The sequence below is a fragment of the Littorina saxatilis genome, unplaced genomic scaffold (genome assembly GCF_037325665.1).
Source record: "Littorina saxatilis isolate snail1 unplaced genomic scaffold, US_GU_Lsax_2.0 scaffold_558, whole genome shotgun sequence".
In the NCBI taxonomy this organism is placed as follows: domain Eukaryota; kingdom Metazoa; phylum Mollusca; class Gastropoda; order Littorinimorpha; family Littorinidae; genus Littorina; species Littorina saxatilis.
In genome coordinates this window covers 23610-86254 of record NW_027126707.1, presented here as the reverse complement: position 1 = coordinate 86254, position 62645 = coordinate 23610, and the positions used below count along the sequence as shown (strand labels likewise).

General features: G+C 41.3%; 2 protein-coding genes and 1 long non-coding RNA gene across 4 annotated transcripts; 1 reads left to right on the top strand and 2 right to left on the bottom strand.

The window, feature by feature from the left end:
* The first annotated feature begins 1904 nt into the window (after positions 1-1904).
* On the top strand, positions 1905-13716 carry LOC138955209 (uncharacterized). 2 transcript variants are annotated; one of them, XM_070326864.1, is made up of 8 exons: positions 1905-2102; positions 4647-4723; positions 6337-8278; positions 8774-8914; positions 9792-9872; positions 10245-10352; positions 11268-11348; positions 13214-13714. In XM_070326864.1, the coding sequence occupies exons 1-8, from the start codon at positions 1952-1954 to the stop codon at positions 13426-13428; spliced, it is 2796 nt and encodes a 931-aa protein (XP_070182965.1). In that variant the 5' UTR covers positions 1905-1951; the 3' UTR covers positions 13429-13714. The 2 variants fall into 2 exon arrangements, with proteins under 2 accessions (XP_070182965.1, XP_070182966.1); XM_070326865.1 differs by lacking the exon at positions 9792-9872 and having other exon boundaries at positions 13214-13716.
* Positions 13717-26172: 12456 nt separating this feature from the next.
* Positions 26173-39067, bottom strand: LOC138955208 (uncharacterized). Its single transcript, XR_011452143.1, has 3 exons — positions 38849-39067; positions 37926-38000; positions 26173-30200 (listed from the first exon to the last, which is right to left on the bottom strand). It is a non-coding gene; the product is annotated as an uncharacterized lncRNA (long non-coding RNA).
* A 500-nt stretch (positions 39068-39567) lies between these two features.
* Positions 39568-50121, bottom strand: LOC138955207 (uncharacterized). The gene is made up of 6 exons (XM_070326863.1): positions 49760-50121; positions 45290-45390; positions 44417-44476; positions 43715-43763; positions 42276-42350; positions 39568-39846 (listed from the first exon to the last, which is right to left on the bottom strand). Exons 1-6 carry the CDS (start codon positions 49887-49889, stop codon positions 39752-39754), a joined length of 510 nt encoding a protein of 169 aa, XP_070182964.1. The 5' UTR covers positions 49890-50121; the 3' UTR covers positions 39568-39751.
* Between the last annotated feature and the right edge of the window lie 12524 nt (positions 50122-62645).

The window sequence follows — 62645 nt, the reverse complement described above, 5'->3', positions numbered from 1 at the left end:
GGTTCGTTCGTTTGGTGAACGTTTTGGTAGTTTGCAATGGATTTGTATTGATTTTTTTTTCACGGAGATTTGGGACCATCTCTGGTGATGCTGATACAGTCAGTAAAGACAAATTTGGGGATATTATCGACGAATTAGGGCAGAACAAGTGCTGGGACTCGAAGCAGACAATCGCTTGGACATTGAAATTGTAAGCTTAATGTAGTTTTAGTTTCATCTCCCCCGTCGCGATAACCTTCGTGGTTGAAAACGACGTAAACACCAAATAAGAAAGAAAGTTTCATCTCTTTGTTCCCACCATCACCCAGCCGACGCGGCGACTTCCTGGCGTGGCCGTAAAGTCCGGTTACTCGATCACGTCGCTCTCTGCTCTGTGCATCGTCAAATATGTTCATGCTTTCACCTGTTGCACGTGAGTGAGTGGAGACTCGGCTCCCCCATAATCATGGTCACAACAGCATGCGAATCATTAATTCTGCTTTTTACACGATGAGTCTTCTTCTGTCAATTAATGCATACTAGTTACAAATTAAAATGACAGTATGATTTCTTCATTAATTAACTACTCATAATGATAATACATGTAATTATACGTGTATACTTTACATACATGTTTTATAACATAAAACCATAAATGTCGTGTCTGACACACACAGATACCCACTTTCTGGTCATTTTCATCAAATCCTTACGGTACTGAGGCTTAGCAATAGGGAATGTGTTCAGGACGTGAATAGTTATTTGACCGGGCGAAGCTGGATTGACTTTGGACTTATCATGTATTGGAGCCATTCTTCCGTTCTGGGGACGAAATCCGTCTGGTTGAAAAAAAAAACTACTGTTTGTGTGTTACTTTACCCATACACGCAACGTTTTTTGTTCCTCTTTTTTCTCTTCATCCTCTTTTTGTTTCTGTTTTCTTCTCCTGTCCACGACATTACTGCTTCCCCTCAAACCTATGATGTATTTTTTCCGTGCATGTGTTTATCCCTGTCCTTCCCAGAGACCAGGCAGTCCGGTTACAGTAGCTCGGGTACTTTGTATCTCCCCCAAACTCATCAACTAAGTCATTACAGACAGAATAATTAGCATAGCCGCTAATTCAACAGTGTATAGCCTATAGGCTCTCTTTTTCTTTTCTCTCCTCGACATTCAACCCATGGTCCCCCTCGACCACTACCATCTTTGACGCAATGTCACTGTCAGAAAACTCACTGCCTTCTTCGGCATCATACAATTCATCATCTGACAGAGACTCGTCAGTGGTAAGACATAATGCATTCTCATCATACTCCAACTCCTTTGGATCAGACACACCTGAATGGACAATGCTTCTCAATTAAAAATGTACACATGCTTTTATGTGAGTTAGGGAAGTATAAATAGAGAATACTATATATGGCTTGCTGTGTCGTACCAGATTTTCATGAGTTTGTTTTTTTAAATTTTGAACTGCGAGCGAAAGCGAGCTATTCACTATTTTAAAAAGCAACGAGTGTAAATCTGGTACAAAACAGCAAGCCATGTAGTATTCTGTTTATCCTACATACTGTACTTACGTGTATTTTACTGAAAATGTCCTGCAGTCGAGGCAGCTAAATTGAAGACGCTTGTTTTGAACCTCGATCTCTTCTAAAGCCTCGTGCAATCTATTACGTCAAAGCAAAGAAACGTCACTCTGAAAGTGTGGCTTGACGTGTTAGTTCTAAAAATTCATCGAAGGTAATTAGCGAGCGCAATCTTTTTTCTTCTATAATGACGTTTGTCTCGGTGACTTTGGCATCATAAGCAGTGGAAAAACAGGTCCTTGCCAGACTTGCTTGACATGACCTCATTTACAGATTATATACACACGTGTGATTTGAACGATTATTATCTCACGAGTGTCTCTCTCACGCATGTAGGATGATATTATTAATCAAATGAAAATTTACTAATAAAATGTTCTATTATGTCACTAGTGGAACCAGGAGGCCGAGGCCAGAGATTTAAAACAAGGGAGTACTTCCCACATTTCTCATACGGCCAAAGAATGGTGCAGGCTGCACTGGCTAAGAGTCTACCTGCCATACCATTGCCAGATGACACCAGCAATCATCCAGGTACAATGTAATCCCATTTTTATTTTGTTGAAAGGCAAGATTTAACCAGAAAGTAAGGAACTAACTCAGGGGTTCCACTTATTGCACACACAAAAGTATATATATATACGCAGTTTTCAGCCTCCGTACACATTTTCACCGACATGTTGCATTTTGTCACGCAAAATTACAATTGCACTCAAAAAACTAAATAGCCACGAAGAGAGCACCTGAACTCCCACCTCTGATTCTCCCCACCCGCCTTGTTCATCACTGTTAACACTTGTGTACTTATCGCCAGAGGCCATAGTACCAGTGCTCTACCGAATTGAATCTTTATTCCTTAGGTCACTGCCACCGGCGATAGCCATATAAATTATATGAATGACCAGCTCTACCGAAGAGGAAGATTGCATTACATTTCTTGGGGAGGGGGGGGGGTCGGGGGGGTCATGAGTCACAGAATAAATAATTGATCCTGCTGTGTTCAGCAAAACAATGGTCTGCCTTATCACACATGCCATCAGTTTGGTGCACTGCCGATTCAGTTTACAGGCCAGGGGTGTCCGGGTCTACTCTGATTACATCGGACTGACCCACAGTGATTGTTTTTCAGGCCGAAATATCTTCCATTTAGCGCCATGCAAATAGTTCAGTTCCTCGCTTAGAGGCCTATTACCTGTACAGAGCCACTGCAAAACGCAAACAGACCGATCTGTCGTCGGAAAGTGAAAGAACAGAATCTGATGAAGGGACTTCTTTTAGTTACTTATCATCATCATGTCCAGTGATGGCGCTAGTACTTTTTTCAAACCGGTACGCAAACTTTTATGAAGCAAACAGTCCAGAAAAAAACGGTAGGCTGGTCATTGGAACCAGTTAGAATCCAGCTCAGAGTACTGGTTTTATAGTTTTGCCAGCGAAAAAAGACGCGGTAGTTCTAAAAATCAACGGCAGCCAATTTTGTTCGGGGATTTTTTCGTTTCAACCGGTAAAATACCGGTAATTACCGGTTAAAGCCAACACTGCATGTCTTCTCAATCGTAGTGAGAAAAACACACTTCTCCTGCGCGTTTTTTCCCCCAATTAAGTTTGTAATGGTACGCGTTTTCCCCGGCTCATACGCATTTTTTCAGTCATGTTGTGTATGCAAACGCAAAAAGCAAAAACCCAGTGGAACCCCTGACTAACTAACTGTTATGCAATACTTCTGGAGGGGTGATCACACTACAGTGAACACAGTTTAGTTATGACTAAGATATGTAGTTAAATTGCTATTCTGATACACATGGAAGAATTCAGGGTTATGATTTGATAGTCTCACATGGACCTATTTCGGTCATAAGGCCATATATGTCAACGGAAGCTGCTCAATATCCTATATATTTACAACAATAAAGCATGCTTCCTGTTTCATCACCGTGGATGAATTAAGTGCTTGCATGCACATACCTGGTCAGGTTTGCTTCTGTTACTGGTCGACAGACGATATAGTTTGTACAAAAACTAAATTCTTGCCGTCCATGAAATACATCCCTGGTAAAAATTCAATTCCTGCAACACACCTTGCAAAACTAGTAGCTGCAGTCTAGCAGACGGTCTTTCCAGTGCTTTGTAATGAATCGGCAATATTGCCTTTGCCTATGCAACGCTCATATATATATGCAGATCCCAATCTGATGAATGGACTGACCCACAGTTAACAGAGAAAATAAAGGACCCACTAGAGAAAGTGCTGAATTCTTGGGATGTAGTCTGATGATAGACGGAAGACAGACAATAGACGGAAGACAGACGATAGATGGAAGACAGACAATAGACAGAAGATAGACGGAAGACAGACAATAGACGGAAGACAGACGATAGATGGAAGACAGACGATAGATAGAAGACGGACGATAGACGGAAGACAGACGATAGATGGAAGACAGACAATAGACAGAAGATAGACGGAAGACAGACAATAGACGGAAGACAGACGATAGATGGAAGACAGACGATAGATAGAAGACAGACGATAGACGGAAGACAGACGATAGATAGAAGACAGACGATAGACGGAAGACAGACGATAGACAGAAGACAGACAATAGATGGAAGACAGACAATACACGGAAGACAGACAATAGATGGAAGACAGACGGAAGACATACAATAGACAGAAGACAGACGGTAGATGGAAGACAGACGATAGACGGAAGACAGACGATGTAGTCTGACGATAGACGATATATATACGGACGTTCAACCAGTATTTGGCTTCAGCTTGATTCAGGAACAAGAGGGCGACCGCAACTGAGTCGCATGTGTAGACAAACCATAATGCCTTTCTCCAGTCCAGTCTATGAAATAGGACTTACAGCTGATCTAGCTGGACTCTACGCAAGCTTCAGTACGAATGAAGTAAAATCTCCCATATCAAATTTATTATACACAAATATGAAAACAGTTAACTAGACTGTTCTAACTGTAAACCAACGTAAAGGGGAAATATGAAGCTCAAAAACAGGTTTAAGTCCCAAGCATCATGCAACCACAGGCGCTTTCTGTCTGTCTTTCCTACAGTTGACTGCAGCTTCGAACCACAGGCGCTTGTGACAGAGGACTCTACAAGCAGCCATCACTCAGTTGACTCCCAAATGGTGAGTTTTTATAGAGTAGATTATTTGTTGCCCTGTCTGAAGATATTTTGTTTTTGCGATTTGATTTGTTAAATGTTTGATCTGCATTACTTGTGAGTTTCCTGTGATGACCAAGGCAATGAAATATGTTTGCTATCTGCAGTCTATGTTCTTTTGCCTCTGAAAAACATGCATCAGAGTTGTGCATTCTATTTTTCCTCACTATTGATTGGATTAACGTTTTTAATTTGTGACTGTTTACTGTTAATGTGTTTTTTTGTGCCTATGATTCCATTTTCTGAGGCTGTGCTTATATTTCTTTATTTATCGTCACAGTTCAGTACAGACTTTTAACTAGTGAGAAGAGCATCCTTCCAAATGGACATGTAACAACAAATTTTAGTAGACCTGCTTCGCTTTATTAGCAAATCTAATGGCAACATTATTTCTCGAAAAACCTATAGTTCACTATTGACCAGCAGGGATAGACAAATAGTCTACCCGATTGCCAGGAGTGAGTAAAAAAAATCTGCCGGGCTAAGAGAAACCACCTGGCAACTTGTCGGCTGGCTATAAACATTCTGTACCAATGCAACAGTTTTGGTTGTAATTTCAAGTTTCAAAGCGATGCAACAATTGGGGCATGTGCTGGGCCAGCAACATTTCTGGCGGGCTAGTGAGTACTAGTGTAGTAACTTTCTTGAAGTTACTAGTCCTGTTGGCGAGTTAAGATTTGAAGATTTGGCCATCCTTGACAAGAATGATTGAGATTAAAAAAATCTTGATCAGCACAGAAAATAGCTAGGCTTTACTTTTTTGGTATTTGTTCAAGTCAATGGATATTCTTTTTGCATCATGACTTGTAAAACCCTTGGCAGATCTATGAGGTTGCACATGTGACCAATTGTATGAGCAGCAGTGATGGCCAAATCTCAAAATTTTAATTTGCCAGCCGAACGAGTAACTTCAAGAAAGTGACTAGCCAGACAGAAATGTTGCTGGTCCAGTACATACCACACAACAGATTATGAGTATCAGATTTCTTTGTACAATCAAAATAGAGGTGTTTTTGCAGATGCCAGAGGTTCCTGCATCTGCAGTGTTAATGTGGCTTTAAAACACCATAGTAGTACAACCAACACTTTTGCATTTGACCAGAATTTTCACTGGCCAGATGGGCGAGCTGCCAGACGGTTTCTTCTAGCGGAGACGGATATTTTAATCGCCTCTGGCAATCGGGCGGACAATTTAACCGTCCCTGAGCAGGAATGTGCTTATTGAGCTATATTTTCATATCGTGACGCGGGCCGGTTGGGAATTGTTTGGGCCGGTTCAAATTGCTGACCTAAAAAAAATAAGTTAAGGTAAACCCCTGGACACTAGTTTTTAGGACCTGGAGAGGACCCCAGACAATGGGGCCTCAAGGTTTGTCATACCCAGAACATCCGTTTTAAAGTTTTGTTCCAGCTGGGACTCATTGAGCCCGGTATCGCTGCGTGAATGACACATTTTCCACAAAACCACCCGCCCCATGTTCTATGAAAGATTTCTCTTCAAGGTCACATATCTTCTGCCGGAGGGAGGCTCAGTGCAAACTGACAGCAATTTTTGACGATAGTTATTGTATTTTGCAGGATTTTTCAGACAAAGACATGACATATGTCCCAGACTCTGCCAGCAGCATTGACGGATCGCATTTGTACCCACCATTGTTTTTTGGGTCACAACTCATCACAAAAATGGCTACGGGAACTGAAAGTACTTGCCCTGCCCCTGCTGAACCTGCTTGTCCTGAGTCCACATCATGCCCCAAAGAAGATCCATGCAGAATCAAAGGATTGTCCTTCGCTGAAACAAAGACTGTTGGTGACAAAACTGTACCCAAGCCTAAGCAGCACTTTTGTTTGTTTTGTCAGAAACCACAATCACGTTTGCCTCGGCATATTGAGACGCAGCACAAAGATGAAAAGTCTATGGTCCCTTACTTGAATGCTAAGAAAGGATCCGGAGAAAAGAAGGCAGAGCTGACAAAGCTTCGGAATGCTGGTGACCATCAGCACAATTTGAGTGTTCTGAGAAATGTGTCTGGGACACTGGTGGTGAAACGGAGGAAGCGAGAAAGTCCTTCGGTAAGCAACTTTGTTGCCTGCCCTTATTGCCTTGGATACTTTCAAATAAAGGATATTTACAGGCACAAGTGCGTAGAAGCAAATGATGGCTCACGGAGGGAATTTGTAAAGAAAGGGAAGCTAATGTTGCCCGATTCTGAATGCAAGGAAGATGAGTCGGAGGCATTCCAGTCTTTTCTTGACACACTGCAGTCAGACCATATCCGTCTGGTAGTCAAAACTGACCCTTTGATCAAAGAGCTTGCGAGAAGCCAAGTAAAACGGCACGGATTTAACCCGAGTCGTTTCGCCCAAATACGAAACAAAGTGAGGGAGGTTTCACGTCTGTTATTGAAACTGCGAAAAGTGTCAGGACTTGAAAACGCTTCTCTCAAGGAATTTCTCACGCCTGAAATGTTCAAAACGGTAATAGAAGCAACCAAACAAGTCGCTGGTTACGAAGCAGAGGAATACAAATTCCGAATTCCATCCTTAGCCAACAAACTTGGCTACACAATCAAGCTGTGTGCTGACATACTGGAGGTCCAGGCCGTGGAAAAAAGGAATGACAGTCTGAAGTGTGATGTTCAGGGATACCTGAAACTCCATCAGATGAGATGGAATGAAGAAATTTCTGCCCACGCAAGTCGCAATCTGTATGAACAGAAAAAGGGACATGCAAAACGTCTTCCTCTGTCGAGAGACGTCGCCAAGCTCTCCTCTCACCTCAGCAATGTTTCAGCCGCGGCCACCCAAACCCTCACTACAGCACACGAAGAAAAGGAGATCAAGGCAGCATGGAAAAGCCTTGCGGAAGTCACTCTGACCCAGATAATCCTTTTCAACAGGAGAAGGTCAGGCGAGGCCTCAAGAATGAAACTAGTAGATCTAAATCAACACGAAACTCACGATGTGGATGTCTTCAAATCACTTAGCACATTTGAAAAAATCCTATGTAACAAGCTGACCAGGATTGAGATAATCGGAAAACGTGGCCGAATTGTCCCAATTCTCATGACTGCACAGGTGAAAGCAGCTGTGGAACTGCTTGTGCAAAAAAGAGATGATGCTGGTGTCAGCGGTTCCAACAAATTTGTGTTTTCTTGCACATTCTTTCAGTCGGAGGGGCACATTCGGGGATCTGACACGCTTCGAAAGTTTGTGACATCAGCGCAGTTGGCAGAGCCACAGTTCATCACATCTACTTCACTTCGAAAGCAGGTTGCTACTCTGTCCCAGATAGTCAGTTTGAAGGACAACGAGCTGGATGCCCTTGCTCAGTTTATGGGACATGATGTTCGCACTCACCGCGAGTACTACCGCCTCCCATCAGACATGATGCAGTTGGCCAAAGTCAGCAAATTACTCCTTGCCCTTGAAAAGGGGAAGCTGCAAGACCACCAGCGCTGCACCCTGGATGAGATGGAAGTGGCTGAAGATGAAGCCATCACCTCGGATGAGGAGGCAGGTATGTGTGACATTTTGAAGATGAATTCCTTTGCTCTTTTTGCACAAAATGAACACAGCTAGACTATCTCTAAATCTAGTATTGTAATAACCTTTTTTTTGTATTCTTAAATTCATCTTCTTCTCCTTCTGCTTCTTCTGCCTCTTCTTCTTCTTCTAAATTGGGGGGCTGAGATGGCTCATTCGGTACACAGCGTGGACTACATATAGTTCCTCTGACTCTCATAGTCACAGGTTTGAATCCCGGTCTCCCTCTCTCTGGTATCGCCTTTGTTGTGGCTAGTGACATTGAACCACCAATACAATTTTATTTGTTTTAAATCTAAATTGAGAACGTTCATACTTCAATGCACACTACAATGTGATATATTGTGCTAACATTAATTTGCATTACACAATAAAGCAAACATTAATACTACGGTACTTACTACATAAACTTTTGTACTTGCGATCTGGGATTTTATCTATTCTATCATATTGTAACTATTATTTACAGAATTTGTTGAAAAGGGTCACAGCCCTATTCCAGAACGATCTGCATCAGGAAGGTTCGCAACAAAAGACTCTTTGGCACCGCCACATAACCAGCCCTCTCCGCCTATGCATCAACCTTGTCCTGCTACAGCTGCACCTGACAGTAAGTCTTCTTCTTCTGTGTACGCATGCTATCAACTACAGTACTGCAAGCACTCCCAGTTTCGGATAAAAACAAATGCGATTGGTCACTTTGGCAGAAATAACAACTGTGAACAGAATGTTGATAGTAAAAGAAAGTAAGGAAGCAGGAAAGATGAGCCGGTGCCTACCTAACAGCAAACTAGATAGCTCCTGGTGTTCAAAAACAGGAGGGGCCCTTAATTTAAGTCCGCAGCGCTCCACTGCAGTAGGTGACAGTAAGTGACAATATGGGCTGAATCCATCCCATCTACATGGTGTTGGAGTGGGGACAGGACATATTTGAATGGCGATGTCGCTGTTCAGTGTCTGAAAGTCTCTTAAGTTTGTAGTTGCAAACATGACTTTTCTTTCTCTTTACCCCCCCCCCCCCCCCTCCTCACTCCCACAAAGTAACATAGTAGATTTAATTTCTTATTTGTAGCTGCCATTCCATGTAAAAGTGAATACATTTACTTATTTAGTATAAACTTGTCACCCTGGCATGAGGTAATATGACCGGCACGGTTGGCCTAGTGGTAAGGCGTCCGCCCCGTTGTGGGTTCGAACCCCGGCCGGGTCATACCTAAGACTTTAAAATTGGCAATCTAGTGGCTGCTCCGCCTGGCGTCTGGCATTATGGGGTTAGTGCTAGGACTGGTTGGTCCGGTGTCAGAATAATGTGACTGGGTGAGACATGAAGCCTGTGCTGCGACTTCTGTCTTGTGTGTGGCGCACGTTATATGTCAAAGCAGCACCGCCCTGATATGGCCCTTCGTGGTCGGCTGGGCGTTAAGCAAACAAACAAACAAAAAATGAGGTAATATCACAAGGGTTATTCATGTTTTTGTATTTGTCAGATTCTGCTGATGATGAGGAAGCACCAGAAATCCAAAGGAAGTTTCAACGGTGTGCTGCTGACAGCAGTGCATGCTCAAACAGTTCAGTATATATCTTTCTCCTTAGTCAACCAATTTTCCATGGGGGCGCGACTGGAGATGGATGAAGGTCAGGGGGTTCCTGTGTTCGAGTGGGAACAGCTTGAATTTAACTCACAGAGTTGTTTGTGTCCAACACGCTTGTCGGAGGTGTTTTTTTACGGCGTCAATGTTGGGGGGTGGGTGGGGGTTAAGGATGAGGGGTAGAACTGCATTCGTTGATGCATTTTGATTGTCTTACATCTGAAATGTATTTGTACCTTTGAAGAATAGTTCATTCCTGTACACTCATAACACGGAACACACGTTTATTTATTTTGAACATAACATAATTAATACAATAAATAATTAATTATAATTTTATTATGTCCCCAGGCGAGCCCCCTTCCTCCTGGACATTCTCTCCTGTTGGTGTGGCAATGATGAACAAAAGATGCAGTGTATTCACACAGATCACTTCTCCTTCAGCGTCATCTAACGAAAGTAAGCTTTATTGCATATAAATTAATTTAGAAACATGCTGGCGTCACCCCCCGCGGGTTAGGGGGAGTCCCATATTGGTTGGGACTAGAAAGAATTTACCCGCTGCTACCCAGCATGTCGTAAGAGGCGACTAACGGTTCTGTTTCTTCTCTTCTTTTGTCTTATTTCTGCCTTACCAGTCCTTTCACCTATATTTCCTTCCAAGAAAACTCTCCCTACTATTCCCTGCAGTTTTCCAATTCTTTTCTTGTTGTCTTATTTCTGCCTGACTGGATCCATCACCTTATTTCACTTACCAAAAGTCTTCTTTTCCACATCCTTATTTCTCTGCACCCCGCATGTCGTATGAGGCGACTAACGGATTCTGTTTCTCCTTTAACCCTTGTTAAGTGGTTCTTGTATAGAATATAGTCAATGTTTGTAAAGATTTTAGTCAAGCAGTATGTAAGAAATGTTTAGTCCTTTGTACTGGAAACTTGCATTCTCCCAGTAAGGTCATATATTGTACTACGTTGCAAGCCCCTGGAGCAATTTTTTGATTAGTGCTTTTGTGAACAAGAAACACTTAACAAGTGGCTCCCTCCCATCTCCACCCTTTCCCCTATCCCATCTCCCCCTTTCCCTCGTCGCGATATAACCTTCGTGGTTGAAAACGACGTTAAACACCAAATAAAGAAAGAAAGAAATGCTGGCGTCATGTACGGACGATTAACTAAGCGCCCATTACCTAGTTGTTGAATGACCGCATTCCATAGTGGAAACTCTTGTGTTTAGTTATTTGACAACGAAATTGATATTTTAAAAGCATATGTCTTTTAGCTGTTGTCCTTTTTTTGCTATTTTGCATAATCTATCAAATGATTTGAAATAAAGATAAGGCAGCTGAGAAAATCTATCGTCTTTTTTTTCCCCAAGGTTCAACTGACAATGAGTACCTACCTGAACAGTGGAGCCATTCCAAACCAAAGAAGCTCAAATCAAAGGCAACGCGCAACAGTGAGTGGAAACATAATCATTGTCTTTATACCTCTTCTTTCTCTTTGTGAACTGAGCTTTAAGGAGCTGACTCAATCCACACAAAAGTTATTCTTTTAAAGTAGAACAAAACCAGTAAACTAGATAGTTATTGTGTTTTTGAGTAAGGTAATATCCTTCTCTGAAGCCCTTGAAAGGAAAAATAGAGCCTGTTCATAACGTGTTAACTGTTAATCTAACTAGGAGCGTATAGTTATTGTGTTTTTGAGTACGGTAATACCCTTCTCTAAAGCACTTGGAAGGAAACATAGAGTATGTTCACAGACCTGTTTACCCTCCCGGAATTATTACGGATTTAGGGTCTAAATTCCGGTATTACGGAAATCTACCGGAAATTCCGGTCACAAGAACCATTTCCGTGTGTGAAAATTTAAAGTCGAAATTGTAGTACTAGTAGTCACCGGGATTTTGATTTCCCGAAAACCCTTTTAGCTCAAGGCCGACCGGAACAGCCTTGTCTGCGCATGTGCAAAAACAAGGTATTTGTCGGTCAACGCGTGGTTTTTGTGCATTCGGTCCGATCGACATGGGTCGTAAGCGTAAGGCCGATCTCTCTGGGGACAAAATGCCAACCAAAAAAGCTCAAGTTGTACAGGAATATCGGCAAAACTATCAAGTCAAGTGGCAGTGTCTGGCGAAGTCTAAGAAGAGCGAATCACTTGCATTTTGGTGATCGAATTGAGATCAGTGCAACAACAAAGCTAGTCAGTCATGAGTCACTGCAGTCGTTCGTCCGCGAACCAAGCGAACGTGTCCCGAGGTTAGACGCAGCATTAGTTTATTTACAAAATGCAGTACACAAATGAACATGGAAACAAACAAATTGTGTTTGGCAAAACATGAGCCTGCTTCGCATCGAGTTTATTTGACCAGTATGTCTGTGCTTCGACATTATCTCTTGCTACGGTCAGTGACTTGTGCTGTTGCCGGAATTTGAAAGTCTTTTTGAGTCTAAAAGTGATCTCCATTAATCTTTCTCCAATATAGCAAAGATCACAGTTCTTTGAATTGAAAAACTTTAAAGAAAATCTTTAAATAAAATGAACGAGCCGGTCCACAAAAAATAAAGGTAGCTTCTGGAGAGTGTTTTTCTGACTGGTTTTAATGCAGGATGTAAACAGGTCTGTGTTCATAACGAGTAAACTGTTAATCTAACTAGGAGTGGCATTTTGTCAAAGAGCAGTTCAAATCCGTACGTTCTTTAACATATCAAAATGGCCTGCTGTCGCTCAGTTTTCTTGATTCAAAACTAAGCAGTAAATTGTATAATTATTTAAAAATGAATAAATAAGTGGATCAGTTAACAAGTGCAATGGCTAACTGACCTGCCACTTCTCATGCCCATTCGTGGCTTCTGTCCCATGCTTTGAAAATGAATGTGTACAGGGTCTGTAATTCCGGTTTTAATTTAGATTTGAAATCTTTTGTAATTAATGGATTACGCCCACATACACTTCCGTGTATTAGAGGCGGGGACGGGAGTCCCAGGAATTGGAAAAAAGAGGAGGTACTATATCTAACTTACATTGAACAACCAAAATGTAAGCAGCACTAAGATTGACAGTGAAAATGTGACAGTTTTAGTGTACTAGCTTTAGTGCCACGAAGAAGAATCAGAACAAATGTTGACTCGGGAAAATAAATGTCCATGCCCAATCAAGATTCGAAATAGAGACACTGAGATCACGAGTTGTCGGCCTAGACCACCAGACTACCCGGCGCTCATATTGAGTTGGCATGATTGTTCCTTATAAAGTTTTTATCCGATAACATATTTAACCTTTGTATCTCCGGTAATAGGTCTTGTGATATCTGTGTCCACAAAGGTTCAAACCAGCCACGTCGACTGTGGTTGGAGGAGGAGGTGAAGGCAGTGGAGGCTCATTTGTTAAAATATATCGCCACGCAAGTGCTGCCAAGAAAAGAGGATATCCAGAAGTGCCTTCAGGCTGAAGAGGCTCTGAAAAATCGTACCTGGCTACACGTCAAGAACTATGTACGAAACCGGATTACTGCTTTGCAAAGAAATCAGCGAAACTAAATAATGTTCCGCTTTTCAGCTACTGATCATCTTTCCAATGTTGTTGCTGATCACTACCACTAAGTAGATATATATCTAGTGCAGGTTTGTGTCTTGAGCTGTACTGGACAATGATTTACACATTTATCTTTATTTGTTTTTATTAATTTTGACTATGAGCACACTGGTGGTTGTGTTTCATGTTAAATGATTTATTTAGTATGTGTTTATGCAAATCATTTTTGGCATTTTGAATAAGCTAGATGTGACCTTTCTTAGCACTGATCCAAAGGTCAGTTTATGCGGTCAAAACAATGATGGTGGAGGCAGTTGGCTATTTTTAATTCATTTGCATAGCAAAAACGAGGCTATATATCTATTGACAACTGACCACCTATTGAACACTCAAAACTTTTCAAATAATGGAAGCTTTCATTATAAAAACTTGTCTTGGTTATGAAACCTATGAACACTTATAAAATGCATGTGATTACATCAGCAAAACAAAACAAAATATAAGCAAGTGAGTCATATTCTTTGTGGCTTTGCCCTTGTTTAACTGTATTATCATTATTTATTATCATGAACACAGACTACCATAAGGTCCGCTCCCCCCCCCCCCCCCCCCCCCCCCCGCGGGTTAGGGGGAAGAATTTACCCGATGCTCCCCAGCATGTCGTAAGAGGCAACTAACGGATTCTGTTTCTCCTTTTACCCTTGTTAAGTGTTTCTTGTATAGAATATAGTCAATGTTTGTAAAGATTTTAGTCGAGCAGTATGTAAGAAATGTTAAGTCCTTTGTACTAGAAACTTGCATTCTCCCAGTAAGGTCATATATTGTACTACGTTGCTAGCCCCTGGAGCAATTTTTTGATTAGTGCTTTTGTGAACAAGAAACAATTAACAAGTGGCTCTATCCCATCATCCCCCCCCCCCCCCCTTTCCCCGTCGCGATATAACCTTGAACGGTTGAAAACGATGTTAAAACACCAAATAAAGTAAAGATAAGGTCCGCTATTAGGAAAGTCAAAACAATCAAAGTGTCATATGCACTTTGTCATCGTGTGTGACATTTTATTGTCAACACAACGATGGTGGTGTTTCACATGTTATGATTAATTCAGATCTTAAGTGTATATAAAGTGTATTTATGTACATGTACTTTTGACCATTTTAGATAAGCTTAATTTGATATTTCAGGGGCCTCTGTCAAAAGGTCACTACAGCATGTGGTGTCAAAGCAACCATTGTGGAGGCAAATGGCCTATTTTTAACAGGATGTTTGAAGATGTGTTTCTTTTATTATTTGTTTGAGAGACAAGAAGTTGGAAAAAAAGTGTTATTTCATGTTCTTTTGTCACCGAGGGCAAAGTTAGTCAATCATTGATATAGTAAAAAAAATCTGTTTTGTTTGTTGCCATTGAAATAACACTTACAACAGCACTAAACATGATGTTGCTAATTATCTTTTTGTGGACTATTCAATGGAGTGTTTTGAATTGTGCCATTTATCATGCAACAACTGGTTTATTTTTACGGTGGTTGATTTTCCATTATGCAAAAATATAATTCTATGGCTGAAGACTACCTTCTTCTTCTTCTTCTGCGTTCGACGTGAAGACTACCTCATTTCATTCTATTTCATGATTATACTGAACACACTCTAGCAGTAGCCCTGCTAGTCCGTTTAAGGAAAGTCGACACATTGTATGTTCCCGTCAGAACAATGTATATACACTGGGTGCGTATGATGTTTTTTCGGTTTTTTTATTATGAGCACACTGGTGGTTGTGTTTTTTTAATTTGATATTTAATGATTTATTCAGAATGTGTTCTTGCAAATCATTGTTGGACATTTTAAAGGTGCTCGTCTGCATTTTTTCTCCTTTTTTTTTATATTACTACATTTTAATTTAACTAAAAAGTTGTGACAGATGACATCTTCTTAATTTATTCCCCTTGTTTTTAACATGACTATTATAAGGAGAGTTTGCTGAGAAAAAAACCCATTGTTTTACCTATAACTTTTTTAAAATAACTTTTTGCACAGTGGTTCTTCTCATCATGTGACTTAACTTTTTAGCGAAATTTAATGGTAGGATTATGAATAAATAAGCAAAACACAGACGAACACCTTTAAATAAGCTAGATGGGACATATCTTAGGATTGGTCAAAAGGTCAGTTTATTATGTGCTGTCAAAACAACGATGGTGGAGACAATTGGCTATTTTTAATTCATTTGTGCAGCAAAAATGAGGCTATGTTCTGACAACTGACCACGTATTGAACAGTCACAACTTTTCAGACAATGGAAAAATGCATGATACAAACTTGACTTGGTTATACTTGTAGAGCCTATGAATACTCACAAAATGCATGTCAGATTCTATTAGCAAAAAACAATACGAAATCTGAGCAAGTGAGTCATGATTATCGGTGGCTTTGCCCTTGTTTAAAGCGGCTAGATCTGATTTAAAACAGCTATGCCTACGTTGCATTCAGACATTGTTTTCAGCCGATTTGAGCGGAATGGCTGTACATATTGTTCAGCCAACCTTAATTAGAGCAACCCTTACCCTTGTTATCCCAAAGAAGTACTGTACGCCCCCCGCGGGTTAGGGGGAAGAATTTACCCGATGCTCCCCAGCATGTCGTAAGAGGCGACTAACGGATTCTGTTTCTCTTTTTACCCTTGTTAAGTGTTTCTTGTATAGAATATAGTCAATGTTTGTAAAGATTTTAGTCAAGCAGTATATAAGAAATGTTAAGTCCTTTGTACTGGAAACTTGCATTCTCCCAGTAAGGTAATATATTGTACTACGTTGCAAGCCCCTGGAGCAATTTTTTTATTAGTGCTTTTGTGAACAAGAAACAATTAACAAGTGGCTCTATCCCATCTCCCCCCTTTCCCCGTCGCGATATAACCTTCGTGGTTGAAAACGACGTTAAACACCAAATAAAGAAAGAAAGACTTAAGAAACGTCGTTTAAACTCGGCGTACAGCGAGCTTCCGCAGCGACCACTGCTCTTTTGTTGTGGAGGCTGTGTGAATTACTTCCCGTTTAGTCATGCATATAGTCTCAATGCCACACTGAATTGGCCACTAGAACCCGAGTTTTGAGATATGAAACTATTCCGGTCGTGAAGCATTGTTATGGTTTATAGTAGCATAACACTAGTCTGGTGGCGATAGGAGAGAGTAAATCAGACCTAGCCGCTTTAAACTCTCCCTCTTGTACAAAAGAGTAGTGGTCGCTTCTAAAGCTTGCTGTACGCCGAGTTTGAACGACGTTTCTTAAGTGTACAGTACTTCTTTGGGATAACAAGAGTAAGGATTGCTCTAATTAAGGTTGGCTGGGCAATATATAACAGCAATTCCGCTCAAATCGGCCAAAAACAAGGCCCGAAGGCATCGTAGGCATAGCCGTTTTAACTTTATTATCATTATTATTTATTATCGTGACCACAAACTACCATAAGGTCCGCTAGTAGGAAAGTCAAAACAATCATAACGTATCATAAACACTGGGTCATCGTGTGATCATTATTATTTATTATCGTGACCACAAACTACCATAAGGTCCGCTTGTAGGAAAGTCAAAACAATCATAACGTATCATAAACACTGGGTCATAGTGGTGTTTCACATGTAATGATTGATTTCGATTTTGAGTGCTCTATCCCATCTCCCCCCCTTTCCCCGTCGCGATATAACCTGCGTGGTTGAAAACGACGTTAAACACCAAATAAAGAATAAAGAAAGATTTTGAGTGTATATAAAGTGTATTTATGGTACATTTACTTTTGGCTCTTTAGATCAGCTTAATTTGGTATTTCATGGGCATCGGTCAAAAGGTCACTTCAGCATGTGCTGTCAAAACAACGATGGTGGAGGCAAATGGCCTATTTTAACAGGATGTTTGAAGATTTGCTTTTTCAATTTTGTTTGAGAGACAAGAAGTTGGAAAATAGTTTTATTGTATGTTTCTTTGTCACCTGGGGCAAAGTTATTCAATCGTCGCTATACGTTTGTTGGAAGCTATAATACAAAGGATAAATTGGCAGCTTTCTTACTTTCTGTTAGAAACAAAAGTATATTTTTCATTTGTTGCAATTGAAAAAGCATAGACCTTACTAAAGATGCTGCTAGTTGTTTTGATTGTGTGGACTATTCAGTGGAGTGTTTTAAATAATCTGTATATATATATATATATATATATATATATATATGCCAATTCTCATGCCTCACAGTATTTTAACATTGGTTTATTTTCCATGTTACAAATATGTAATCATATGACTCGAGACTACCTTACTGTGTTATATTGCATTATTATCATGAACGCATTAGGCCCACTTATAAGTTTAAAGAAAGTCAAAGCCGTGTATTGTTCCTTTCAGAACAATGTTATACACCGGGTGTGCATTATGTGTTTTCATTATTTTTAATCATGAGCACACTGGTGGTTGTGTTTCATATTTAATTATTTATTTGGAGTGTGTTTGATTTAGCTTAATTTGAATTTTGTTGGACATTGGTCAAAAGTTCAGTTTATTATGCGCGGTCAGAACAATGATGGTGGAGGCAATAGCCTATTTTTCAACAGGTTTGAAGGTTTTGTTTGAGAGAAATAAATCTGTCTTTTTATATTTAGTCAAGTTTTGTTTTCTTTGTCATGTTGGGCAGAGTTATTCAATCGTTGTTATACGTTAAGTTCACTGATTTCTTAAATCTAATGTAAGCGCTGTTTAAGAGGTTTTGAAGGTACAAAATACACTTTTTTTCTCTGTTCTCTTTAACAAGATATTCAGATTTGTTTTTCTTCTTTATTTTAGTTTGAGACGAGAAGTTGTACATGCATTCTATTTCCTGTTCCTTTGTCAACTGGGGCAACATTCAATCACTGTTATAGCCTGGTTGTAAGCTATAACAGTATAAGTATAATTATACAAAGGATAAATTCACTGCTTTTTAAATGTCTGCAAAAAGCAAATGTCACCGTTTTGTTGCATGCCATTGAAAAGGAATAAAAACTACCAAACGTTATTTTGCAAAACATGCTTATTGTTATGATTCGACTGATTGTGTTTGTATGTGGATGTGTGATCACAGGATTGCAGATTGCATGGACATAATCGCCACAGGGAAAATCATTCAAATCCTTACTCCGAAAGTTAACAAAAAGCTATTATTGTCTCAAGAAGAGAAATTGTTTCTACAACTGAACACACAGACTGTAAAATGCATGTGTATACAAAAGCAATTATGCTAAACAAGCCCATCATTAAATGAATGGAAGTCAAAGTAAATAAAATAAAATGCAATTTCAAATGTGAAGGTATCTTAAAATGTCGATGAACAAACGCAAGGGAACTGAGCGCCATCATAAAAATACCTTTCATTACAAGGACAAAAAAAAACGTAACTGACAGACTGATTCTAATATAGGTCCCTGATAACACTTATAGTATCCACCACCTTCAAATATGATCATTAAACTTCATTTTAAAAAGCTTCATGATTATGCACTGCAAAGTAAGCTACACGTTTTGTTTAGCTGTTTCGTACACATAAAAAAAAGGCTTTGTGATTCTTTGGTCTAAGTGCCAATAGAAGGTTTTGAAAGGAGCAAGTTAAAATGTAAAGGCACACTACCTTATATCATATATATACAATATCACACTACCACGGAAAGTCAATACAATGCATACCCAGGTCAAAACAACGTTCACACACGAGTGTGTATCGTGTGTATCATCTTTGTCAACACAATGCAGGCGGTGTTTCAGTTTATTGAAATATTGCGTGTATGTGAGTGTAATTATGCACATTCACTTTTGGCCAATTTAAATGAGCTTGATGTGGAATTTTGTTATCTATTGGTCAAACGGTCATTTCAACCGGCACTGTCAAAACAACGATGGAACTGGCCAATAGTCACAATAACGAGGGGAAAACATGTATACCCCGGTCAAAACAACGTTCACACACGAGTGTGTATCATCTTTGTCAACACAATGCAGGCGGTGTTTCAGTTTATTGAAATATTGAGTGTATGTGAGTGTAATTATGCACATTCACTTTTGGCCAATTTAAATAAGCTTGATGTGGAATTTCTTATCTATTGGTCAAACGGTCACTTCAGCAGGCACTGTCAAAACAACGATGGGACCGGCCAATGGTCACAATAACGAGGGGAAAACATGTATACCCCGGTCAAAACAACGTTCACACACAAGTGTGTATCGTGTGTATCATCTTTGTCAACACAATGCAGGCGGTGTTTCAGTTTATTGAAATATTGAGTGTATGTGAGTGTAATTATGCACATTCACTTTTGGCCAATTTAAATAAGCTTGATGTGGAATTTCTTATCTATTGGTCAAACGGTCACTTCAGCAGGCACTGTCAAAACAACGATGGGGCCGGCCAATGGTCACAATAACGAGGGGAAAACAAGTATGTGTGTGTGTGGTGTGTGTGTGTGTGTGTGTGTGTGTGTGAACGTGTGGGTGTGTTTGTGTGTGTGGTGGTGTGTGTGTGTGTGTGTGTGTGTGTGTGTTTGTGTGTGTAACATCATATCCGTGTCGAGCAGAAAACAGCGCATAACTTTCACCCTTGACATGGAAGTTCCGGCTGTACAGAACATTACGGAAAGTTTTGTATCACATAACAAGCCCTTACACCAGGGTTATTCCGTCATCTGTCAAGGAAAGCATGACAGTGTAAGCAGATTATTTTTATTCTTGTCACTACTGTGTTGAAAAGAAAGATTGTAATCTTATAGGGAAGCTAACCAGAAGAGAGAAAGTATACATTCTTATCAGCCTGGTCGACTGTAGTGTCTCACAAATCAGGGGAAGCTTTCACAACCGTAGAAAAGAAAAAAAAGAAGAAAAAAAACCACCGTGAAGATATTAGCATGCAATATCAAATTTGTATTTGTGAAACGTGGTGACATTTTGCGTCAAAATATTAAGACTTTGACAGAGGATTATTCTGTCAAATCAGATTCCTGCATCAGAACATCTGCGGCTGTAAAACTTCGAATCGATCACATATTTTTAAAAACATCCGACAGCGATTGACCCCGAAGCTCAACTTCGCTGATATTTTGCTAATGTTTTGTCTGCAACCCTCGTTTATCTGAACCTTGGCATATCATCATTTTCAAAAATTCTGTAACATAAAATCTGTCCGATTGATTTCTCTCATTTTTGTCATACTTGTTTCATCACACTCTGAAAATATCACACGCAAAATATTAGCGAAATCTTTTTTTTTCGTCAATCGTAGTCCGATCTCTTTAATGCGTAACAGGAAGGCTACCATGGCTGCAGAATTTTAGAATTTGAAATTGATATTTGGGAATGAAAGACAGGAAGAGGTAGTATACCTTTCAGCGGTACAGAGACACTTTGAATCAGTGAACTATTGAATGCACACAGTGGGAGATTACACACAATCTCAGTGTTTCTCTGTGAAGCTCTGTGTCGGTTTTATCAGAACAAACAACCTGTAATTGGCTGTCACTCAATCTTGCCGTAACATTGTCGTGTCACTTTGACCGTTACGAAAGCAGGGGGATTAAGTTTCACTTGCTGTGGTCGGTGTTTGATCATACATAACTGCATGACAGCGGACAGTAGTGGGGTGTAGTCTACTGGTTAGTTTTAGAATGTCTTTGTGCAATGGCCAGTGGTGTTATTGCCGTGTCAGTCGGAGCTATGGCGGCTTTGCTGAATGATCCGGTGTGTGTGTGTGTGCGTGTGTGTGTGTGCCGTGTGTGCGTATATGTGTGTGCGTGTGTGTGCATGTGTGTGTGTGTGTGTGTGTGTGTGTGTCAGTGTCTGTGTCACAGTGTGTTTGTGTCACAGTGTGTGTGTGTGTGTGTGTGTGTGTGTCAGTGTCTGTGTCACAGTGTGTATGTGTCAGTGTGTGTGTGTGTGTGTGTGTGTGTGAATGTGTAATGAAACCCGCATACACTGCCACCGTTTAAGTATCCATTTAAGTCAATTTGAGACAGAAGTGTGTATTCATACTCACGTACAACCCTGAGAGCAAATCACTCAAGGGCTTTTACCCTTATGCATGTACGCTACAGAAAGTCTCTGAACATAGCCAGGAATTCTTCACTGTCGTCTTGTAGCCCACTGGTAAAGTGAGGTAAAGAGATAAGGGGGAACAAGATCTGCATGTCACATGCCGCACCGTGTCCTTGCAGGAAACCCAATCCCCGCTCCATCCAGATAAACGATTTACTGTAATCACTTTGTCCCTGCGACACATGCAGCTTTATTTACTTTACTGCTTGTCACAGTAACCGAGCAAGTTGAGCGGGCAATACAGTGCACGCGAAACCAAGTGATAATATTTTACAGATCTGGGTTTCTTCTGTCTTATCTACATTTGTTCTTCTCCCTTGTTTCTGCTCTCGTTTCTAATACGTTGCTTCTTACCTTCTGCCATTCTCCATTTTTCTCTCCATTTTTCAGCTCCACTCCTGGCGAATGCATATATATCCCTGTCGCTATCGAGAAAAGAAAAGCATGGGTATTTTTCAGTATGGGCTGTCGGGCATTCTGGAGTTTTAATACGATGCCCGTGTTAATTTATTCTAGCCATACCTCAGAAGATGTGCAATGAATTCAGTCTATCGTTTTGTGGGTGTTTGTTTTAATATGCACGGTTTGTGTCTGTAATGAATCATGAATGCCCCTCAAGAATACGCGGCATTAAAAATATAATTAAACCAAGGCGAACGGGAGGCCTGCTCACATACACAAGAGCTTGTTTCATTGGAAGTCATCTGATTAATGTTGAAAAGCCACATTGACAACAACAACAAACAAGTTTGCAATCACTAGAACAGCCCAATGAATGCATGAGTACGTAATATGAATTACGCAGCTGTTGAATTTACCTCCCATTTCTCTTCTTACCACATGACTTTATAGTTCATTTAATCTTTGTGTGTGTGTTTGGGAATTTTGGTGGGGCGAGAGCTGTCACCTAATTCATTTCCTCGCTTCAGTAATTCTGTCGTCTTTGGCGTGTGTCCTTCATCAGTGATAAGCTTTACGACGTACCTTCTTAATCTGTCACGCAGGCTTTGTGTAATGTGTACTTCTTGGCAATTTCTGTTTTCTCTTCGCAGCGGGGGTTTGCGTGTAATGCATGGCTGATGTGCGGAGAAGTCTCTGTGTCAGTCGAGACAAGACTGACGATTATTGTTATAGACTTTTCGCGATGTAATTCGCACATGATGAAACAAAGATATATGTTTGTACCAGCAGGTGTTCAACTCTGAGTGGATGAATAGATGATAAAATGACTCAGGTGAAGATATGGGGCCGTGCATAAGTGCTAACTTGTAGATACCAATCAGTAAGCTTACGGCTTTATGTTCGGGATTGAGATGGAAAAAGAATGTTTATATGGGATGTAAGTTTCCTTTCCTTAAGTGTAAGCAAGAAGCTGACGGCTCCGCCCATGCGTGTTGGTGAAGATTCAATTTTGATTAAAATAAAATTGCAGAGTACATTGTCGATTCACGTCCGGCCATTCCCAAAGCATCCAACCTCACCTGTTCGTCTGTTTGTCTCTGCCTATATATGTGTGTGTGTGTGTGTGTGTGTGTGTGTGTGTGTGTGTGTGTGTGTGTGTGTGTGTGTGTGTGTGTGTGTGTGTGTGTGTGTGTGTGTGTGTGTGTGTGTGTGTGTGTGTGTGTGTGTGTGTGTGTGTGTGTGTGTGTGTGTGTGTGTGTGTGTGTGTGTGTGTGTGTGTGTGTGTGTGTGTGTGTGTGTGTGTGTGTGTGTGTGTGTGTGTGTGTGTGTGTGTGTGTGTGTGTGTGTGTGTGTGTGTGTGTGTGTGTGTGTGTGTGTGTGTGTGTGTGTGTGTGTGTGTGTGTGTGTGTGTGTGTGTGTGTGTGTGTGTGTGTGTGTGTGTGTGTGTGTGTGTGTGTGTGTGTGTGTGTGTGTGTGTGTGTGTGTGTGTGTGTGTGTGTGTGTGTGTGTGTGTGTGTGTGTGTGTGTGTGTGTGTGTGTGTGTGTGTGTGTGTGTGTGTGTGGTGTGTGTGTGTGTGTGTGTGTGTGTGTGTGTGTGTGTGTGTGTGTGTGTGTGTGTGTGTGTGTGTGTGTGTGTGTGTGTGTGTGTGTGTGTGTGTGTGTGTGTGTGTGTGTGTGTGTGTGTGTGTGTGTGTGTGTGTGTGTGTGTGTGTGTGTGTGTGTGTGTGTGTGTGTGTGTGTGTGTGTGTGTGTGTGTGTGTGTGTGTGTGTGTGTGTGTGTGTGTGTGTGTGTGTGTGTGTGTGTGTGTGTGTGTGTGTGTGTGTGTGTGTGTGTGTGTGTGTGTGTGTGTGTGTGTGTGTGTGTGTGTGTGTGTGTGTGTGTGTGTGTGTGTGTGTGTGTGTGTGTGTGTGTGTGTGTGTGTGTGTGTGTGTGTGTGTGTGTGTGTGTGTGTGTGTGTGTGTGTGTGTGTGTGTGTGTGTGTGTGTGTGTGTACCTTTTTTCCACTGCATTTGGTTGCCTAAGAGCCGCTTAGGCAGCAATCCACACGTGGATGGCGGCTTAGGCACGTGGATGGTGTCCTATGAATGTGGAATGGTTGCCTCACTCTTTTTGTGGATGGCTTTCTTATTGTGGAAGGCTGCCTCACTCTTTTTATGGATGGCTGCCTTAATGTGGAAGGCTGCTTGATGTGGAATGGCTTCTTAAAGTGAAATGTGGATGGTTGCTTTTTTGTGGAAAGGTTGCCTTACCGAGATTAGAAATAAAAAAGATGTGTGGTCAATAAATAACTATGTGTGGTTAATGCATAACTCGCCTCCCAACTCTTTTCACGTTTTTGTTTTGTTTTGTTTGTTTATCCAAAGCGGGGTTGATGTTCACGTCATATTATATTTTTGTACAGTAATAAGCAGAAGGGGGGGGGGGGGGAGTGAGAGAGAGAGAGAGAGAGAGAGAGAGAGAGAGAGACAGAGAGAGAGACAGAGAGGGGCAGACAGACATAAAGACAGACAGACAGTGAGAGGGAGTGTGAGAGAGAGACAGAGAGAGAGAGACAGACAGACAGACAGAGAGAGAGAGACAGACAGACAGACAGTGAGAGGGAGTGTGAGAGAGAGAGAGACAGGGAGACAGAGCGAGAGAGAGAGCGAGACTGTCACACGTTATTTGGATATTAATAAACTTTAATCTTGAAACAATTATAAATGAAAACGAAACAAAATCAATATCATGATTAAACACACATTTGTTTCAAAGAAGAAAAAAAGCATCCAACAACAAAAACAAAACCTTCATATCGAGGTTCAGTCTAGTATAAACCAATTAATGGAAAGAAGAACAACAACAACAAAAAAGTTTTCATACTTGAAACAAACTTGAAGAATTAGTATGGGCTGATGTGAAAAGGTCAGAAGCTATCACAAACAGTTTTGTTTTCCTAAGCCGAAAAACGAAATTAATGAACCGTTTATATACATGCACTCTCATATGACTGGACATTGTTTTGATTAAGTCTTAGAGCAAATGATATGCTTTCCTCAATGTATCCTTTATAATATTTTTTCTTTTGAATTTAAAAACAAACTATGAAGTGACTATCAAGTATAATACTCAATAAATATTCTGAAGAAGTAACCAACTGTTCAGAATTTTTGCTTGGCTCAAAAAGCAAAGGCCCACTTTCGATTTGTGCGCAACTTTTATTTGACAAAAACCGCGTCACAAACGTGATTACATAGGGAACTTGGCATTGCAAGAAATAGTGCCTCACGAAAATCTGTATTAATTTGTTTTTACCTACTACTAACTGTTACTGTTACGCTTAAAAATCGTAAATTTAAAAATAAATGTGGTTGATATTCATCATACCGACTGAACTTGTTTATAATGCAAATGCTGCTTGTTTCTTTTAGCACTGTGGCAGGTGTCTGCAGTGAAAAATCAATGAAGTCATGATCATCACTGTAAGCAATATGGAGATGCCCCTGTGAACTAAAAGAGAGACAGCCCTGCAGGTTCCCCAAGGCCAACTCTGGGGGGAAACGGTTTGCAGAGAGAGAAAAGGAACAAACACATTAACAAACACATTATCTATCTGAGGGGAGAAAAAAATGGGAAAATGACACTTGTTGTAAATACCACCACCTTGTTTCTTATATTCTGAGCCATCTGGAGAATGATTTGTGCTAATCATTAAAAAAAAAAGTGAAAGAATCCATCTTTTTATTGTTTTAATATGTTGACTGCATGTTTTATCATTAGAAACAGTAGACTGATTTCTATGCAATGCTTGTTTCCTGCTGTGGTTTATTGTGCGTGTGCATTTTAAGTACAGCGACAAATGCCTGCGTGGGCAGAACTGCAAAGTCAAAGACAGAGACGCTGCTCCATAACCTTCATGTACTCGCTCTGTCAATGACTTAATGGTACTGCGGCGTTCGTCCCCTACAGTGTTTTATTTATTATCTTCTTTAAAAAAAAAAATACAATTCCTTTTGTTGACTAACTTGAAATTTAATTGTTGTAAGATCTTTGCCACACCATTATGTTCACAGCAATTTGTTTCTTGTTGCTTTTGACAACACTGTGATGCAACTGTAACCAAAAAACATTTAAAAAAACATATCTCTAAAACTCATATCTACATTAATATGAAGCACTTTCTTTCAAACATGTGTCATGGTACATGTTGTCCTATATAGGTGCTGTTTTCAATCCAAAAGTCATTTAACAACAAATGCCCCCCCCCCCCCCCCCCCCCCCCCCCCCCCCCCCCAGGGCTTCTCCGGGAGGGGAGATAGTAGATATAAGCTGAGGACAGAAATGACAGATTTCAATGAACTTCTATGTGTCCCCACCACAAAAATGAAAATGACTTGTCTAAGGCACACTAATTTACAGTTTTGTATTTATGAACAACTATACGTTCACACACAAACTACTTACTTGCTGTAACAATACTTAAATGAAATATGTAGACTGAAGAAATTTGAAAATAAAATCTGACTACCGGTATGTGTGTAATCCTTCAAAAAAACATTACTCAATGTTGGACACAAATTAAACACAGTTCTTTGGTGTCACAAGATTAGCAATTTCTGGTACCTGTTAAGACTGACCAAACCAAACATTATCATTATTCAACACATGAATGAGGCCTCAAGCTCAAGGCAACTGACCTGGACATTTCAAACAATGTGGCTAACTGAGAAAAAAATTTAAATTGTATAATATAATTAACATAATAAATCAGTTGACAACTATCTAACTTCTAAGCACATGTTGTTTGGGGAAAGTTAACGATTACAGTATATTTTCAAAAAAAAGGGAACAATAGCAAAAACAATTGAACTGATAACCTGAACACAGCACTGGTGGGTAATCTTTCTTCTTCTTTAAAGCCTTAAAGCTTGCAAATTGCATGTTCATTTTCTCACATGCATTGTGAAATCAAAACCACATGCTCCTGAATTTGGAATTTTCTTTATACTTCGCAAGGTCTTTTGCTTTCTGGCTTCAGCCCTTGATAATTTCTTCTTACAACCAATGCAATTCATCAATGTTTGAACTTCCTTTGTGTGCATGTCTATGCAGATTATTGTATCAAATTCGAGTGAGGTAATTCAGATAAAGTAATGCTTATTTTGAGGAGGAAAAAATAACCCTCCTGTCATTCGAAACATTGTGTAAGTAAATACATTTTGTCTCTGTTATAGCAAACTGTCTTTGGTTCTTGCGTAACACCACATAATGCCAGGGAACAAGCCATCTCCAAAAGACTATAAAGATACCCTCTATTCACCTTTTGTTGCAATCCCTGGAAAGCAGGAATCTCAACTCACACATCTTCAACATGAAAATCACACACACACACACACACACAAAACCATACACACACACACACACACTATATGCAAGCTATATCAAACTTCTGATAAAAATGTGACGGTCCTGTTCAGTTCAGTCCACGTTTGCTTAACGCCCAGTAAACGTAAGATCATGATGGAAGGACATAATTGCTTGTTCAAGATGTGTGTCGGTTCATTATCTTCTAACAAAAAAGAAAAAGAAAAACTTACATTGGTTGTTTGTACAACATGGTAAGCATGCATTTTGCAAGCATGTCAGGTCAGAATGACCTAAAATGACGTTCTGTCACACGTTTAAATAGGCGATATTATTATTATTATCAGGGTAGCTCAACAACAAAGTCTTCTCAGGATGTGCCCTCACTGTAACTAAAAACAAAACAAAACAAAACAAAGAAAAAAACATAGAAGAAAAGTTGCCAGCCGGCCTTACAACCAATAAAATTAGGACATGCTAGGGACATTGTAACTCAACACTAATTCAGCATGCTCAAGTTGCAAAAAAATGCACACACAAAACAAAAACACAATAACAATCATATAACAGTGTACAGCACATTCATCAGAAACGTTTAAATGGAAGGCAGGCAACACAGGTAATAATCCTTGAACACATAGATCTTCCGTGATAAACTGTACACTGTACATGGACATACCAGTCAAGCAAGAGATACTTGGAGAATGCATGTTTTTTTCCCATGAAATGTCATGTCATCATATCTGACACCTTGGTCTTGAGAGCCGGCAGCTCCATAAAGACAGTTCACATGACATTGATGCAAGAAATAATTTCTACCAAGTAAGACACAATGGCATGTAACTATCAAACACTGTGAGAAGTCACCTCCAGGTGTTCAAGTGGTTGATGCCAAAATATGAACAATTTTGACAAATACTATTTCCATAACAGTGGCCAACATGCATTAGAGGTCGTCAGGGAGAGAGAGGAAGGGCCGAGGATGGCACCGAGACGACCATGGCTGACCGTTTCTGAGGGGAGTGAAATGAAGTTATTTTTTTCTGATCTCTGTTCTTATTTTTGTGCAGAGTTGATTTTCTGAATAGTTTAATAACAAATCAACAAAGTTTGGACCTGCTGATTTTACAGTATCTACAATCATTTTCTTTGTGACAATGCCTTGTTTTGTTTTGCCAAACTGAATGACTCTGGCGCAACAGAGTGACAATCTCTGAGCATCATCTCCTGAAAAAACGAGTTCTCTTCCAAACTTCAAGGCTTTCAGACCGACTTCGGTTGTTCCTTGATGGTCGGAATGTAATGATCCAACAGCGACACTTTTCTCTTCAAGAGATGCCAAAGGAAGGTACTCATTGTCAAAGCTCTCGTCTGACATAATCTGATCATCACATGAAACTTCTGATGCCGAGTCCTCGGATTCAGATGATGCTCGTTCATCAAACTTGCGAATGATTTGCCTAAACTTGGCAGTGATACGTTGGCCAGTGTTGACGTCATAATGACGATCTGCTGTGTTCAGATGGTGGTTCATGTGCAGAGCCATCTCTTCTTGTTCTCTTCTGTCCAAACCTTTCTTCCTTGACATTGTTACCAATGTTTTTCTCAACAACGTGCAAGTGATTTGTCCCAGATCCACATCTCTGTTCTTGCCGTATTCATCCCATGCTTCCTGCAAGTACTCCTGGATATTTCTGACAGAACTACGCTTTCCAGAACTTCGACAAAATATTTGATCTGTTTCTGGGGAGAATAAGGGTCTGCATTTTGCTAGAAACTCGGCAACGAGATGATGTTCCTCTGGAGACAAAAAGACGCCAGCACCTCCTGAAGCTCTGAAAGTTTTCCCTTCATCCACTAAAATCACAAACCCCTCCCCTTCCTCTTCTGCTTCTTCAAAATGCTTCACAGTGATGTCAGCATATACTCCTGTTCTTTTACCATTCTCAGCAGCGATTTTAAGAAGCAAATGTTTGGCAACTTTTTCTGCAACATCCTTTTTTGGTCGTTTCTTGAATTTCTCCATGTATGTCTGTGCTAGATCGGCATCAACATAGTTGCAAAGATCCGGCCAAGAAAGCAATCTTTTGCGATCTGCAAGTTTCCTCTTCTGATTCTGTTCTTGTGTCAACTTTACAACCGTGTGGATGCATCCTTTCAAGTTTGCTTTGATGATGTTGAGTGTAGCTTGACTCAAAGCTGATGGATAGCAGGCTTCAACAAACCTCAAAAAGTGGCTGAGCGCATGCAAGTAATTTCGAACAGTTCCCCATGTTCGAGTTTCGGCCAGTTTTGTGATGACCGAATTAGACTTGCCAATGTTTACCAGTTCACTTAGTTCACTCACCTGGAAATCCTTCTCTCCTAAAGAGACCGTCAAAACAGTTTTTATCATATTTGCCACTTTTTTGTTCTGCTCAAGCCTTTCTTTTTTTTTGTGTGCTGACAAATACTCCGGAATGTAATTTCCCCCTTCAATCGAGGTAAACCAGTTAAAAAATTCTTGAGAAAGTGTGTCACAATTGACAAGATCTTTGCCACTACGTTTCTGCGGAACACCTTTTGGCAACTGATTTGCCCGATACTTTCTGGCAGTGTTTGTAGCCTGATGTAATGTGAAGCCATGCGCTTTTCCCTGGAGATGTTTATCCAGCCTATCCCCCACCCATGTACAATCTTTTTCTTGGCACTTCCACATAAACTTTTGTCTTTGAATGTCTTTTCTTTTCTCACCAAGATTGTATTCCTGCTCAGGGATGTCTTTGTGAACTTGTCTCATATGTTTCTTGATGTTCTGGGTGGCACCTTTGCACCCATCAACAGGACAAACAAATTTCTTTCTTTTTCTCTTGCTGTCTTCTTTCACTGGTCTGTTGCGACAGGAACTCTTCCTTTTCTGCTCCGTCCTTTTTTGGGAAAACGATGCTGATGATGTCAAATCTGAAAAATAATAACAACAAGAATTAAAATTGTGGAGACGATACAGCTTAAAGGGGCCAGCAAGCGGTTTTACAAACCTTCTCGTATCGAAGTATGACATGTTCTGATTCTGCACATGTTCTGTCTGATTCCTTATATCCCAAAAAGTCTTCCACTCAAACTTTAGCCCTGTAAAGCAAGTAGTTAGGCTGTAACGAGAAAAAATATAATACGACACTAGGCTATAATGAGAAAAAACAATACCACACAACACTTCCGCTACAGCTGAAAGTTGTTGCTTTTCAGTGCCTTTTAGGGTGGTAGTTGAATCTTTCTAAATACAGTCTGACTAAAAGGTGTTTTACCCCTTTGTTGTATAGTTTTGCAAATATGTGTGTTTTGTTGTTGCATACTTTGCAAATACGCAGCGAAACTACTCGTTACGACGTCAGCCTGACGACAATGAGTCGTATTATGTTTTCTTTGACTACAGCCAAACCGCTGGTTTTACAGGTCTAAAAGTTGAGTGGAAAACACTTTGTGACAAAAGTAATAAGATAGGCCATATCAAATTTTGATATGAGGATGTGTCAAAATCCGCTTGCAGGACACTTTAAAATGTTTCATTGGCTATTTCTAGTATGATGTTCAACTTCTTCTTTTGTCCTGTGTTTACCCCATCTTTGAGGGACTTGTGTTGGTTTGAGTAACTGCCAGGGTAAAGCAAGAACAAGAGGCTAAATCTTTTTGTTTAACTTTGTAATGGGTCATAATTGCGCTTGTACCCGACCATGTGCATTACATGCATAATTACAAGTTTGCATAAAAGATTCCACTCAATCAATCAATCAATATGAAGCTTATATAGCGCGTATTCCGTGGGTACAGTTCTAAGCGCTTGTCGAAGAGTTGTCAACACAGGACTAACAAAGAAACTAACATCTACAGACGAACACGAACCCTATCACACACTAGCAAATCCCGATAAACATACAACAAACAACTGTTTAACAACAATGTACACATCAATAGCTAGGTCCAAACAAAATAATATTAAACACAAAGAAAACACCTCTCACAGAGCACAGCACAAGAATGTCTTTTGGGGCACAAAACATCACGTCGAACATGAAAGTCGCAGCCAGCTACGGGAAGAACTGAGTCTTCAACCTACTCTTGAACGCGTCAAGCGGCAGGGAGTTCCAGACGGAGGGGCCCGCGGAGGGGAATGCACGCTGACCAGCAGATGCGAGTTTCGAGCGAGGGATGTGAAGGCGGAGTGGGTCAGCAGCAGAACGAAGGGGACGGTCGGAGGGCTGGGTGTACAGGTCCAGGGAGGATTGAAGGTACTCGGGAGCAGAGTCGTTGAGACACTTGTAGACCAGAGTGGACAGTTTGTAGGAGATTCGGGTGTTGACAGGGAGCCAGTGCAAAGAGCGAAGTAGGGGGGTGATGTGGTCTCGCTTTGTCTTCCTCAACGTCAGCCTGGCAGCAGCGTTCTGGACTAGTTGTAGGCCATGAATGGATGAGGCGGGGAGGCCAGCCAGAAGGGAGTTGCAGTAGTCCAGACGACTGAAGATGAGGGAGACAACCAGCTTGACACAGGCGTCGTGGGTGAGGTAGCGACGGATGGAGGCGATGCGTCGTAGGTGGAAAAAGCAGGTCTTGATGATGAAGGAGATGTGTGTCTGCATGGAGAGAGTGGAGTCGAGAATGACGCCAAGGCTCTTGACAGCAGGGGAGAATGGAACAGTCGCGTCATCCAGCTGGAGGTCGGTCACAGTGAGGGAAGCAATCTTCTGTCGTGTTCCAACGAGAAGGGCCTCCGTCTTCTCACTGTTCAGCTTCAACTTGTTCTCAGTCATCCAGTTCTTGATGCCAGTGAAACAACTGGAGATGGATCCCAGGAGATGGTCAACGTCCTCCGGCTTGGCGCTGTTCTGGAGCTGCGTGTCATCGGCAAAGGAGTTGTAGTTCAAGCCGTGGCGTTCGATGACCAGGGAGAGGGGTTGGGTGTACAGGTTGTGGGACGCCGAAGACTGAGAAGAGAACGAATCAGTGGTGACAGTCTGAGAGCGGTTCTGGAGGTAGTTCCGGAACCAAGAGAGGGCGGTGTCGTGAATGCCGAGCGTGGAACTGAGGCGATCGACGAGTAGCTGGTGGTCGATCGTGTCGAAGGCCGCGGAAAGGTCCAGCAGCACAAGGGCAGAGACGAGACCGCTATCTGTTGCGTTCAGGAGGTCCGTGGTGATTCGCAGGAGCGCCGTCTCGGTGCTGTGGTGAGGGCGGTACGCTGACTGGTACACTGGCATCAGCGAGTTCCGAGACAGGTGGGCGCTCAACTGCTCCAGGATGATACGCTCCAGAAGCTTGGAGAGAAAGGGCAGGTCTGAGGTTGGACACAGGACGGTAGTTCTTCAACTCGTTGACGACAAGGCCGGGCTTCTTGATGAGTGGGCGGACAACGGCAGACTTGAAGCAGTCGGGAACGACGCCTGTGGCCAGGGAGATGTTGATGATATCTGTTATAGACGGCAGGAGCTTGTCCAGACACTTGGTGAAGAGGAAGCCTGGCAGGGGGTCTAGCTCGCAGGTCTTGATGGCCGTCTTGGTGATGAGTCGCTTGACGTGGTTTTGAGTGACAGGCTGAAAGCACGTGAGAGAGGAGCCTGAGAAGGAGCGGGAGGGTGGGGACGGGACGAAGGGCTGCTGATCGAGTGTTCTCCGAAGCTTGTCAATCTTGTCCATGAAGAACTCCGGGATATCTTGCGGTGGGTGAGCAGTGGGTAAGGGGGCAGCGGGGGAGGAGCCCAGGAGAGAGGACATGATGGAGAACAGCTCCCTGGATGATGAGGCGTTGGCGATGCGGTCGTGGAAGTACTCGACCTTGGCAGCAGTGATGGCTTGCGTGACTCGCTCTATAGGTCCAATTAGACCCACTCTATAGGTCCAATTAGACTGAATTCAGACACAAACAGAACAGAGAATATCCTCATGTATTCTTAAAGCTCCGTTTTTCCACAAATCCTCCTGTTTTTGACAGCTCTGTGAAGCAAATTGGAGTTGCTGTTTTTTGTTTACTGATAATCTTCAAACATTCACCTATCATCCAATGAAAACCCAACATTGGTGAGCAGAGAAATCTTCCAAACAAAAAAAGCTTTCAAACAAAACTTTTCTTCCACCTCTTATTCGTTTTGCAAATAGCACTTTAAAAAAAATGTTCCAGCTCGATAAAAGGCCAAGTGGTCCTAAATTCAAGTTTGATGGAGAAAAAAAACAAACGAGTTTCTGTGCAATTAATAAAGTGCAAGAACAAGAACTCAGGCAACACCATGAACACTATTCCAGATTGAAAGCTGTCCCTTAAAGCGACTGACCCTGCCAGCCTTTTCAAACTTTTTTTGACGAGTTCAGCCTCCAAAATAATATGGAGTATGAACTTTACCCTAACTAAGACACACCTAAAAAAATTTACTCAGATACGCCCCGTAACTAAGGTAAACAGCCAGACAAAGTTGACAGTTACTGCCCGCAATCTCAAATGCTTGAATCGCCCTTCTTTGTTCTTAATATATTACGCTAACCGTCAAAACACCTAGATCTGCCTATTTTTGGTATTTCTTTTGCACATAGGTGTTATTTGACCTCCTGAGTCTGATTTTATCATTTTGGGGCCGGTTTGAGACAGTTTTGTGGTGGGTATTGGGCCTTTAAAAGTAACAAAGTTTATTTAGCTCAGGTTTGCTTAACGCCCAGTAAAACACGTAAGATCATCTCAGTGTGTCCCCACGCTGCACACTAAAAAGTCAAAAATAACATTGGAGGTATGTCACTAGCCTCATAGATGAACCATGTTTACAGGCCATAAAATTCGGACACACTGGCAACGTGGAGGGTGACCTCAACTTTTCGAAACCAGGTTTAAAAACCGGTATAAAAGTTATAAATTTGTTTAAAAATAAACAATAGAATCGGGCATAAATTACCAAATACTACCACCTTCATAGAATATTTCCACAATAATGGCACCTAAGTTTGTCTCCCAATTCCCTACAATACAAAATAATACATCAAAAACTTGTCAATATATGGCTCATACAACAGAGAGCAACATTGGTCCAATGGTAGTCATTTGTGACAGGGTAGGGAGTAAAGAGTGTTTCAAAAAAGAAATACAGGTGACTGGACCAAGGAGGCAGAAATCCCCAAAAATAATTTTAAAAAAAACAAATAAAATACCAGCCCACTGGGGCATTCGAGGTGACCCTGAGAACTAAAAGAGAAACGCAACCAACATAATAATGTCTAACACTATTGTAGAGTAAGTAATAAGATGTGTAAGATGTGGTTGCCGTACATAAAAGGTTCAACTTTTAAATCTTTAAATTTGAAATGTGTAAACAACAGAGCCGGTACATATTAGAACTTTGCACAAGCAGAAAATTTATGTCGGTTTTGGTCAATATTTTGGCCAATCCTGACTGACATGCTTTGACTGAGTAGACGCAAAAGTTGAATAGAAAGACGATACGAGTGATCTGCCCCTGGCTACCAGCGAGCAGCGAGATTTTGAGCTCTCCCTTTTTTCATCCAAAAGTTCTTCCTTCGTTCCTATATGATGGACATTCCAGGACTACCAGTTGCCTTAGAGTCAGTTCTGCAGACTCTGGCCATGAAGTGCTCCCTGTCTTCATGGGACGTGCACGGCAAGGGAAAAACAACAACACTCATCTTGAGATGGGACAGTGACTCAGCATCCGCCATTGGGAAACCCGAACCAGTCACTTTTGCACGCTACCGACACAAGTCACCGAGCGAACTCAGGCGAGACACGCAGCGTGCGGCGACAAGACAACATCAGGTCAAAGGTCAGTCACACGACGTAAACATAAACAGTGACAGCATTACAAGTGTGGAACAAAACGCTGAGTCCGGTGTTGTTGACAATGTGTTTGAGACCCCACCCAGTCAGACGGCACAGCGCCCTGATTACAACAACACCGACAATTACACGCAGGAACCGCCTGATTCTGCAATGGATCAAGACCCTGACACAGATAAAACGTTGTGTGACACCAGCGACACGAATTCAGAGAACGAGTTCCTTCAGTATTGGGAAGATCGGCGCGATACTGTAACCCATTATTTGTCTTCACTCAAGCCTAAGGAAAGAGAGGCAGTCTTAGAGTGTGCCGTGACACCTGTTGTGAGAAAAGTTGTCCTTGATCATCGCTATGGACACCACTGTCTGTATGCATTGACTGACCGGATGGTGTTTCAGTATGGACTGAGAGAAGGTGTTGTGGACAACTGGTTTTATTTTACTGAAGAAACTGAAGACACTGATCTACAATACAGCATTATCCTTAGCTGTCTCAGACGATGGTGCGATGTTGACCTGCTTAGGTACGCCGATCAGATAGAAAGAATGAAACAACACATTGAGGCGTGTTGCCACGTCATGCTAGACTGCAGTGGCACACAGTGATGGTGAGCCGACCACGCCTACATAACACGCCTGACGGACACGGACTTCACGTTCCACCAGGAACACTCTTCTTCGTTGACCCAGATCTACACTATTCGCTTTGTTGAACTTTCCCCAACTGTGCCTTCGTGAAATATATATCGAGAAAAAACTCTGTTGACAAACAATCGAACAATCAACAATAACATGGCATACCATGCTATACGACTAACGATACATATGTTATCGTTGTCCTGTCGCGTTTCGTTCTTTTTCATTTTCTTTTCTTTTTTCCTTTTGCTTTTTTTTCTCTTGTCGAAAAGGTTGTAAGCTGAAAGAATTATATAAAAAAAATAAAAAAATAAAAAAAAATAAAAAAATAAAAAAGAAAGACGATACATTCCAGTTCATAAAGTCATAGGCATAGCTCATTAGCTGTCATATTCATTGAGTCCAATCATAAGCAGATTAAAGAAACCAAAGCATGAGGCGAGTTGACGTTTTGTGTCCTCTTTGCTGGCAAAAGGACAAAGGGTATTTAATGCTAATGGTTGTCTGACTGACCTCACCAGTCAAGCCCAAAACCCCATCTCCTTCCATTGCCAGTTGTTGCTGTAAAATCCCAATCACATATATTTGACCCGGTCAATGAACTTTCGGTACCTGCACTAGCTTCAGTTCTCTCACAATCCTTCACTCTCTGCCCAGATGCTTACAATTTTTCTTGGCCTCATATATCATGCAAAGGTTTTGTTGTGTGTGTGTGCCAACAACGAGTCAATAAGGAGGAAAGCAGTTCTTTCAAACTTGTGTGTCTTGATGTAACATGTTGTCATAACCTGTGGATTTATTTTAACAAAGACGGCATTAATCATCTGGTACTCACCAAAGACTGTGGAAGGGGTTACATGGCAATTCAGCGAAAGACAATTAATCACCCCTAAAAAAACTTTCAGGGCAGCGAGAATTCAGCGTGAAATATTCAGAGCAGAAAAATCAATAACAAAAAAACTATGATTTCTGAAGAGGTTACACAGCCAAAATGTAAACTCCCATGTATTTAAGAATGTGCTTTCCTTGCATTTAGGAGTTAACTTCATGTTTAAACATTTCAAGGGGCATTCCAGTGGTTGGAGGGCCTGGGAAGGTACTCTAGAGTGTGTGGTTCTGTCTTCCTGTCATCTATGAGGTACCCAGCTTGTTGGCTGAATTGACGTTTCACGGGTGGAAGGACAAGTTTTGATGTTTTGTTGTTGTTGTTCTGTTTTTTGTGTGTGTGTTTTTTTTTTGGTTTTTTTTTGGGGGGGGGGAGTTGAGGGGGGGGGAGGAGAGTGGCACATTATTTGGTTCCCACTGAATACCTAGAATACGCACACACACACACACACCTGTGCTACTAAAGATGTGCTCAAAGGCTGACAAGTGAGAGTTTCATTAAAAAGGGGCTATTCAGGGGGTCAGAAGCACGTCACCGCAGGTAAATTTCATCAATTGCAACAAAATCCTTACCCTTCAATCTCCCTCCTAACAAGAAGCCACCTGGTTCTATGGTTATAGCGCAAAACGTGTCAAGCTCAGTGTAGCAGTTTCTTGAGTTTTTTCCTTCTTTTGTTTTCACAGCATATCTACGCTGGTGCAGTGTCTCCCACCATAGCCTTAAAACCAAAATGATTTCTGACTGACACGAACGAAACGCAATGCCCAGTGGACACAACATGTCGTGATTTTAATCTAGATCTTAACACAGCTGCTAGCCTATGTAACAACTGGAAGTCAGGGGGCATAGCCCCCTGAAGCCGAAGCATTTCTGACAGTGTGGCACTAATTTTTTTACTCTTGTGAACTCTCTCAGAATAAAATGTGAGGAAGGGAATTTTATTTAGGACCCAAAAATTAGTGGTGGTGGTGTTGGGGGGGCATGTTTGCCCCCCACAGATACATAAGGGGGGGGGGGGGGGGGCAGCTGCCCATCCTGCTCCCCCCGGTTCCGAGGCCTATATGGGTACTTTGAAGTCATCTTCTTGGTCCTTAGCTCAGTTGTTCATCAATTGCAGATTGTCTTTAAACAACTTTCAAGTTCTTCAACATCATGTAAAAACAACTTGATAAAAATTATATATATATTTCAAATCATCAATCATGTTTCTGAAATGATCTCAGTTACACTCAGCTTACAGCTGTTTCTGAAATGATCTCAGTTACACTCAGCTTACAGCTGTTTCTGAAATGATCTCAGTTACACTCAGCTTACAGATACTATACACAATGTTTAATACCTTTTGTTTGAAGTCCTCCCTGGCACTGATCACCGTCTCCTTCTGACTCTGAGCAATCCATGTCCCTCTGTGAAACTGTAAACAAGAAATGCGTATGAGCAAAATCTGACTGAATGTTCCATATATATTGTATTCATCAATTGCAACAAAATCCTTACCCTTCAATCTCCCTCCTAACAAGAAGCCACCTGGTTCTATGGTTATAGCGCAAAACGTGTCAAGCTCAGTGTAGCAGTTTCTTGAGTTTTTTTCCTTCTTTTGTTTTCACAGCATATCTACGCTGGTGCAGTGTCTCCCACCATAGCCTTAAAACCAAAATGATTTCTGACTGACACGAACGAAACGCAATGCCCAGTGGACACAACATGTCGTGATTTTAATCTAGATCTTAACACAGCTGCTAGCCTATGTAACAACTGGAAGTCAGGGGGCATAGCCCCCTGAAGCCGAAGCATTTCTGACAGTGTGGCACTAATTTTTTTACTCTTGTGAACTCTCTCAGAATAAAATGTGAGGAAGGGAATTTTATTTAGGACCCAAAAATTAGTGGTGGTGGTGTTGGGGGGGCATGTTTGCCCCCACAGATACATAAGGGGGGGGGGGGGGGCAGCTGCCCATCCTGCTCCCCCCGGTTCCGAGGCCTATATGGGTACTTTGAAGTCATCTTCTTGGTCCTTAGCTCAGTTGTTCATCAATTGCAGATTGTCTTTAAACAACTTTCAAGTTCTTCAACATCATGTAAAAACAACTTGATAAAAATTATATATATATTTCAAATCATCAATCATGTTTCTGAAATGATCTCAGTTACACTCAGCTTACAGCTGTTTCTGAAATGATCTCAGTTACACTCAGCTTACAGCTGTTTCTGAAATGATCTCAGTTACACTCAGCTTACAGATACTATACACAATGTTTAATACCTTTTGTTTGAAGTCCTCCCTGGCACTGATCACTGTCTCCTTCTGACTCTGAGCAATCCATGTCCCTCTGTGAAACTGTAAACAAGAAATGCGTATGAGCAAAATCTGACTGAATGTTCCATATATATTGTATTCATCAATTGCAACAAAATCCTTACCCTTCAATCTCCCTCCTAACAAGAAGCCACCTGGTTCTATGGTTATAGCGCAAAACGTGTCAAGCTCAGTGTAGCAGTTTCTTGAGTTTTTTTCCTTCTTTTGTTTTCACAGCATATCTACGCTGGTGCAGTGTCTCCCACCATAGCCTTAAAACCAAAATGATTTCTGACTGACACGAACGAAACGCAATGCCCAGTGGACACAACATGTCGTGATTTTAATCTAGATCTTAACACAGCTGCTAGCCTATGTAACAACTGGAAGTCAGGGGGCATAGCCCCCTGAAGCCGAAGCATTTCTGACAGTGTGGCACTAATTTTTTTACTCTTGTGAACTCTCTCAGAATAAAATGTGAGGAAGGGAATTTTATTTAGGACCCAAAAATTAGTGGTGGTGGTGTTGGGGGGGCATGTTTGCCCCCCACAGATACATAAGGGGGGGGGGGGGGCAGCTGCCCATCCTGCTCCCCCCGGTTCCGAGGCCTATATGGGTACTTTGAAGTCATCTTCTTGGTCCTTAGCTCAGTTGTTCATCAATTGCAGATTGTCTTTAAACAACTTTCAAGTTCTTCAACATCATGTAAAAACAACTTGATAAAAATTATATATATATTTCAAATCATCAATCATGTTTCTGAAATGATCTCAGTTACACTCAGCTTACAGCTGTTTCTGAAATGATCTCAGTTACACTCAGCTTACAGCTGTTTCTGAAATGATCTCAGTTACACTCAGCTTACAGATACTATACACAATGTTTAATACCTTTTGTTTGAAGTCCTCCCTGGCACTGATCACTGTCTCCTTCTGACTCTGAGCAATCCATGTCCCTCTGTGAAACTGTAAACAAGAAATGCGTATGAGCAAAATCTGACTGAATGTTCCATATATATTGTACTAGAGGAATACCCGGCTTCGCCGGGGTGAATCGCGAGACAGAGACAGACAGCGTGGCGGTTCATCACAATCACCTCTGCAGGCGAAGTCCTGTCAAACGGGATTGAGAATTTTAGAGCTTATTTCTTAGCCCTATATTATCTGCTGTGGCTTCTCAAATGCCAGAACATACAGACAGACAAAAGCCGCTAGACCCCATCACAAACAGAACTCTATAATACATAGGTTTTTGCCTACACACACACACAAACACACACACACACAGAGAAGCCGTATATATATATGCATATCTGTATCTATAAATATATAGAGATAGGTGAGAGTGTATTTTTCGCGTGGCTATAAATTGATTCGACCTTTTCACTTTGACAGTAAGAACAACTTACGGGTGCAAGGGAAGCGTTCTGGACAGCGCAGTGACATTCTAAAAATAGTCACTCTCAGAAACGGGAATTTGGGGTGAACGGCGCGACAGAGACAGACAGCGTGGCGGTTCACCACAATCACCTTTGAAAGGCGAAGTCCTGTCAAACGGGATTGAGAATTTTAGAGCTTATTTCTTAGCCCTATATTATCTGCTGTGGCTTCTCACATGCCAGAACATGCAGACAGACAAAAGCCGCTAGACCCCATCACAAACAGAACTCTATAATACATAGGTTTTTGCCTACACACACACACAAACACACACACACACAGAGAAGCCGTATATATATATGCATATCTGTATCTATAAATATATAGAGATAGGTGAGAGTGTATTTTTTCGCGTGGCTATAAATTGATTCGACCTTTTCACTTTGACAGTAAGAACAACTTACGGGTGCAAGGGAAGCGTTCTGGACAGCGCAGTGACATTCTAAAAATAAATAGTAACTTACAACTGAACGGGAAAGCCACACGAAGGAAGGGAGATAAACGCCAAACACTGGAGAAGATAAGGAAGAGTTACTTATAATGGTGAAATAAACACAAAAACGAACATGAGTTTAGCGCTGCGCGCTGATAGCACGTGTTGAAATATCTCATCGATGATATTGTGTCCGGGGTGTAGCTGAATACGGTGTCCAAATTTGAAAAAGAACCACCGAGAACTTTGGCGTTGTGATGTGGTGTAGCGGCTATGGTGTGTCGGTATGGGGGCCCGGGTAAGCTGAGGTGGAACCAAAATAGCTGAGGTGGAACCAAAATCGGTTCCGCGCTGCGCGCTGAGAACACGTGTTGAAATATCTCATCGACCAGGTTGTGTCCAGGGTGTACCTGAATATGATCACCAAATTTGAAACAGATCCATCGAGAACCTTGGCCGCGCATCGCGCACAGACACACAGACACACAGACACACAGACACACAGACACTAGTCGTATATATATATAGATTCATCAATTGCAACAAAATCCTTACCCTTCAATCTCCCTCCTAACAAGAAGCCACCTGGTTCTATGGTTATAGCGCAAAACGTGTCAAGCTCAGTGTAGCAGTTTCTTGAGTTTTTTTCCTTCTTTTGTTTTCACAGCATATCTACGCTGGTGCAGTGTCTCCCACCATAGCCTTAAAACCAAAATGATTTCTGACTGACACGAACGAAACGCAATGCCCAGTGGACACAACATGTCGTGATTTTAATCTAGATCTTAACACAGCTGCTAGCCTATGTAACAACTGGAAGTCAGGGGGCATAGCCCCCTGAAGCCGAAGCATCAGCGGAACACATCTTACAGCGATGTCCCTTACTAGATGAGGAACGAAAAGAAGTGTGGCCGTCACCAACTCCCTTGCAGACCAAACTATACGGCAGTCGACAGGAGTTGGAGAAAACGACAACATTTATCACCAGTGCTGGACTGATTGTGTAACCTCTGCGAACGCCAAGAAGAAGAAGAAGAAGAAGAAGCCGAAGCATTTCTGACAGTGTGGCACTAATTTTTTTACTCTTGTGAACTCTCTCAGAATAAAATGTGAGGAAGGGAATTTTATTTAGGACCCAAAAATTAGTGGTGGTGGTGTTGGGGGGGCATGTTTGCCCCCCACAGATACATAAGGGGGGGGGGGGGGCAGCTGCCCATCCTGCTCCCCCCGGTTCCGAGGCCTATATGGGTACTTTGAAGTCATCTTCTTGGTCCTTAGCTCAGTTGTTCATCAATTGCAGATTGTCTTTAAACAACTTTCAAGTTCTTCAACATCATGTAAAAACAACTTGATAAAAATTATATATATATTTCAAATCATCAATCATGTTTCTGAAATGATCTCAGTTACACTCAGCTTACAGCTGTTTCTGAAATGATCTCAGTTACACTCAGCTTACAGCTGTTTCTGAAATGATCTCAGTTACACTCAGCTTACAGATACTATACACAATGTTTAATACCTTTTGTTTGAAGTCCTCCCTGGCACTGATCACTGTCTCCTTCTGACTCTGAGCAATCCATGTCACTTTGTGAAACTGTAAACAAGAAATGCGTATGAGCAAAATCTGACTGAATGTTCCATATATATTGTAACATTTTTTGGTTAATTTTCTTTCAATAAAAACACTTACCATATATATCGCACTTATCGAGGCCCTACTAAAATGAAAGTAGGTGCTAGCTAAGACCAAATTGAACCATGAGATTAAGATCTAAAACAAAAGTTTCAATTTCGTCTAAGCTAGCACCTACTCGCCTTTGAGTAGGGCCTCGATCCACCTTGCATATAACATTTGGCAAATTGGCAGGCTTAGATGGAGAAGTTAGCACATGTGAAGTATGGTTAAAGATGGATTAGTTCGTTTAAGTCTCTCTCGCAGAATCACCCAGGCTTTCAGGGGTGACACAGTCATGGTGTAATTAAGTCAATCTGTAAATTACAGCCACAATTATGCCTGCACTGAGGAGAAATTAATATTTTATCATTTAATTTCAAAGCGCATCTCAAGTCACTGTTCACAGTACTTGCCACTAAGCAGAAAACTGTGACGCGTTGAGCGGCTTTCTTTCTTTCTTTGAGGTTAGCGCACGCTTGGCAGCGAAAAAGCGCGCAAAATTAGAATCAGTCGCACTCGTTGAGATTCAAGGACAAATGTGCTGCGGAAAAATCGTAAGTGGGACTAGGGTCTTCTTGAACTTTTCTCACAGGAAAAGTGTAAAATAAAATGTATAACAAATGAAAACTTCCTTGAACAGGCGCCATTCTGGATGAAAGTCTCAGTTTGTCTTAATTTTAGCATGCCTGTGCCTGCCCAGAAAGCCTGGTTGATGGCTTTGGAGAGATTTTAACTAGCTAAAAATAAACAAACTTATCTATCTTTAAGTGTTTGCCAAAGAATGACAGACAGTTCAACAATATTATTAATATTAATTAAAATACAAGATGGCATGCCACATCAATCATTCAATGGTCTCCCAGTCAGTGAAAACCATTACACACATCACTGGATTTAAAAGATGGAAGTAGGCCAGTATCAGTCTGTGGTATCTGTAGAGAGTTTGTACTCCTGTGTAAATAGTCAGTACCCATTGAAAATATAGTCAGTTGGTTTTCTTTTCCTGAAGGGGATTCCATACATGTTGCAAAAATTGCAATGATAATGCATTTCCCAGTGGCCTCACGCATTTTAGAAGACGTTTTTGTTCTTTGTATTCATCAACATCTTGAAATATTGCAAAACTCTTTCAGCCATTTCAAAAGCCCTGGAGGAAGGTTACACATAATAACAGGTGGTGATGCATTTTTGATGAGGTTCTGCACACAGATCACACAATTTAAGAAAGTCTAGTACGATCCCTGGATAAGATTTAATTAAAGTTACAAAGTATGTTCACTTACCCTTGTAGTCGGAATCCTCTTCATAATCGTCTTGTTTAGGGAAGTCAATCTGAAGCCAAACACATAATACAAGCTTCATGAATCAACGTCTAAATGTCTTTACCTTTTATCTAAAATGTAGACTTGACCTGAGATTTTCATTTTTATAAAAAAGATGGCGTCTTTTGATGACGTATGGATTCGCATCATTTTCTTTTGTGCGTCATAGACTCAGCCTATACTGAAGTCTTGTGATCATGAGACTTGGCGTGAGAGGATTTCGCCACAGTGTCAATGTTTTTTCACATTTTAAAGTAGTTTGAGTGACTTGGGGGTTCCTTTCGTGGTCATGTCCCCAGGAGAATGGTAAACTGGTTCTCATGCAATAACTTACAGTTACATGTGCGTGGGTGGTCAGGGAGCTGAGAAATAGGCCTTGGAAAGAAATAATACAGACAGACACACACATATAGTGACATACCTCCCTTCCCCTCCAAACATAAATTATTAAGTTTCTTTCCGTCAGAAAGACGGAAAAAACAAAAAATGTCAAGCCTTGACCATACATGTGACTGTTGATACTAATACCAAAATGTTATTTCCCTAAACAAAGAACACAATCTATAGGCTCTGATGCCCATTTTCAACATCATTTAAACAAGACAGAGTAACATAGCAAGGACAAACATTGAGTGTAATAAATTTAATACAATCAATACTTACTTGATTCTTAATTTGTTTCAGTGTTACTGGAAATAAAACCCGCAAAATGTAATCCATATCCTGAAAAAGAAAAGAGTCAAATTGAACTCTTGTTAAGGCCAGAATAAAAAATAAAAATAAATTGTTGTCTTCGGTTTCCTGACTGACCCTAGTTTTGACCACCAACACCAAAATTTTCTTGTTGATAAAAAAACAAAAAACTGAACCTCTTTCTTTCTTTTAAACAGGCACACAAACATGTTTGTTTTGTTGCACACAAAACATGATCATGAATAAATTGTCAAAGGGTTCAACCATTAATACAGTAAATTGTAATAGTGCACCGACTCATGTAAAGACATTCTGTACAATAATTTAGTTCATTGTCTTCCTGTAAAGAGACTTACGTACCTCATGAAGGCATTATCACTATCTGGGATATGCGACCGCCAAGAAGCTCTATGCTAAGCAATGTTTTGAAAGAAGGGGTATGCCCACTTCGAAATCGAAAGTAAGCTTAGATCTAGATGCAAGTTATTTCCATTTGAGGTGTGGTGCTTGCATACCCAACTCCTTCAAAAACTGTACCAAAAAACACAAGAAAAACAAGTCTTGCTTCTTAACCAGAAAACAATCCTTCCAAAGATACAACGTCTAAATGTGAAAAAAGGGACATGTAGTCAAGCACACAGTCTTCTTTTTTCTTCTGAGTAGCCAAATGGAACAGATTGATTCTTCTGCCACTTTTAAATGTCTTGACATCAGAAAAGAGTGCGTCAGAGGTGACGCATGCACAGGAATTATTAGGGGTTATAACTGATTTCAGAGAGTCAATGACACACGACAGCCATGAAAAAAAAATGTCATCATATTTTAACAAAGCAATTTAATCACCTGCATTCCAACCACAGGAAACAGGGCAAGAAGTTGATCCATGACACTGTCATTTTGCTCTTCACTTAAAACATGGGCCATCATGGTAGCGTCCAGAGAGCCTGCAAACAAATTTTTTAATATTTTTTTAATGGCAGTAAAAACCTCAAGAAGGCTAATGTTCAGTTTTAATTTAAGGATACCCTTATCCTTAAAGCCCAATACCCACCACAAAACTGTCTCATATCGTCCAAAAAAATATAACATCAGACTCAGGGGGTCAAATAACATCTGTATGCAATTGCAAAAGGAAAACAAAAAATAGGCAGATCTAAGTGTTTGACGGTTAGCGTTATATAGTAACAACAAAGAAGGGTGAATTGTGCATTTGAGACTGCGGTCGTCAATCGTCATCTTCATCTTCGACTGACTGTTTACCATAGTTACGGGGCGTATTTGAGTAAATCCTTTTAAGTGTTTCTTAGTTAGGTTACAGTTCATACTCCATATTAATTTGAAAGCTGAACTCGTTACACATTTTTTTTTAAATGCCGGCGGTGAGAGAAGCCTTAAATCTTTCAGTTACTTAACTGAACACATTTATCAAAGCCCAACCAACTGCACAGAGTCTTCTCAGGACAATGACAAGTATGACCTAACAATTCCGCGCTGGAGACTGTCTGCCTCCAACAGGTCACGCTGTCCGCGCGTCTCGTGCATGTATACAGTGCTCTTGCTCGCTGCACGCAAGGCTGCCTGCACAGAAAGCTTTACTTAGCAGCGCCGATAGCCCGCTTCCCCCCAGCGTTTGCTGGCCGCGATCAGAGCGCCCCGTAGCGATTTATACATTAGGTAACTGCCCTGTTGAGACAAATGTACGCCGTCGGCCGCAAACAAACCTCTTTTCTCCTCCTGAAATTGAAACTTTGTCATAGCACCAAACCGTAACGTAATGCTCGACCACAGGCACCCGTTGACCGCTGGCTTCAGACGCCACTAACCGTCCATCCCCCCCTGCAACGCAACACAAAATATCAGGTGTAGCGTGGCCCTGGCTAAAAATAGGCGTCACGCGCAAGTCCCACCCCAGAAGTCGCAGCCCCGTAGCGATTTATACCTTAGGTAACTGCCGTGTTGAGACAAATGTACGCCGTCGGCCGCAAACAAGCCTCTTTTCTCCTCCTGAAATTGAAATTTTGTAATGGCACCAAACCGTAACGTAATGCAAGTCAGCACTGTGTTCTGCCAGCCTGGCGTTAATATCTTGAGCCCAGGCGTGATAGCGTTGCTCTATTGTGGCCGATAAGCCCAGCAATCCTCTGTAATCGGCGGTTGGCATGAAGAGAGGCAGACTGCCACCAACCACAACTTGCGAATGCCAGCATCGTCAAGGCAACTCCTCAGCATCCATAGTTTTTGAAAACCTGCAATCATTCCCCCCCAAGTTGTAAGATCACAACGTCAGGTCTAGTGCGAAACATCTGTCGTAAGTAGTTGGATCCGGAGCCACAAGGCAAACTCCTCAGCATCCATAGGTTCTGAAAACCTGAAATCATTTCCCCCAAGTTGTAAGATCACAATGTCAGGTCTAATGCGAAACATCTGTCGTAAGTAGTTGGATCCGGCGCCGTTTTTTCCCAACCAATTGCTGGAGGCATAAGCCTCCCCTGCCAACAATGTTAACGTACATTTGGCTATCAAGTTTGAAATCAGGACGCATGCGAGGATCGCATCCCGACTCAATGCATTCCCGCAAACGTCTGCAAATGGAATGACCAAAAACCAATGCTTGTAACATCGTAAAAAACCAACACAGAATTAAAAATGTTCACCAAATCCAAAAATCTTGCACCGCCGCCAACTGCTTTCTCAGTGTAATAGTCATTGTCAGATGTAATTTACTGGTAGATTCCAACATCGAACGCAGAAGAAGAAGAACTGGTAGATTTGTCTCCATTAACTCTACTAGTCATAAGCAACCACACATGGTCTTAGTCTATCATCCATGACTGACCGCCCTGAATGTTCTTACAGCTGCTACTTGGTCTTCTGTCATCAGCACATACACCGGCTGTGACTCCATAGCACACCCACATGCTCTGAGTCTATGACCAACCGCCCTGAAATTTCTTATCGCTAATACCTGGCAGGGCCGGACTACCGGGGGGGTTATGGGGGTTGCGCAACCCCCCCCCTAGCCTAAACATGTACCTTACTTACTTAATTTTTTTTTTTATTATTGCTTATTTTATGCCGTTTCATGCAAGGAGCGACCATTTTCCTATCTCAGAATATGACCTACCCGTCAGCTTCAGGGGGCTTTGCCCCCTGACCCCCACAACGAGGGGGGGGGGGTGGGTTCTAGGGTTTCCGCCCCCCCCCCCCCAGCCAAAAAATAAAAATATTGAATGAGGTATGCATTTCTTTATTTTACATTGAGTTTCAATTTTTGGGGTATTAATCAGTGACAAAATCTGCTGCCTGAAACTGGTAATGATCATCCTCAGAATGCACCAGATTGCACCATTTTGCATCCTTTTTTTCAAAATTTTACGGGGGGGCATGCCCCCGGACCCCCCTAGCACGCTAGGCGCTTCGCGCCGTCGGCTCATCGCTTCGCGCCTTCACACCCATATCTTCACAATATACTTTTGGAAAAAAACAGTCATAAAATGAACTGATCCGCCTGGGCCACCACAGGCAACCCCCCCCCCCTCCTCTTCGCCTAGTCCAGCCCTGCCTGGTCTCATGTCATCAGCACACACCCGGCTGTGGCCCCATAGCACACACACATGCTCTGAGTCTATGACCAACCGCCTTGAAATTTCTTATCGCTAATACCTGGTCTCATGTCATCAGCACACACACCCGGCTGTGACTCCATAGCACACACACATGCTCTGAGTCTGAGTCTATGACCAACCGCCCTGAAATTTCTTATCGCTAATACCTGGTCTCATGTCATCAGCACACACCCGGCTGTGGCCCCATAGCACACACACATGCTCCGAGTCTATGACCGACCGCCCTCAACAAAATCAACAACTCAGTCGAGTGACTGAGTCGGCAGCCTCAAAAAGATTTGTTATCTTCCAGCCTCCGACCCCCTTCCTGGACACATTGCACATGCATTGCTGAAATCCAAAGTGATTATTCACTAGACCATCCCTCTCAGCGAACTGGCTAAGTCTTCGCACAAACGAATGACTGTACACCATGATATTTCCACACTTGCAGGATGACCCAGATTCCGCCTATCTAGCCATTGTTTTCGGAACGAAGACCTGGAGTTATGCTCAGCGCTAACTACACTGATCAACCACAGTTTTTCCCACAAAAATTGTGTCAGTCACCCCTAAACCTTACGAGGTATAACTTGACCACATAAAAACATCAAATTCAGTACTTATTCCTTCGAACCAAGTCGAATCTCCCCTTCGATGAAAACTTGTCAGTGTTGTAGCATCCCTTTTGAGAAGTGGCCTTGGCCCTTGATAGCGAATCTATCATGACAAGAAAGGTGGACTAGGCCAGTGGACTCAAAATAAAGTGGGATCGGTCTTGGGACCTGTAACTAAACTCCTCAACTTAAATTTCATATATATTTACATTTACAACAAAACCCGAAATCAGATTTACTGACTGGAAAAAGGATCTAAGTGAACAAATATCAGAATGGGTGACACTGACAAACAAGAAAAATAATTTGCTTTTTGACATGTACAATCAATAAACTTTGAGTTTGACCGTCATTTTCTCAAAACAAGAAAAAGTCAAGTTAGACCAGTTTGCTTCCGTCCCTGAGGTCTTCAAATGTGATTCCATGCAAGACAGCAAAGACTCAAATCAGTCTCATGCCACATTCACAGCCAACTGGCCACAGACAATAGTGCAATGACACAATGTTCACCATTGCTTAACACCCCGTAAATCACATAGGATCATCACAGGGAATGACACAAATAAAAGCAAATACCTCTTAAATATGCAAATAAAAAGGGAAAATAGGTTAAAAAATGTCTGCATAGGGCATGCCGTCATAATGGTAATTTTTTTTACACGCATGGTGTATGGCAAGTTTCACGGTTTTAAGACGTTTGTCTCTGCATCTGACTTTCTGAATTTCTTATGTCCATATCTGTAAGATGTTGCTAGATGTGTTGAGTTCACAGGCAAGCTAGTTCTGTTCTGAATACTATTTTATAAATAAAAGTGGTGATTGTTGATACTGTCTCCTTTTATATATATATATATATATATGCATGTGAATGGTGGTGACAATGTGAAATATGATTTACTCTTGCCACAGCGAGTAACACAGCAAACTAAATTCCATCCCTCACATGCACAAAATAGAATGTTGTGGCTGATCAGTGCCAGAACACATTGAAATGCTTCATTTACAAGTTCACCTTTTAACCGTGGATGCGTGAATGTCATCTGTATTAATACTATTATATAAAAAAGAGATTTTCCAACTGCAAAACTTACGTCTTGTTATGTCACTCTTGTAGTATAGATCATGCCTTTCACACGGTACAGTCCCTGCATGGATTCCTTTGAGGGACGTTCCCATGGACCTGACCATGCTTTGAAGTTCTTCATTTGAAAAAGATGACATCTGGAGTTCTTTTTTCTTTAAATCTGCAGGCTGGTTCAGCTGTTCATGGAAGAAAAACAACAACAATAAAGTAGACAACTAACAAAATACACCAATACATACAAGGACAAAACCCAAGAGCAATCAACAATCACACTATTTTAGTTTTTTTTTAAACTTTTTATCAGCATTTTCCCTTGAGGCAGTATAACCTAATTAAAATTTGTCTTACGGGTTCTTTTTACCTATTGGCGTTCATCTTTGGGGCATGTGTCATAACTTCAATGTTATTATTATTATTTTTTTTTTTTAGAAGGCAGCGTGCTGACACCCTGAGAAAATCCTATGTGATTCGCAGGGCGTAAGCAAACATGCACAAAAGCTGCATATCACATGCAATCATAATTCATATGCACTTTACAAATCCTCTTTTGTCCATCTGGTGTAAGCAACTTAGCAAGTACGCATGGGTATTGCAAGACATTTTACGCAAAGTGGAGGCATGTCTCTCGATCCATAACTTATGTTGAATACATTGTAAAGAGTCAGGACTGTCTCTCTGGAGGGCTTCATAAATCAATCAATTACTCTTTTACCCAATATTGGCATTATCTGGCCCCTGATGTTGATTAACAACACTATCTTCTTCAATGATAGCACACTGTGTACCCTGTTACAAACCAGCACCACACAGCCAGCCTTGATGTGTTTCTATTGTTTGTAAACATGTATATTTTGGTAATACTAATACTGTAATAGTGCAGTTCCGTGCCCACATTTGTAAATTGATTTTTGCTCATGCAATATAGATCTGATTTGCACCGGGTTTGTTTATGTACGATAATTTGATGTTTTCTCCTTATTTTGCTTCTAACTTGGTTGTGATTTTTCGATAAAATCAAAGTGTTTTGGATGTTTGAAGAGCGGCACCGTTTACCCCCCAGATTGGTTGAAAAAGCACAGAAAGGTCATTCAAATTTAAGCAAGATGATTTGATCATGATATTAACAACATTATTTAGATCAAGTTTATCATTTTCGGTTATAACTTCAAGTGGTCACCATCTTTGATATCATTATGAGCAACCCCGGATGAATACCCGTGTGACCCCATATTTTAATTCCTTTTATACTGTCTTTTAAAACGGCGGGCCGGTTTCGAAAAGTTGAGGCCACCCTCTACGTAACCACTGCCAGTGTCTCCCAATATTATGGCCTGTAAACATGGTTCATCGATGGGGCTAATGACCATTCTGTAACACAAAGATTCACTCCCCTCCTTCGTCAGTGCATGAGTATCTCCAGGGTCCTCGATGGGTCAGGGAGATACTCGAAACTGGGACCAGTATGGCGAATGACATGTCACATGCCTCTAATGTTCTTTTGATCCAGGTTTTTAGTGGGCATGCACTGATGCAGCGTGGGGACGCATTGAGATGACCCTACGTGCTTTACACATTAAGTAAACAGACGTGTGGCAGGTTCATTCATGTTGATATGCGTCAAAATACTTACCCTTTTACTCTTGCGATCATGGCGAACGTACTCGACAGCATTCCGCAAATCTTCACAAGACGCCATTTTCCCGGCGTCCACCAACAATCAACGTTCGATAACTCTAATATGTGGTGTAGGGCCCCGGCAGCTCAGTCGGTTGACATTCCATTACAATGGCTTTCTAACTCAACTAAAATGCTAATATTTCGGGTAAAAATGGGTCTTTTCAAATTCTCGGTTCAGGGCAATGTTGCTTATGATCCCCTTTTTAAAAACGTATAAAAAACGAAATTGTTAATTTTCCCGCCATTTTGTTAAAACGGACATATTTTTACGAAATCGCATTTTCTTGCTTAAAAACAGTAAACACCTGAAAGGGCATGTCTTAAAATAGTTTTTTCTTTCTTAGGGTGTTCAGAAATATTGCTTTGGAATCTATCATTTTCACAAATAAGATTACGCAAAAAGCTCCAAAAATGAGACGTTGGTGTTTTTCCACTCAAAAGGTTTCCTAACAAATACTAAAACAAGTATTGAAATAAAAGTGAACACCAATGTCTAAAAGCTTTTCTTGTCACGAAAAGTAGAATAAAGTTAAAGACTAATAGAACATGCGTTGGTGTCAAAATTCCTTTACTTTACCTATGAAGTCATAAACTTACTTTCGTGTGTGCAAATTCACTTGGAATGGCTGCCTTGGGAATGCCTTTTGCTCGTTTAGATGTAAAAGATGATACCCATCCAACGTATTTCGTTAATATATACCTTTGTCCAGTTATTGTCTGATATTTTATCTTAAAATTTTAAACAATTGGTGATTGAAAGATTGTTAATTTGAAAAAATCTTAGGAAACCATCCAAGATCATTACAACAATAAAATTGGGTTTTATAAAAACTCTTAAAACACTACTTTCAGGCCATTCTACGGAATATCTTTCGGGGACATAACTTTTGAGTACTTTACAAGCGTGTTTGCAAAATATCTTTCTTCAATTCTGTCTCTGCTGGGAATATGAGCATTAAAAAAAAAAAATTGGTCTCGTTTGTTTTCAGCCAGCAAGGCTGTAACATACTCTATACCTTGAGACCCTATTTTTTGTTACAACGCAAATTCCCGTTGTAATGAAATTAAAATTAAAATTTGTCAAGTTCTGTTGAATGTTTTGCGACCCATTTGCATTCTAAAATGCTGTGGCAAAAGGGTTTTTTGCTTACATGCATTTCAAAAATTAGGAAGCCAAGTTTGGAAAAGTATTATCTTCGTTCGGTATTCACAAATAAATGTAAAAGTTCGTTTTTGCCACCCATCTTTATCCTAGATTACAATCCAAACATTAAAAACAAACTGTCAGTTATTGTTTACCTGCGTGGTAATGAGCATTTTTTAGGCAGCCTTTTTCCAAAAGTAAGGTATGTGTGTGTGTGTTTGTGTGTATGTGTATGTGTGGGCGTGTGTGAATGTGTTTGTTTTTGCGTGTTTGTGTGTGTGTGTGTGTGTGTGTGTGTGTGTGTGTGTGTGTGTGTGTGTGTGTGTGTGTGTGTGTGTGTGTGTGTGTGTGTGTGTGTGTGTGTGTGTGTGTGTGTGTGTGTGTGTGTGTGTGTGTGTGTGTGTGTGTGTGTGTGTGTGTGTGTGTGTGTGTGTGTGTGTGTGTGTGTGTGTGTGTGTGTGTGTGTGTGTGTGTGTGTGTGTGTGTGTGTGTGTGTGTGTGTGTGTGTGTGTGTGTGTGTGTGTGTGTGTGTGTGTGTGTGTGTGTGTGTGTGTGTGTGTGTGTGTGTGTGTGTGTCTGTGTGTGTGTGTGTGTGTAACAATCAACAACCAACAACATTAACACAAAACAAAGAACAAATAAACAAAAACACTGAATAAATACCCCCCCCCCTCTCCCCCCAAGATTCTGTTAGAATTTTTTATCGACTTTGAAAGAATTCAAGTGATGCAATAAACCACTGCAGTGGGTAAATTTTGGAGCAGATCCGATCAACTCGAAACAGAAAGTGCACTCCTGTGAATGCAGATGTGGGTTTGGCTTCGTGCTAAGGCATTTTAATTAACTTAAAGAGAGGTATGCGGCTCGGGGCCTATTAATTACTGTAACCGCATTTTTGTTGTTGTTGCCTGTGCTGTGCTTCTGTTCCTTACACACAGATCAATGAGCACGCCACACAATGTATGGAGGGAGAAATCCTAGAGCAAATCAGTGATATATCTCCTATAGTATGACGTAGGTTTTAAAATAGAACAGTCGTGCTAGGTACTGTGTTTGTTTGTTTGTTTGTTTGTTTGCTTAACACCCAGCCGACCACGAAGGGCCATATCAGGGCGGTTAGGTACTGTGGATAGTTTTAATTTTTGCATGGTATCAAGATGAATCAAATTAGTTCTGAGTTGTATAAATTAATACACCAGTTGGGGATTCTCTCTCTCTCTCCCACCACTCTCTCTCTATCTCCTCAATCCTCGTAAGATTAAGTTCCATCCTCATCTCTCTTGCTCGTTTGTTCTCCCTTCCTTTACTACCTGTTTTCTTCTATTATTTCTTTTTCTTTTTGTGTGTTTGTCTTTCCTTCTTTTCATTCTTCTTTCTTTATTGCTTTCCCTACCGCTCTGTGGTCATAGCTTCCTTTCTTTCCTTTCTCCTTCCTTGTCTCTGTCCATATTTCTTTCTTTCTTTCTTTCTTTCTTTCTTTTTTCTTTTCTTTTTTCGTTTCTTCTTTCTTTCGTTCTTTCTGTCTTTCTTTGTTGCTTTCTCTGTCGCTCTGTAGTCCTAGCTTCCTTTCTTACCTTTCTCCTTCTTCATTTCTTTTTGTTCTCTTTCTTTCTTTCTTTCTTTCTTTCTTTCTTTTTTTCTCTCTTTCTCTAATTCCTTCTTCCTTTCTTTCTTTTTGAGATGTCAACCCTAGAAACACTAGCAAGTCGCCCACCTTAAAGATCAAATCTGAGTTTCCGCAAACTTATCCTCATCAATTTTCCGAATGGCATTTCACGCACGAAGCATTATTTTCAACCTTTCTAATAATTTTCAGGAAAAGACGTTTTTAGACAGACCTTTCTAGTCTGAAACGTTGGTATGAAATCGGAAAAAGTCATTCCATTCTGGTGTACAAATTAGAAAGGAAAAACAATTTTTTTTTTTTGGTCTGGAAATAACCCAGAGCGACATTATCTGCGCTGTCGATGAAGGCGATTTTTTAAAGTACGCGAGAATATAGAGTGTCTCAAGTTGGATGCAGGAGGATATCAAAATAGTCTCTTCATTGATTCTTTTTGTTCGTTTCAGAAGTCACTGCTTTCAATCTTTGCCGTAAATATATGAGAGCATCAAAATAAGTGACTTTTTAATGATTCTGTTTTCTGTTTTCGAGTCCGCTGCTTGCTGTTAAGCTTTGCTCTAAATATCTCAAGATATCATTAGACAAAATGTCCAAACGTTCAGGGAAATGTCTGGCGGTTAAGTGTCTGTTTCCTCACAGAACTTGTAGTACATGCATACCACCGATGCTGTACTGTTGTTGATAATCAGTGAAAGCCTACGACGTTTACTTCAACGGCGCGCGGAAGATCGGTGACTAATTGGTAAGGCCCGGAAGCTTTAATCAGATCTGCAAAACCTCTAATGAGTTGTTTATTTGCCATTTACTGTACTTTTTTTCTTTTTTTTTTTTTTTTTTTTTTACAGCTTACATCATGAATTGCGGATGGATTTTTGTCAGCTTGAATTTCAATGTACTTTGGAGTCTTTCTGTACTCAAGTATTGCCATTCCGTATTCGTGAGTAGCTTGTGTTATGAATAATTCTGATAATCATCGCTCCACGGCTATCGCCAGTTTCTCTCTGACAGCATGCTAAATTATTGCGCGAATCTATCAAAACAAGTATACAGAGTTATCTCCCATATGTTTTTCGCGAGCACTAATCTAAGTTTGAGATCAGTGTTCGCGAGACGAAAATGATTGCAGATTGGCCGACTTCGACAGTGATCTCCGTTCTGTTCTTCACAGTTATGATAAAGACATCGTTCTAAGGTCAAAACAAGTCGACATTTTGAGACTGCTGTCGGAAGGAGACCGTGATATATCGGTTGCATCACTCTCAACTGGTTACAGAAAAAAATCGTCTGCACCGGCGCGCAACGAAGCCAAAGTTGATTATCACGTGACACTTTAGAGTTGTTTGCACAGTATATACATCCGCGAAAGATAGCTCGCTTGAAACTGTCTTACATATCAATTCCTTTGTAATTTAAAAATTACACAACACCAGGAAAAATCATTATTGACGATCGCGAATCTGCTTATATCCATAACACATTACGAAAAGATCTAAATATGTATAAAAAATATAAAAAAATAAATCGATTTCCTCTCCAGAGAAGGAAAACCAAGGCATCCTTGTCAGGGAAAGAATGAGACCCGAAGGGAAGTAACTCATTTTTGACCTGAGTTCAGGATGGTTCAGCATATACACAGCAGGGATTGATTTTACTTTGTGTTGAAAACTCAGTTTTGCTACAAAGACTTTCATTGTCAAAGATCAACACGAGAATATCATACTTCTAACAAGTTTCACTGCATTCAGGTAGCTGTATTCTGTATTCAAGATGAGATGCATTCATGTGTACATCAACTTGAAATAAAGACCAGTGAACAGTTTACTGGTGTGGAATTCAAGTTGATGGGTAGGCTACCTCGGCCATACTAAAATACAGTCACGTGTTCTGTCTCGTCTCAGGCCGACACCGAACAGCTGGGGTGTCACCCGTCAGTTGTTGTTATGGCCCGAGAGTCGTTAACCCGTGAACACAGTCATAAGTATACTGTCGCATTAGTGTGCGACACTGAGCCGTGACTTTTTCTTTTCTTTATTTATTTGGTGTTTAACGTCGTTTTCAACCGTTCAAGGTTATATCGCGACGGGGAAAGGGGGGGGGGATGAGATAGAGCCACTTGTCAATTGTTTCTTGTTCACAAAAGCACTAATCAAAAATTTGCTCCAGGGGCTTGCAACGTAGTACAATATATGACCTTACTGGGAGAATGCAAGTTTCCAGTACAAAGGACTTGACATTTCTTACATACTGCTTGACTAAAATCTTTACAAACATTGACTATATTCTTTACAAGAAACACTTAACAAGGGTAAAAGGACAAACAGAATCCGTTAGTCGCCTCTTACGACATGCTGGGGAGCATCGGGTAAATTCTTCCCCCTAACCCGCGGGGGGTCGAGCCGTGACGGCCATGTTGGCTGTGTCTGTGATGTCGTTGAATCCTCACCACACTCATTGTTATCTTAATTCCTCACCCCCTGTTCCTTCAACCGCGTTCCTTTTTCATCTCTCCACTGTGTTTGCGTGCGTTGCGTGCGTGCGTTGCGTGCGTGCGTGCGTGCGTGCGTGCGTGCGTGCGTGCGTGCTTGCGTGCGTGTGTGTGTGTGCGTGCGTGTTCCACCACGCGAGTTGTCTCGATCTCAGTTTCATCTGTAATTTGCTTTGGGCTTTTCTGAATCATCCAATCTATGTGTACATAATTTTTTTAATTTTTGGGGGTTTTTTTTTTGTTTGTTTTGTTTTGTTTTGCTGACACGCGATATTATAGAAGTTTCATTTTGGAACAAATATCGGAAATGTATTTGATTTTCTTCCCTGTTGTGCTGCCCCTCTGCGACAAAAGATTCACCAACAGATAGCAAACCGCAGAAAGCGACGCGTTTGCGGAAATAATTTGATCGTCGAGAGCGATTATCCTGAACACTGACATCAAAGTTAATGACAGACACAAAAAACGACAACCTTCATATAACTTGACACTGGCCATAAAACTTGACTGAGCTCGGCGCCGTAGGCAGAAAAACAAATCGCGTGAAGTGATATCAAAATATTTAGTTAATTTGCCGGCCTGAGATTAATAGATTAGCACTAAAAAACAGTCATCACCGAAACTACATGCAGCAAGGCTTGGCTAGCCGAATACCGATGCGGGTCGCGCTCGTCTCCGCGAAGCATGCGAACGTAGTACCTATATATGTATAAAACCGATTCTATTTCAATTCTTAGCACACATGACATATCCATATATTCTGGGATTCAGGAGATCATAAGGATTTCAATGCAAACATTTTTGAATCTGGAAGTGAAAATTCGATTTTAATGGCAATTTTAATGAACAAACTTATTTAGTCATTTTAAAGGTTCCGATCTGCAATACCATGGTCCGGACTGAGTCAGTCAAAGGTTACTTGACCTAAATATTCAATCAATTTGGTTGAAAATGAGGTCGCCACAGTCAGGCCTCAACGGTCATGAAAAGCCGGTAATTATGACATCATCAAGACGAGGTTTATCAAAAATGAGAAAAACATGATTATCGGGATATCATCTGGTGGAACTCACGTGTTACGTTCCATAAAGATCTCCCCGTATGTTCTCTGGGAATCGCTCCACACACAAACACACATGCACACACACACACACACACACACACATACACACACGCACACACACACACACACACACACACACACACACACACACACACATAAACACATTCACCACAACTCTCGTCTCGATTCCCAGTTTATCTGAAAACATTTAGTCAAAACGTGACTGAATGTAAAAAGTCAGACTGCTTCCTGGTCAGGCATCAACATAGTCTCAGCCTCCCTACCTCCCCGAATCTAACCCCCCACAAACAACACACACACACACACACACACACACACACACACATCCTCCCATCCACCCCCCACACCTCCCTCCTAACCCCCACTCTTCACTTTGTTTACACTGTCACCGTAAGTCGGTTACCTACTTCTTCAAGTTGATTCTCATTTTTCATCAATTGTTTCAATTTCCGCGTCGTTAATCGGATTGAAAGATAACATTGATCTTATCTTCACAAGGGAGATGACGAGCGATAACAAACTCTCTGAAGATAAACCCTGACTTTCGACCAACTTTGACACAGTCTTTCCTTTGAAACCAGCTCGGCTCACCATCAAATCTGGCCTGGCTTTTAGATGAGATTTTTGTTTGTTTGTTTGTTTGTTTGTTTAACGCCCAGTCGACCACGTGCGCCACACACAAGACAGAAGTCGCAGCACAGGCTTCATGTCTCACCCAGTCACATTATTCTGACACCGGACCAACCAGTCCTAGCACTAACCCCATAATGCCACACGCCAGGCGGAGCAGCCACTGGATTGCCAATTTGAAAGTCTTAGGTATGACCCGGCCGGGGTTCGAACCCACGACCTTCCGATCATGGGGCGGACGCCTTACCACTAGGCCAACCGTGCCGGTCTTTAGATGAGATGAGACCGCCTCCACATGGACGCATACAAAAACAAAACAACTAACTGCATGACTGTTTCCAGTAAATGATTGGAATTTCGTATGAATTTACAAAGCAGATGGACACCAATGACTTTTTCAGAAATTAAGTGACACAGGTTGTTGCGGCAATTTAGTCTTCATGATGCATTCTTCACATTTGCTTTGAAACCAAAAGAAATGACGCATCTCTTAGCGTATTACCGTTTAAGGAAGGTGAAGAATCATCAGTTTGCTATGACAAAACTCTCTAATAGCAGAGTACCTTTTTTGTATCGCTTGGCGAAACAAAGACGTGAATTTCAAACATAGAACGTTTTTCAACACGAAACCATAATAATTTAGAATCCACTGCGAGGTGGTGCATGCACTTGAGTTTTGACAAATTCTCCTGTTGGCCGACAGTGTAACTTTAACGTAATCGTGATCATGATCTTGACACACTTGTTTTGCAGTAGTTCATGGGGTGAGCAAAGGCGGGGCGAAGGGGGAAGTGGGCGGACGAAAGTGGGAGAGAGGATAAGAAAAAAGAGAAAGAGAAAAATGACAGTATCAAGATTTGTGGCGTGATTCTGTCAACGTGATATACGCATCTCATGAAGCTAGAGAAAAAGAAAAAAAATTGTGTTGAGAGAAAACAAACAGTAGCAATAGTCGGAGAAGGACAAAAACGACTACACTGACATTCCAAACAAAGTATCAGTATAATGTGCGTGCCCCTCCGCCCTCTCCCCGGCTCCGGCAGCAGGCAGTACGTTATCGGTCAACATGTTTACATTAAGACAGTCACTTCAACGATTTCCCGCCACATCTGTGATGCATTAACCGAAAGAAAATCTATTGCGTTGGTTACAACTGCCGTTACAATTTGAGCAGTTTTAGTCTGACAGATTGCTCCTCACACATCCGTCTGTTACCCCGTGCTTTTATAGTTTCACGTGTGTTCAGTGTAGATTTTGGATTCTGCACGTGCCTGATTTGAGTTCATCTACACCACTTGCGCAGCAATGTTCCGTCTTGGGAGCGCTCTTACGGCTTGCCTTTCAACCATTTTGTTTAGTTACAACGTACACCAGTTGGTTGTATTTGTGGTTAAACGCAAAAACACACATACACACAAACACACACACACAGCAGACTAGGACACGGCAGACTGGAAAACGGCAGACTGGGACACGGCAGACTGGGACACAACAGACTGGGACACGGCAGATTGGGACACAACAGACTGGGACATGGCGCAGACTGGAACACGACAGACTGGGATACGGCAGACTGGGACAGGCAAACAAGGACACAGCTGATCATTGGGTAACGGCAGACTGGGACACGTCAGACTGGGTTAAAGCTGACTGGTACAAGGCAAACTGGGACACAGCTAACTGGGAAACGGCAAACTAAAACACAACAGACTGGGACACGGCAGACTGGGATACGGCAGACTGGAACAAGACAGACTGGGACACAACAGAATGGGACACGGCAGATTGGGACACAACAGACTGGGACATGGCGCAGACTGGAACACGACAGACTGGGATACGGCAGACTGGGACAGGCAAACAAGGACACAGCTGATTGGGTAACGGCAGACTGGGACACGTCAGACTCGGTTAAAGCTGACTGGTACAAGGCAAACTGGGACACAGCTAACTGGGAAACGACAAACTAAAACACAACAGACTGGGACACGGCAGACTGGGATACGGCAGACTGGAACAAGACAGACTGGGACACGACAGACTGGGACACGTCAGACTGGGTTACAGCTGACTGGGACAAGGCAAACTGGGACACGGCAGACTGGGAAACGGCAAACTGGAACACAACAGACTGGGACACGGCAGACTGGGACACGGCAGACTGGGACACCTCAGACTGGGACACGGCAGATTCGGACACGACAGACTGAGACACAACAGAATGGGACACCGCAGACAGAGATACGACAGACTGGGACACGACAGACTGGGACACGTCTGACTGGGTAGCCTCAGACTGTGCCACGGCAGACTTGGACACGACAGACTGGGATGCACTGAGCAGACTGGGAACGGCAGACTGGGACACGGCACCGTATTAGTTTCATCCATCCTTGTGAGCATCGTTAACAAGTCGCGTAAGGCGAAATTACTACATTTAGTCAAGCTGTGGAACTCACAGAATGAAACTGAACGTAGTCCGCCGCTAGTGCAAAAGGCAGTGAAAGTGACGAGCCTGTTTGGCGCGGTAGCGATTGCGCTGTGCTTCTTAGCACGCTTTACTGTACCTCTCTTCGTTTTTATATTTAGTCAAGTTTTGACTAAATATTTTAACATCGAGGGGGAATCGAAACGAGGGTCGTGGTGTATGTGCGTGTGTGCGTGTGTGTGTGTGTCTGTGTGTGTGTCTGTGTGTGTGTGTGTGTGTGTAGAGCGATTCAGACTAAACTACTGGACCGATCTTTATGAAATTTGACATGAGAGTTCCTGGGTATGAAATCCCCGAACGTTTTTTTCATTTTTTTGATAAATGTCTTTGATGACGTCATATCCGGCTTTTCGTGAAAGTTGAGGCGGCACTGTCACGCCCTCATTTTTCAACCAAATTGGTTGAAATTTTCGTCAAGTACTCTTCGACGAAGCCCGGGGTTCGGTATTGCATTTCAGCTTGGTGGCTTAAAAATTAATTAATGACTTTGGTCATTAAAAATCTGAAAATTGTAAAAAAAAATAAAAATTTATAAAACGATCCAAATTTACGTTTATCTTATTCTCCATCACTTGCCGATTCCAAAAACATATAAATATGTTATATTCGGATTAAAAACAAGCTCTGAAAATTAAATATATAAAAATTATTATCAAATTTTTTTCCCCGAAATCAATTTAAAAACACTTTCATCTTATTCCTTGTCGGTTCCTGATTCCAAAAATATATAGATATGATATGTTTGGATTAAAAACACGCTCAGAAAGTTAAAACGAAGAGAGGTACAGAAAAGCGTGCTATCCTTCTCAGCGCAACGAATACCCCGCTCTTCTTGTCCATTCCACCTGCACTGCCTTTGCCACGGGCGGTGGAGTGACGATGCTACGAGTATACGGTCTTGCTGCGTTGCGTTGCGTTCAGTTTCATTCTGTGAGTTCGACAGCTACTTGACTAAATATTGTATTTTCGCCTTACGCGACTTGTTATATTTAGTCAAGTTTTGACTAAATATTTTAACATCGAGGGGGAATCGAAACGAGGGTCGTGGTGTATGTGCGTGTGTGTGTGTGTCTGTGTGTCTGTGTGTGTGTGTGTGTAGAGCGATTCAGACTAAACTACTGGACCGATCTTTATGAAATTTGACATGAGAGTTCCTGGGTATGAAATCCCCGAACGTTTTTTTCATTTTTTTGATAAATGTCTTTGATGACGTCATATCCGGCTTTTCGTGAAAGTTGAGGCGGCACTGTCACGCCCTCATTTTTCAACCAAATTGGTTGAAATTTTGGTCAAGTAATCTTCGACGAAGCCCGGGGTTCGGTATTGCATTTCAGCTTGGTGGCTTAAAAATTAATTAATGACTTTGGTCATTAAAAATCTGAAAATTGTAAAAAAAAATAAAAATTTATAAAACGATCCAAATTTACGTTTATCTTATTCTCCATCATTTGCTGATTCCAAAAACATATAAATATGTTATATTCGGATTAAAAACAAGCTCTGAAAATTAAATATATACAAATTATTATCAAAATTAAATTGTCCAAATCAATTTAAAAACACTTTCATCTTATTCCTTGTCGGTTCCTGATTCCAAAAACATATAGATATGATATGTTTCGATTAAAAACACGCTCAGAAAGTTAAAACAAAGAGAGGTACAGAAAAGCGTGCTATCCTTCTTAGCGCAACTACTACCCCGCTCTTCTTGTCAATTTCACTGCCTTTGCCATGAGCGGTGGACTGACGATGCTACGAGTA

Coding starts and splice junctions, on each gene's coding strand:
- LOC138955209 (XM_070326864.1), top strand. CDS start 1,952: ATGTCACTAGTGGAACCAGGAGGCCGAGGCCAGAGATTTAAAACAAGG. Junction 4,724..6,336: donor ACTCAGTTGACTCCCAAATG/GTGAGTTTTTAT, acceptor TGTATTTTGCAG/GATTTTTCAGACAAAGACAT. Junction 8,915..9,791: donor TGCTACAGCTGCACCTGACA/GTAAGTCTTCTT, acceptor TGTATTTGTCAG/ATTCTGCTGATGATGAGGAA.
- LOC138955207 (XM_070326863.1), bottom strand. CDS start 49,889: ATGTCATCTTTTTCAAATGAAGAACTTCAAAGCATGGTCAGGTCCATG. Junction 44,477..45,289: donor TTCCTGTGGTTGGAATGCAG/GTGATTAAATTG, acceptor TTTCTTTTTCAG/GATATGGATTACATTTTGCG. Junction 43,764..44,416: donor TGAAACAAATTAAGAATCAA/GTAAGTATTGAT, acceptor GTTTGGCTTCAG/ATTGACTTCCCTAAACAAGA.